We start from the raw sequence: 69,580 nt of genomic DNA, 5'->3' as shown, positions 1-69,580 counted from the left end.
TTTTTTTGTCATTTGCATTGGCGTCACAGTGTCTTTGTTATTAGTTTCTGTTTCACTCATTTGACTGCACATTTATCATCATCTCTTTCTCGGTGCGTGACATTGTTAGCAAACCTGCAGCATGGCACAACTCCACTCTACTGCGATTACCTTGAACATTTCCTCCACTCCTGGATATTTACCTCATTCTTTCTGGTCCAGTGGTGCACTTGGTGCGGTGGTGCTGTCCATCTGCTTCCTGCTGGGATTCCCTGGAAACATCGCTGTCATCATTCTCAAGCCAAACTGGAAGAACATGTCCAGTCTGAGTCAAAGTTTGATGCTGAACCTGGCTGTGTCAGACCTGCTCTGCACTTACACGGCATCTGCAATTATGCCCTGCCGACCTAAGTATTGTACTGGCTATTATTTTGTTGCAGCTTGGACCCAGCTGATGCTTTTACTTTGAAAGTTATAGAGCCACAAGGTGCGATAAATCAAGCGGTGTAAATTATACAGTAGAAGCGTGAGATTTTTAATGCACAGAGAGACAGTTAAGGAACGGGAACGAGAAAAAACGGCTGTTAAGGTGCAATTCTGAGTTGCAAGTGGTTCCTTAGCACCTGGTTGATGAGGGAACAAGGTTGTTAATGATTGCAATGATTTACAAGTTTCACTGTTATATGTTATGTAAGGTAAAGATAATTAATTGTTATTAATGAAAAAGGAAAAGGGCAAAAGTAACACACGGTTCGATTTACAAATGGTCCTGTATGCTGTAGCTCTTACAGTGTGTTCACATACACGGCTGTTTAATAAAAGGATTGTGAACCATCAGTTTGAGACACCATCTTTTCAACCGGGGACAGGGGGACTGTCCTCACCTGGCTTGTAACTGCCTCTTACTGTTTATCTTACTGAGGCAACTTTTATTCCTCATTTTATGACAGGCAAACCCCCACTGTCAATAAAGTCCCTACTTTACACAGTTGCACACCAGGAATTATAGCTAATCCAACTCATTTGGGATTCAGAGGTTGAGAGCTTTAAGGTCACATTAAATGCTTTGAGAATAAAAGTCCACAACTGTCCTTTAAACAAGGGTTGACCAAGTCATCCTTAAAAAACAAACTTATGGAACATTTCCTGTTCTTCTGATCTGCACCTGCCCCTATTATCTAAGGAAACCTGAGCACATTGTATTCTAATCTTTGGTTTATTCTACTCACGATATGTGACACATAGTAGTACCCCAAACAGTCTCTTAGAAGTTCTGAATAACTTTGAAAGGAATATTAATACTGATAATATGTCATTTTCAAGCTGCCAAAAACTGATTGCCACCTATAACTTGTCACTGAAACAATATTTTTGCTTCAAACTTGCTGGATGTCATTCAGAAGGGTTATATGTGACACATTATACCCCAAAGTGTCCCTTTGAAGCATTGAATACCTTTTAAAGGAACATTAACACTGATAATATGCCATTTTCCAGCTGCCAAAAACTGATTGCCGCCTATAACTTGTGACTAAAATACTTTTTTTTCCTCCAAACTTACTGGAAATCATTCAGAAGAGTTATATATGACACCCTATACCCCAACCAATCCCTTGGAACCTTTGAATACCCTTTAAGGGAACATTAAAGCTGCTAATATGCCATTTTCCAACTGCTAAAAAGTGATTGCCGCCTATAACTTGTCACTGAAACAATATTTCTGCTTCAAACTTGCTGGATATCTTTCGGAAGGGTCATATGTGACACATTATACTGCTAACTTAAAGCTAGCCTTTATTGGACAGAACAAAGAAACTCAAATGTCCAAAACCTTGTAATTCACAAAATAACACAAAAAATGGAGTAATGGCCTAATGTAAACAGGTGGGAGGAGATCCTCTTAAACAAATCAGGGACAGTAAGTAATAGTAAAGACAAAACACAAGGGAAAACCAAATGTCATGCCAATAAAGCACATTTGAATTAAAAAAAAAAACAAATAAACCCCAACAATTACATCAAAGTAAATAAGAGAACAGCAATGGAACTATACTAACATAGCAGAAACAGGGGGTATAGTGGAGGCAAAATACAAGGAAACCAAGGAACTACGTGTATATATATATAAATTCCTTGCCACCAGTAACTACAACTCTAACATGTAAAAAAACACAAAATACTGGAATAATTAAACCAATCGAAAGCAAAGCTGAACTCAAAAGTTGGGAACAATAATGAAATTCATTAAGAATCAAACACATAAATGAATGAATTAACCTCCTAAGACCTGAACTCTTCCACAGCATGCATTTTTAATTTCTCTTTGATATTTGGGCATATTGGGGCCCAATGAATGTAAAAACAAAGAATTACCAGATTTTTTTTTTTACCTTATTTTTGTTTTTATGAAAAATCAGAGCCACATATGAGGATATTCGTTTAAAATTTTGATAGAACAGTAGCAGTATAATGTCCTCGTAAGTGGATATCAGGCCCTTGTAGAGCAAAATTGAGTATTTTGGTCTAAATAACCCAAAATGTGATGTCCACATATGTGGACGCCAGGTCCTAGGAGGTTAAAAAATAAACGAATAAATGAATAATTTGGGATACAAGGATACTCAAAGCAACTGTGTTTTGTTTTGTTCTTACATAAGCTATGCTCATGGCCACTTTAAGAGGTATCTCTTCCTAGTAACATGCTGAACTTCCTTTTGCCTACTCTGAGATGAGTCCTACTACCACGGTGCCATCAGCAAACTTGATGATGATGATGTAGATATAAAGCACCAACAACTGATTTCCAACAACTTTGAAGTAGTAACAGTATTTCAGTGACAAATTGTAGGCGGTAATCACTTTTTGGCAGCTTGAAAATGGCATATTATCGGTATTAACGTTCCTTTCAAAGTTATTCAGAAGCTCTAAGGGACTGTATGTGTGTGTGACACTTCTGGTCGCTATGGCACAACCTCTTTCAGTCTTTCAGTCGCTACATTTATGGCGTGACCCTTTAACATACCAAGTTGTACAAAGCATGTAAAAAGCAGAAGTGAGCAGTGTTGCTAAACTTATTAAAACAGGAAGTTGCAGCTGGCTATGTTTGCAGTGTAAAATTAAGAAAGCTGAAAATAAATCTTCTAATCATCTAGCTCCTTCTGCACAATGACACCATATTAGGACACAATTCTCTGACAATATCTTTATTAGTTCCTCTTTCACTTCATCAAAAATAACATCTTGTTCGTGTGGGTGCACATTTATTATCATCATCACCTGTTCAGTGCACAACAGTCAGCAAGTTTGCAGCATGGCACAATTCAGCTCCACCACGGTTACTTCTAACATCTCCTCTTCTGGGGATTCATCTCATCCTTCCTTGGACTCCAGGGGTGTGGTTCCTGCAGTAATGATGTCCATCTGCTTCCTGATGGGATTTCCTGGAAACATCACTGTCATCATTCTCAAGCCAAACTGGGAGAACATGTCCAGTTTGAGTCAAAGTTTGATGCTGAGTCTGGCTGTGTCAGACCTGCTCTGCTTGGTTACCCTTCCACTGTGGATTTACTCATTCCTCTATGGGTGGACCTTTAGGCTGGTGGGCTGCAAAATCATAACATATTTTGTGTATTGCAGTCTTTATGCCAGTCTGCTGACTTTAACTGTGCTGAGCATCCAGCGTTACCTTCAGGTCGTTCACCTGCAGAGGAGTTTAAATAGGGTAAGAGCAAAGATGCTGCTGCTTCCGCTCTGGCTGGCTGCGATGATCCTGTCCACTCCTGAGTTAGTATTTCGACAGCTGGTAGAACAGCAACACTGGACAAAATGCAAAAATAAACACTCTTCTGATGGTCAGAGGATGGCTAGTGTGTTGACAGAGACTCTTGTAGGATCTGTGTCCCTTTCTGTCATTGTTTTTTCATACATTAGTCTCTACAGAAAGGTGAATCGGGCAGCCTTTTTCAACAATCCACAGACCACCAGACTGATTACCAGCATCATTGTGACCTTTGTTGCCCTGTGGATGCCATATCTTGTCATTAATGTGCTTAGTTTGGTAGCTATTTCCCTAAAAATTGAGGGCCTGCTGAAGTTTTGTGAAGACAGCTGGAACACTGTTGCAGCACTAACATTTCTAAACAGTACCATGAATCCACTCCTGTATGCCTTTACTTCAATTCGTTTGTCCACTTTGTGCCAGGAAATTGCTGAATATTTCCAACAGAAAATCAGAGCTCGTCAAACTCTGTCAATGACAACAGATATAACTGTGGGAGCAACATCTCAATGTGAGCTTTGAGAACTTATTGTTTTTCTGCTGACACAGAAAATAGTATTTTAAGTCCAAAGATTTCCTTACAGCTGGCTGGTTGTGATTTAATGATTAATTCTGAGGTTAATCTAAAAAAGGTACGTTAAACTGTTTTTTTAAGCACATTAATTGGGTCTCATCAGTTGTGATCACTTTCATGATCATACTTTATTGGGCAACTTTCACATTAACTGTAAGCCAGAGATCATGTTTCATCAGTTTTAACAAACAGAAAGCAACTGAGAGTAAATACAGTAGGTAAATGTAACCCAAATAAAATCCTTCCATAACCAAATAGGTTAGCTTTGCCTGATCTTACCAACCAATGGTGAAACGCAGCCCTCTGAGGCAACTAGGTAACTGACTTCTTCCCTCAAATATTTATACCTATGAGAGTGACAGCTGATACCACCATACATTTTTTGTTTAGATGGTTGTGGGGGCGCTCGTATACATACATGCATGTGTGTGTGTGTGTGTGTGTTATATATATATATATATATATATATATATATATATAAGGCTGGACTGAAAGACAGCACGGAGGCACTAATCATGGCAGCACAGGAACAAGCTCTGAGCACAAGATCCATAGAGGCTGGGGTAGAGGCCATAGAGGCAAGACCCCAGGTGCATGCTGTGTATGCCCCTGAGAGAATCCAGCACATAACAGCATGGTGCAATATGCTAGCAGACAAGGCATACATGGAACACCATAACCAAGCGGCCGGCATAGTGTACGGGAACATCTGTGCCGAGTTTAACGTGGAAGTCCCGAGTCTGTGTGTTATCTCCCCCTGCTGGTAATGAACTTCTGCATGCATGTTTCATTTTACGTTTTGGAGATGCAAAGCATGAAATGGACACAGTGGACCGGCACGTCTATTACACATTTTACTTTGACATCGGTCAGTTGTAACACAATTAATCAGGTTTAAATTTCAGAATAGTGTGATTTGTCATTTGTACTTCTCTTCTAGATATATTCAATGTATTAAAAGGATATACTACCCATAAAAAGTCGAAATGTCGTTGTCATTAGCTTTGTTTTGTTTTTTAACAGGGACAATGTAAATTAATAAATTTGCAAATTTTCATTCATATTCATATTAGATCTTAAAAGCAACATAAAAACAAAATAAATTAAATAAAAGGTAGGAAGAAGGAGAAATGAGAAAAAAAATACATAACAGAAAACCTATACTAAAAACAATAACACAACATGCCACTGGGAGAATAAAACCACCTCAATGCTGACAAAACTGATTATCAATCAACTATCTTTTTAACTGATGTTTGAAACTATTATATGTATCCTGTTCTCTGACAGAGATGGGTACTTCTCAGACACATTGTGCTCTGTATCTGTACACCTGGCTATATCTCTGACTAAAGCGTGCAGGGTCACGCAGCGATGTGGTAAGCACACATTCTAAAAATGTTTTAGGAAAACAGCAGTAAACCACAAAGGCTGGAAAACACTTTACTTTACTTAAAGCACAATTTGGACACAATTTGGACACAATTTGGACACACTGTGTTCTTTCTCCTCTGCTCTTCTCCCTGTACACCAACTGCTGCACCTCCACCCACCAGTCTGTCAAGCTAATCAAGTTCGCAGATGACACCACCGTCATTGGGCTCATCTCTGACGGGGATGAGTCTGCCTACAGGAGGGAGGTTGAACGTCTGGTGTCTTGGTGCAGCCACAACAACCTGGTGCTGAATGCCCAGAAGACAGTGGAGATTATTGTGGACTTCAGGAAGCACACAGCCCCACTCCCCCCCATCATCCTGACTGACACCCCCATCACCTCTGTGGACTCATTCCGCTTCCTGGGTACCACCATCACCCAGGACCTGAAGTGGGAGCCCACCATCACCTCCGTCATCAAGAAAGCCCAGCAGAGGATGTACTTCCTGAGGCAGCTGAAGAAATTCAACCTGCCAACACGGACGATGATGCAATTCTACACTGCAATCATCGAGTCCATCCTCACCTCCTCCATCACCGTGTGGTACGCTGGAGCCACTATCAGGGACAAACAGAGACTGCAGCGTGTTGTGCGCTCTGCTGAGAAGGTGATTGGCTGCAGACTCCCATCTCTGCAGGACCTGTACACCTCCAGGACACTGCGGCGTGCAGCCCGGATCTCAGCTGACCCTTCTCACCCTGGACACAGTCTGTTTGACCTGCTCCCCTCAGGCAGGAGGCTCCGGTCCATTCGCACCAGAACCTCTCGCCACAAGAACAGTTTCTTCCCCTCTGCTGTTGGACACATGAACAATAACCACATGACTGTCCCCGCCACTAACACATGACCCTACGCTGTGTCACTGCATCATTTCATGTCTGGCACTGATCACCACCTGCACTCATGTATATATCTTTCTACGTAGCACTCATAATTCTTATTCTCATGTATATATGTTTGGCACTGATCACCACCTGCACTCATGTATATATCTTTCTACGTAGCACTCATAATTCTTATTCTCATGTATATATCTCATGTATATCTCATGCACATATCTTTCTTTCTACATAGCACTTTAATTCTTATTGTCTGCACTGAAGCACCGCAGCAATTTCCTAATGTTGCAAACCTCAACATCTGGCAATAAACCCATTCTGATTCTGATTCTGATTCTGATATGAATGGAAATTTTGATCAGAGTGTGAGCTGCAGCGCCCTTTGCTGGTGTGGAGTGGTACTGTATCATAGCATGCAACAGGCAAATCTGAGAGGTACTTTGACTAAGCTACATTTCTTGTTTCTGTCTATCAGGCCCCAAACAGCCAATGACTTACAGGCATAGAGTACCATATATGTATAATTTCCAAAATAAGGGTTTTATATACCACACTAAAAAAAAAAAAAAGCAAAAGAAGATATCTAAATACACAGTGATAAAAAAAATACCCTATTTTAAGAAATATGAGCTCATAAAAGACATGAACTAAAGTGAACTCTACTCAGAAATAATTCTCAACAATAAAAACGAGACGCTGAGACTCTGAAGACTGTTTCACTCTACTGAAGCACACTGGTTCAAAACACTGGTTCAAAACGCTTTTATCAAAGCAGCTCTGGCATATTTTGCATTTTTTGGCTTATGTTATAGGAGCCTTCATCGCAAAAATAATAAGGGATGGGATTAGGTTAATGAGTTTAAACAATGGTTGCTAGAGAACTCAGCATGCGACAAGAGTCTTTTACATTCATTTCTGAAGACGTCGTTGTGCTGATCTACTGCATTGTCTATGTTGTCAGCTTTCATTTCTATGTAAAGATATATATCCATCCATGTTAAGCTGGCAGGTAGCACCTGGCTAACAAGACACCTACCCGGATTCATTACCGTCATTATAAGTCAAAAATAAAGTTGCATATTTCCCAAAGTAATGATATATCTAAATGTATAAAACATTTGTCTCCTGTAACTCTGAGTTGCACAACATGAATTGAACCACAAGAAAGTCTATGACTCATGACTATAGATTGGAGCAAACCGTTAGCCACAATGATGACATCAGGCTGTATGTCAGGAGTGAAGGAGTGTCAGATACAGACACCGTTTGTTATGAAGTATACACTGTAGAAACCAAACAGCTGTGAGCTAAGTCGATGCTGCAACACATGTGTACATATGTGCATCTAGAGACTACTGGTCAGCTTTAGTGATGAGATGCAGACATCCTGGACAGAGATGAATGCTGGTTTGACCAAGGAATCATGGAGGCCATTTATGTGAAAAGAGAACAGTTACTTCTGAACTGAGGAAGGTCCTAAGAGCACATCCGTCAACACCTTACAGTGCGGTGACTGCAGCCTTACCCCAAACTCGCTGTTAATAGCACTGTCACTGTTGCAACAACAGACATGTGGAGTGGTAAGAGAAGAACCCAATTTCAGGCACTGACTTTACTGCGGGTGAGCTTTATTTACAATTCGTGAGAATACAAACAGAGGCAGAGATGGGAAGGGACAAAAACTAAGAAAAACCTAAACTGGGAAGAACGAACAAAACAAACCTGAAGCCATGAAACGCAGAAGAAGAAGTCACTTGGATGAGGAGTCAAACATTTCTCCCACTGAAAATATGGCATTGAAATGAAAGGAATCAACTTTCAGGTATTTCCTAATCTGGTTTATTAAGAGATATCTTCATCAAGATATTGAATTGTCATTCATTTCTGGTTGTAGGTTAATATAGCCAGACTGTATTATAAATTATAAAACTTATGTCTCCAGAGTTATGAGCTGAATTGTGAATTAGTGTGAAATCCATGAGAAGTAAATTTGTATTACCAGTTTTAAAAAAAGAAACAAAAAAAACCCCTACACTGATTTGCGGGTGGAAAAATTTTAATGCAGTTTCATGTTCAACTCTATTTCTACAAAAAGCTAAAGTGAAAGTTAGTGAAAGACATGCAAATATGCTTACATACAAAAATGCAAAAACTGCAAATAAAATAAACACATCCACAGCTCCCAATAAATGCTCTCCTTGTTGTAAAAACAAAACAAAAAAACATAGCTGTCCAACCACATTTCTAAGCTTCTATGATGTTAAATGGCTCAAAATCCTTAAAAAGTAGAAAATCTACAATTCGATGACATCAAAGTGTGAAAGTTTGACTTATGTTTCTAGATGTTCTTATACTGGTGCTCTCTGAATAAATGGAAATAAATGCAAAGATTTTTAAAAAGAGTCATGCAAAAATCCCGAAACCATGAATGCAAATGTTTGAATCAGCATCACAGTATCCTTGTTATTAGTTCCTCTTTGCCTTCACCAAAAGTAACGACTTGTTCATGTGGCTGCACATTTATCATCATCATCACTTGTTCAGTGCACAACAATCAGCAAGTTTGCAGCATGGCACAAGTCAACTCCACCGTGGCTACCTATAACATCTCCTCCTCTCCTGGATATTCAACTGGGACTGTCTGGTACTCCACCAATCTGGTTCCTGCAGTGGTGCTATCCATCTGCTTCCTGCTGGGATTCCCTGGAAACATCGCTGTCATCATTCTCAAGCCAAACTGGGAGAACATGTCCAGTCTGAGCCAGAGTTTGATGCTGAGTCTGGCTGTGTCAGACCTGCTCTGCCTGGGTACCCTTCCATTGTGGATTTACTCTTTCCTCTATAGCTGGACCTTCAGCCTGGTGCCCTGCAAACTCATAACATATTTTGTGTATGGCAGTGTTTATGCCAGTCTGCTGACTGTGACGGTGCTCAGTGTCCAGCGATACCTTCAGGTTATTCACCTGCAGAGGAGTTTAAATCAGGTAAGAGCAAGGAAGCTGCTGCTTCCACTCTGGCTGTCTGCAATGACCCTGTCCACTCCTGCTTTACTAACTCAACAGCTAGTTGAAGTATATCAGCAAAGGATATATTGAAGACCTCAGTACTCATCTGAGGGACAAAGGATGGCTATACTGTTGACAGAGGCCCTTGTAGGATTTGTGTCCCTTTCGGTCATTGTTTTTTCATACATCAGTCTCTACAGAAAGGTGAATCGGGCAGCCTTTTTCAACAATCCACAGACCACAAAACTGATTACCAGCATCATTGTGACCTTTGTCATCCTGTGGGTCCCATATTTTGTTATCGATGTGCTGGGTGTGGCAGCCATTTCCCTAAAAAATGAGGCCCTGCTAACATTTTGTGAAGACAGCTGGAATACTGTTGGAGCACTAACATTTGTAAATGGTGCAGTCAATCCACTCCTGTATGCCTTTACTTCTGATCGTTTGTCCACAATGTGGCAAAAAATTGCTGAAAATTTAATACAGAAGTTCAGAATAGCTCAAACCCTGCCTGAGTCAAGAGATATCACTACAGAACCAGCATCTTAGTGATTTCCCTGCATGGCAGAGTTCAACCACACTGTTATATTACTAATATTATTATTATAATTAATAATAAGATAACATAAGATTATGTATAATGAATATTGTATCTTAAGTGAAGAGATCTCCTCTCTCCTGCTGATGCACACAGGGTGCAGTCCACTCTATCTATCACAGAAAGCTGTTGATGATTGGTGGTTTAATAATAAACTATGAGGTTAAGCAACATCTCCTGTCAAATCGACTGTGTGCTAAACCTGATTTTTCCAAAACCAAATCAATGAGTTTTGCTGCCTAACCTAACCAACCACACTACCAATGCTGAAAGCAGCCAAAAAGCCCCAGTATACCCACCACAATGGTCGCTTTCCCCACTGCTGCAAACTCCCTTGTGTTACCAGGACAATTTTCACATCACATCCTGTGTCATGAGACAATCCTTGCTGTGGTCTGGATCTTTGCACCTTGGCACAATGCGCTGCGGTTGGTTGAAGACACGAGTGCACAATCAAACCGTTCTTTACAGCCATTTTAATGACAATCCTGTTAACTATACCTTTAGATAATTTTAGGTGATGTATGAATAAAGTAAATGAAGTAATTTCCATGTTGCAAGTCATTTAAATTTTTTCATTGGCTTCATTGGCTTATATACTGTTACAGTGGTTAGCACTGTTGCCTCACAGCAAGAAAGTCCTGAGTTCAATTCTAACATGTTTTCCCTGTGTTTGGATGGGTTCTCTCCGGGGACTCCGGTTTCCTTCCCCAGTCCAAAGACATGCAGTTAGTGGGGATAGGTTAATTGGAAACTCTAAATTGCCTATAGGTGTGAATGTGAGTGCAAATGGTTGCCTGTGTCTATGTGTTAACCCTGCGACAAACCTGTCTGTACCCTGCCTCTTGCCCTAATCCGTTATTTTAAAAGACAGATCAAACATGTTTTTTATTTTGAGTGAAAACTGTAAAAAGTACTTTTTGTTATATCAAATCATATGTTTGAAAAATAGGCAAGTAGACTATAAAGTTTCGCACTGTTAGTACCTATCCTCTTTAGTCACTTTACTTTCTACCTCTAAGATATACTCCCAAAGTCAAAAACCAACAGGCTTAAAAACTCCTTTGTCCCACACGCCATCAGACTGTTTAACTCCTCACTGGAGGGGAGAGGAAGGAGAAACAGGGGGACAAGGGAGGGCGGGAAAAACTGAGTTGTAGGACTTTTCTACACGGTGCAATTTTTGCAATATTATTATTATTTTATTTTTTGTCTCTTTCTTATATTTGACTGTGCAATAATCACTGTGCAATATACTAACTCAAATGAGCAATCCTATTTATCCATATTGCATATTCTGTATCTATATATGTGTATATGTGTATATATGGTGTATTTATGCTTATATCCTTACTCTCATTCCCCTTAATGTATCTGTAACATGCAACTTCTTTCGGTGCTTTGCTACTGGAAACTGAATTTCCCGAAGGCACCCACCCGAGGGATTAATAAAGTTTCATCTAATCTAATCTAATCTAAGATGTAACAAAGGCAGTGATTAATAGAGTGTGTACTGTGTCGCCCTTTGCTGGTGTTGAGTGGTACTGCATCATACAGTGCAACCGGTGAATCTGGTACTCTGAAGAGCTCCTTTCCTTGTTTCTGTTTGCATGTACAGTGAGTTCAAGTTAAGCTGGAAATCAAAGAAACAAGGAAGTTTTTTTGTTGTGTCTGTAATTAGAAAGGGGCCTCAGTTTATTTTGGGTGATTTGTGGTGAAGCAGAAATCAGTACACTGGTTCATGCTGCTGCTGAAGTCTAAAGAGCTCGAGTATATGCTGGATGTCCTGCATATTATTTCCAAGAAGTCACTGTATCTTTATCCAGTGTAGCATAACAAAATTTTGAAAGAAAAATAAAAGTAGTATAAAATGTGGATGAATATGAAATATGAAGGATACATCAATATATTGATCTCAGTGACCCTCGTGGCTCAGACTTGTCTGCTTTGGTTTGTATCAGAAATTTTATTTCCATTTCTTTACAGAAAGAATTACACAAGAAAACGTGTTTGTTGCATCAACACTGTCAAAAATCATCAAAAGTACAGTAATAAAAAATCCATACATATGTTATGTAGACCAGTATTTCCTTAACAAGTACAACTAAAACCAACTTATCTAAATAACCCAATAAATGGCTGAACAGGATACAGATCCAGAATCAGAGACAAATGCAGCAGTCTTCAACTCAAGGTTGGTCTGTCAAACTCTCATTGAAGAGAGAAGCTGATTTCAGATCATATTTTTTTCACATTTTTACAATTTATTAAAAGCTGCAGCTCTTTTAAACCCACAATCCTATTATATACAATTTAGAAATAGAAAAAACAACAACTGCTGCTAAAATTGAAATTAAAGTGACTTAAATAATAAAAAGAAAAGAAAACTCATCCGCTCCTTGTCTGTGCTTAAGGTTCATGACTTCAGCCTTTGCAGTTAAAAGTTGCAGTTAAGTTTAAAGACATCACTATTATTCTAACCTCCAACCAGACTGTGGCAGTGGGATTGCATTATGGATCATGTAGGTATTATGTTTTCACATTATTTGATGAAGAATTCTTTTATGGAAATGTTTTACTGGAAACTCTGCTTCTTTTATATGTAAATCAGTATTGTGAATGTATCTGTAAAGAAAACATCCTCAAGTTTTCTTCTTTCTTCCTAGAATGATCTTAAGAACATCTAAAATTGGATACACTGAGAAATATTCAGCTCCATTCTGACATATTGCACTTTGAAGATGCGATTACTTTTAAAAATACTTCTACTAAAATGACTTTTGGGGGGGTGGGTTGTGGGGCTTGTCTATACAAAGCTTCTAAAGCTCTATTTTATATATATATATATATATTTTTTTTTTTTTTTTGATGAGATGAGACAGTTTTCTACAGGTTTTATACACAGTGTCCCTGATCTTTGAGTCCCTTTAAAGGTGTCTTCAGCTCTTTGCCTCTCACATACCCTCTGCTCTGTCTCTCTGTATCTTCAGACCTCTTTACAAAGACTTGGATCTCCATGGATCCAGTGGCAGATCTGGGCGTATTTAGGAGGTGTGATCCTCACTGCAACATTAAAGTCCCTCTGCTCACCCCCCTCCACCTTCACCCAATGATGGCCTGAAAACACTCCAATCACCCTCCTCTTCCACTTCCCCTTGCTGCCTGTGTGTCCCGCTTCCTGCCTGAGTCGGATGTAAACACCCGCCCCTGTAGCACCGGTCTGCGCGTCGCAGTGCTGATACATCAGATCATCAGACTCCTTTGCCACTGAGCAGAAGCGATAAACCACCCTCTCATCTCCGATACCGTCAGGCAGGTTTTTGTCAGCATCATAGCCTGAGAAGTGGATCCTTGTGAGGGGTGCAGTCGAGGGTGCTACTCCGAGCTCCATGTGCTTTTGCTTTACTGGTCGTTTCAGCTCCAGAAGGGCGTCGTCATAGTCGGGGGAAAGAGAATTAGTAGAGTTCTGGGTGTGGATCCATCCTTTAGGGATTTTTGTTTGCTTAACTCGAGTCCAGCGAAACACTGGTTCCTGTGTGGCCCCAGTACTGCGGCGGACACGAATGAGGCCTTTTCGTCTCCCTCTTCTCTCAGACTTTTTGTCTCCACCATCAGCTGTTCCCTCCTCAGCCCTTTTTCTCCCTCTACGTCTTCTACCTTCAACTCCCTTTCTCCCTCTCTCCCCAACTAAACTATTCATCTCCCCACCTCCATCCATTAGCTTCTCCTCTCCTTCCTTCTCACCTTTCTCAGCCCCTCCTTTCCTTCCTTGTCTTCTCCTCCCTCCTCTTCTCCTCCCCCCACTTCCTCTTGTAGTTTTCAGCTGTAACAAACCTACTCTAACCTTCCTGGAACCCTCCAGGTAGTCCCTGCCATCATGGATGCAGTGTGCTGCTGTTAGCACATGTTTTGAAGATATCAGGACTCCAGAACAGCCCGTAGAGATGCGGACTGCAGCAGAGAACGGGTAGTTGGTGATGAAATGGGAGTCTGAGATCACAAAACGACCATCTGCTCCATAAACCTGCTGTTTCCTGCGGGGAAGACCTGTTGAATGTGCCGGTGGTCTTGTAGACATCTTGTTGATTCCCTGCAAACTCATGTCTGTATGTGTGCGAGTGCCATTTTCATACAGCGTCTCATATCCCAGATTTCTCTCTTGCTCAGTTTGGTCTACAGGTGGTAGGGTGCTTTGACATTCTATTCCACAGAGCATAGGCGGATGCTGTCCAAGATAAAGACAATGTTGGATAACACCTCCCACCCACTCCATGACATGTTGGTCAGTCACAAGAGCTCGTTCAGTGAGAGACTGAGATTACCGAAAAGCACCACTGAACGACACAGGAAATCATTCCTGCCTGTGGCCATCTCCCTGTACAACGCATCCACTTAACACACTGTTTGCTGCTACAGCTACACATGTTTCTTTTCCAACTATTTATTTATAAGTGACTTATGTATGTATGTATATATTGTACTATTCTTAGTTAGCGTATTGTCTGTCTTGTCTTAATGTTGGTTTAAAATGGAGCACTGTAACAAAAAATAATTTCCCCCAGGGATCAATAAAGTATTCCGATTCTGATCTTTGCCGCTCTTCTTTCTAATTCTTTTTCCTCTTCCTGCCCTGTGAACAAAGGTGTTCTTAAAAGTGCTGTGCGTGTGGCCACCAGCTCAGGAAGGCTCTGTCTGGTCCACCTGTGCACCTCGTTGCTCTCACTGTTGCCAAAAACACCAGAAGCTGAAAGTGCAGCTACACAGAGCAGCACACACTTCAAATGAGTCAGGGCCATCCCGCTGAAAATACAGTAAAAAAAAAAAAAAAAAATATTTGAGAGTTGGAGAGAAATACCAAAAGATTTTTACACTGAGGCTAGGAGTTAAATGACCAGCAGATGGCGCACAAGCTTTACGTATGAATTGAAAATAGCTCGGCAGCTAAATGTTTAAGATTTCACTTTAAATTAAAATGACATGTTAGTTATTTCCGTTAACTTTGAAAAATATTTCTAATCTAATCACGAAATATAATCATTACCTTTCCTATAAAACCGAAAACATATTTTTTGGATCCAAACTAATGTATTTATTGCAAAGTTAAGCAGGTCAATAACAAACAACGTGAAAGCTATGAAAATAAATCGGCATAACCCGTAAATTTAAAAATATATACATTTTACAGATATTCTTAGGAAGGACATATTAATGTAAATAAGCTAATGTGACCTTTTCGTTGTTAGCGGCATGTAAAAAATGAAAAATATAAAACATTCCTACCTGCAGATAAAATAAATATATTGTCCTTACTGTGGATTAAAAAAAACTCTCTCTATCCGAAATACTTCCCGCAGACTGCTTCCATCATTTGCTGAGCTCAAAGGAAAAAAAGAGGGGGATCGCAATGAGAGGCAGCGTGCAGGGTCCTCATAGGCATCCACATCCCACTCCGAAGTATAAAAAAAAAAAAGTCCGCACCAGGCATGCAGAGGGATGAACCAGCCCAGCAGCACGAAGGCTTTTGTATTTTTAGCAAGTGATGACATCACGTTTGAGGTCAAAGTTGCAGTCGTGTGGACACAGATTCCGGTTTATGTTGCTATTTCGTTCTTTTAGAACTGTATTTAAACATAAACATTTATTGCTCTTACATATAAATCAGCCTCGAGAAACTTTGAGTGTAGGTTTATGTGTGTGTGTGTGTGTGTGTGTGTGTGTGTATTAAATGTATTTCAAACGACCTATCAAAGTGTTTCTAGACATGAGTCCAGTGCAGCTCTTACCTGTAGTTTAACCCCTGCTGTTTATGTCAACAAAGACTCTGCTACAGGCAATTACAAGTTATTCCTATCCTATTAGTTGCTGCTACAGAGATTTTATTCTTGTGTTATTCTCATGTTTTGTCAACCTTTGTTTCTATGAAGTGTAACACCCATCCCACGTTCTATTGAGAGGGGCCCTGGGTTCCTGTTGTTACTTTCCTATCGATACTCCTTTTTTAATGCTTATGGTATTAAATATGCAATAAAACTACACTATATAGAAATAAATCACACACAAGCAGGTCAATTATAAAGTTAACTCCACTTTAGTGAATGCTTAATTAACAACACAAAAGAAAATAAGTAAAATCAATAAAGTTTGTTAAACAATGGTAAGGTATCTACCTCAACAGAAACAAAATAATCAAATAATATTGTGGGCCCACACGCACTCTCACCAAACACACACACACCTCAAGTGCTACAGTCTTTCTGCTAGCGAACCCCTCGTTGCAGGCCTGAGTCGTGGCTCGGGTGCGTTGGGACCTAAAACAATATGGTCGCTTCACTTGTTGCCAAGCAGTAAAAATAAAAAGCACGTGCAAACAACAGTACTCACACCTCCAGGCAGTTCAAGGGGATAGCGGGGAAACTGGGTCACGGCTACCAGCAGGCCGCGGCAGCAGCACTCACAGTCGTCCTTTCCACGTGCTCCCACGTGAACACATAACTTCAGCACACCAGCAGAAGGGACCTCTCTGACACGCCAGCAAGACGTCCGTCTCCTCCTACTGAATCACACAACCCCGATAAATGCCAGTTCACATGCGATAACATTCAATCTTAGCATTAGCTTATTAAATAAAAACAGAGCAGAACAAGAGCTTAGCGAATATGCTAGGCTACGCTAGCGGCTAATCGCGGTTAGCAGTTAGCCCGTTTTACACAATAACATTGGGTACAAGTGTCAGACAAAATTCACACTTACCTCACAGTAGGGTACAACAGTTCTCGACTCCAGTTAACTATCCGTCAACCCGAAAATGCGTCTGTCGCCCTTCTATGAACTCTGCGTTCACTCGACACTGTTCAGCTCTCGTCTCTCTCGCTTCCTGCAGAGTGCACACGGCTCCCCACTTACTCCCACCCCTCTACCTGAGACTACTTCAGGGTTCACTGGAGCTGTAGTACATATCAATACCATACCAAAAATAATGACATAAACCTCAAAACACAAATAAAAAGGTTGTGCATTTAACTGACACACATCACATACTTTGCAGGCATTTGTATACATTCTTGAACACATTAAACATTTGCAATTAACTATCAATATTAATGAACAAATTTAAATAATGAGCTACTTATATAGCCAGGGCTACAGAAGTCAAAATAGCCTGACCAGTTCCGATGAAAGTGGAAAACATCCAGTTCTATGACGTAAACGCTGAAAATCAGTTCTCAGTCTTTATACATGTGAAATCTATACTTCCTTGGTGTTGTTCCATCTGTTGTGACAATGTGATACTAAGGGATTAATCCTCATTTGCATTAGCATCACAGTTTCTTTGTTATTAGTTCCCCTTTGATTCATCAAAAGGTGAACACCTTCAACATTTATCATTATTAGTGCGTGCCACTCACACCAAGTTTCCAGCATGGCACAAGTCAACTCCACCACGGTTACTTCTAACATCTCTTCCTCTCCTGGATATTCAACTGGGACTGTCTGGTACTCCACCAATCTGGTTCCTGCAGTGGTGCTGTCCATCTGCTTCCATCGCTGTCATCATTCTCAAGCCAAACTGGGAGAACATGTCCAGTCTGAGCCAGAGTTTGATGCTGAGTCTGGCTGTGTCAGACCTGCTCTGCCTGGGTACCCTTCCATTGTGGATTTACTCTTTCCTCTATAGCTGGACCTTCAGCTTGGTGCCCTGCAAACTCATAACATATTTTGTGTATGGCAGTGTTTATGCCAGTCTGCTGACTGTGACGGTGCTCAGTGTCCAGCGATATCTTCAGGTTATTCACCTGCAGAGGAGTTTAAATCAGGTAAGAGCAAGGAAGCTGCTGCTTCCACTCTGGCTGTCTGCAATGACCCTGTCCACTCCTGCTTTACTAGCTCAACAGCTAGTTGAAGTATATCAGCAAAGGATATATTGCAGACCTCAGTACTCATCTGAGGGACAGAGGACGGCTGTACTGTTGACAGAGGCCCTTGTAGGATTTGTGTCCCTTTCTGTCATTGTTTTTTCATACATCAGTCTCTACAGAAAGGTGAATCGGGCAGCCTTTTTCAACAATCCACAGACCACAAAACTGATTACCAGCATCATTGTGACCTTTGTTGTCCTGTGGGTCCCATATTTTGTTATCGATGTGCTGGGTGTGGCAGCCATTTTCCTAAAAAATGAGGCCCTGCTAACATTTTGTGAAGACAGCTGGAATACTGTTGGAGCACTAACATTTGTAAATGGTGCAGTCAATCCACTCCTGTATGCCTTTGCTTCTGATCGTTTGTCCACAATGTGGCAAAAAATTGCTGAAAATTTAATACAGAAGTTCAGAATAGCTCAAACCCTGCCTGAGTCAAGAGATATCACTACAGAACCAGCATCTTAGAGATTTCCCTGCATGGCAGAGTTCAACCACACTGTTATATTACTAATATTATTATTATTATTATTATTAATAAGATAATAATAAGATAACATAATAAGATTATGTATAATGAATATTGTATCTTAAGTGAAGAGATCTCCTCTCTCCTGCTGATGCACACAGGGTGCAGTCCACTCTATCACAGAAAGCTGTTGATGATTGGTGGTTTAATAATAAACTATGAGGTTAAGCAACATCTCCTGTCAAATCGACTGTGTGCTAAACCTGCTAAACAGTGTGTGAATGTGTGTGTGAATGGGTGGATGACAGGTTGTGTAAAGCGCTTTGGGGTCCTTAGGGACTAGAAAAGCGCTATACAAATACAGGCCATTTACCATTTAAACCTGATTTTTCCAAAACCAAATCAATGAGTTTTGCTGCCTAACCTAACCAACCACAGTCTACCAATGCTGAAAGCAGCCAAAAAGCCCCAGTATACCCACCACAATGGTCGCTTTCCCCACTGCTGCAAACTCCCTTGTGTTACCAGGACAATTTTCACATCACATCCTGTGTCATGAGACACAATCCTTGCTGTGGTCTGGATCTTTGCACCTTGGCACAATGCGCTGCGGTTGGTTGAAGACACGAGTGCACAATCGTACCGTTCTTTACAGCCATTTTAATGACAATCCTGTTAACTATACCTTTAGATAATTTTAGGTGATGTATGAATAAAGTAAATGAAGTAATTTCCATGTTGCAAGTCATTAAAATTTTTTCATTGGCTTCATTGGCTTATATACTGTTACAGTGGTTAGCACTGTTGCCTCACAGCAAGAAAGTCCTGAGTTCAATTCTAACATGTTTTCCCTGTGTTTGGATGGGTTCTCTCCGGGGACTCCGGTTTCCTTCCCCAGTCCAAAGACATGCAGTTAGTGGGGATAGGTTAATTGGAAACTCTAAATTGCCTATAGGTGTGAATGTGAGTGCAAATGGTTGCCTGTGTCTATGTGTTAACCCTGCGACAAACCTGTCTGTACCCTGCCTCTTGCCCTAATCCGTTATTTTAAAAGACAGATCAAACATGTTTTTTATTTTGAGTGAAAACTGTAAAAAGTACTTTTTGTTATATCAAATCATATGTTTGAAAAATAGGCAAGTAGACTATAAAGTTTCGCACTGTTAGTACCTATCCTCTTTAGTCACTTTACTTTCTACCTCTAAGATATACTCCCAAAGTCAAAAACCAACAGGCTTAAAAACTCCTTTGTCCCACACGCCATCAGACTGTTTAACTCCTCACTGGAGGGGAGAGGAAGGAGAAACAGGGGGACAAGGGAGGGCGGGAAAAACTGAGTTGTAGGACTTTTCTACACGGTGCAATTTTTGCAATATTATTATTATTTTATTTTATTTTTTGTCTCTTTCTTATATTTGACTGTGCAATAATCACTGTGCAATATACTAACTCAAATGAGCAATCCTATTTATCCATATTGCATATTCTGTATCTATATATGTGTATATGTGTATATATGGTGTATTTATGCTTATATCCTTACTCTCATTCCCCTTAATGTATCTGTAACATGCAACTTCTTTCGGTGCTTTGCTACTGGAAACTGAATTTCCCGAAGGCACCCACCCGAGGGATTAATAAAGTTTCATCTAATCTAATCTAATCTAAGATGTAACAAAGGCAGTGATTAATAGAGTGTGTACTGTGTCGCCCTTTGCTGGTGTTGAGTGGTACTGCATCATACAGTGCAACCGGTGAATCTGGTACTCTGAAGAGCTCCTTTCCTTGTTTCTGTTTGCATGTACAGTGAGTTCAAGTTAAGCTGGAAATCAAAGAAACAAGGAAGTTTTTTTGTTGTGTCTGTAATTAGAAAGGGGCCTCAGTTTATTTTGGGTGATTTGTGGTGAAGCAGAAATCAGTACACTGGTTCATGCTGCTGCTGAAGTCTAAAGAGCTCGAGTATATGCTGGATGTCCTGCATATTATTTCCAAGAAGTCACTGTATCTTTATCCAGTGTAGCATAACAAAATTTTGAAAGAAAAATAAAAGAAGTATAAAATGTGGATGAATATGAAATATGAAGGATACATCAATATATTGATCTCAGTGACCCTCGTGGCTCAGACTTGTCTGCTTTGGTTTGTATCAGAAATTTTATTTCCATTTCTTTACAGAAAGAATTACACAAGAAAACGTGTTTGTTGCATCAACACTGTCAAAAATCATCAAAAGTACAGTAATAAAAAATCCATACATATGTTATGTAGACCAGTATTTCCTTAACAAGTACAACTAAAACCAACTTATCTAAATAACCCAATAAATGGCTGAACAGGATACAGATCCAGAATCAGAGACAAATGCAGCAGTCTTCAACTCAAGGTTGGTCTGTCAAACTCTCATTGAAGAGAGAAGCTGATTTCAGATCATATTTTTTTCACATTTTTACAATTTATTAAAAGCTGCAGCTCTTTTAAACCCACAATCCTATTATATACAATTTAGAAATAGAAAAAACAACAACTGCTGCTAAAATTGAAATTAAAGTGACTTAAATAATAAAAAGAAAAGAAAACTCATCCGCTCCTTGTCTGTGCTTAAGGTTCATGACTTCAGCCTTTGCAGTTAAAAGTTGCAGTTAAGTTTAAAGACATCACTATTATTCTAACCTCCAACCAGACTGTGGCAGTGGGATTGCATTATGGATCATGTAGGTATTATGTTTTCACATTATTTGATGAAGAATTCTTTTATGGAAATGTTTTACTGGAAACTCTGCTTCTTTTATATGTAAATCAGTATTGTGAATGTATCTGTAAAGAAAACATCCTCAAGTTTTCTTCTTTCTTCCTAGAATGATCTTAAGAACATCTAAAATTGGATACACTGAGAAATATTCAGCTCCATTCTGACATATTGCACTTTGAAGATGCGATTACTTTTAAAAATACTTCTACTAAAATGACTTTTGGGGGGGTGGGTTGTGGGGCTTGTCTATACAAAGCTTCTAAAGCTCTATTTTATATATATATATATTTTTTTTTTTTTTTGATGAGATGAGACAGTTTTCTACAGGTTTTATACACAGTGTCCCTGATCTTTGAGTCCCTTTAAAGGTGTCTTCAGCTCTTTGCCTCTCACATACCCTCTGCTCTGTCTCTCTGTATCTTCAGACCTCTTTACAAAGACTTGGATCTCCATGGATCCAGTGGCAGATCTGGGCGTATTTAGGAGGTGTGATCCTCACTGCAACATTAAAGTCCCTCTGCTCACCCCCCTCCACCTTCACCCAATGATGGCCTGAAAACACTCCAATCACCCTCCTCTTCCACTTCCCCTTGCTGCCTGTGTGTCCCGCTTCCTGCCTGAGTCGGATGTAAACACCCGCCCCTGTAGCACCGGTCTGCGCGTCGCAGTGCTGATACATCAGATCATCAGACTCCTTTGCCACTGAGCAGAAGCGATAAACCACCCTCTCATCTCCGATACCGTCAGGCAGGTTTTTGTCAGCATCATAGCCTGAGAAGTGGATCCTTGTGAGGGGTGCAGTCGAGGGTGCTACTCCGAGCTCCATGTGCTTTTGCTTTACTGGTCGTTTCAGCTCCAGAAGGGCGTAGTCATAGTCGGGAGAAAGAGAATTAGTAGAGTTCTGGGTGTGGATCCATCCTTTAGGGATTTTTGTTTGCTTAACTCGAGTCCAGCGAAACACTGGTTCCTGTGTGGCCCCAGTACTGCGGCGGACACGATTGAGGCCTTTTCGTCTCCCTCTTCTCTCAGACTTTTTGTCTCCACCATCAGCTGTTCCCTCCTCAGCCCTTTTTCTCCCTCTACGTCTTCTACCTTCAACTCCCTTTCTCCCTCTCTCCCCAACTAAACTATTCATCTCCCCACCTCCATCCATTAGCTTCTCCTCTCCTTCCTTCTCACCTTTCTCAGCCCCTCCTTTCCTTCCTTGTCTTCTCCTCCCTCCTCTTCTCCTCCCCCCACTTCCTCTTGTAGTTTTCAGCTGTAACAAACCTACTCTAACCTTCCTGGCACCCTCCAGGTAGTCCCTGCCATCATGGATGCAGTGTGCTGCTGTTAGCACATGTTTTGAAGATATCAGGACTCCAGAACAGCCCGTAGAGATGCGGACTGCAGCAGAGAACGGGTAGTTGGTGATGAAATGGGAGTCTGAGATCACAAAACGACCATCTGCTCCATAAACCTGCCGTTTCCTGCGGGGAAGACCTGTTGAATGTGCCGGTGGTCTTGTAGACATCTTGTTGATTCCCTGCAAACTCATGTCTGTATGTGTGCGAGTGCCATTTTCATACAGCGTCTCATATCCCAGATTTCTCTCTTGCTCAGTTTGGTCTACAGGTGGTAGGGTGCTTTGACATTCTATTCCACAGAGCATCTTTGCCGCTCTTCTTTCTAATTCTTCTTTTTCCTCTTCCTTCCCTGTGAACAAAGGTGTTCTTAAAAGTGCTGTGCGTGTGGCCACCAGCTCAGGAAGGCTCTGTCTGGTCCACCTGTGCACCTCGTTGCTCTCACTGTTGCCAAAAACACCAGAAGCTGAAAGTGCAGCTACACAGAGCAGCACACACTTCAAATGAGTCAGGGCCATCCCGCTGAAAATACAGTAAAAAAAAAAAAAATATTTGAGAGTTGGAGAGAAATACCAAAAGATTTTTACACTGAGGCTAGGAGTTAAACGACCAGCAGATGGCGCACAAGCTTTACGTATGAATTGAAAATAGCTCGGCAGCTAAATGTTTAAGATTTCACTTTAAATTAAAATGACATTTTAGTTAGTTATTTCCGTTAACTTTGAAAAGTATTTCTAATCTAATCACGAAATATAATCATTACCTTTCCTATAAAACCGAAAACATATTTTTTGGATCCAAACTAATGTATTTATTGCAAAGTTAAGCAGGTCAATAACAAACAACGTGAAAGCTATGAAAATAAATCGGCATAACCCGTAAATTTAAAAATATATACATTTTACAGATATTCTTAGGAAGGACATATTAATGTAAATAAGCTAATGTGACCTTTTCGTTGTTAGCGGCATGAAAAATATAAAACATTCCTACCTGCAGATAAAATAAATAAGCACTCCCATTTAGCGTTGTCCTTACTGTGGATTTAAAAAAACTCTCTCTATCCGAAATACTTCCCGCAGACTGCTTCCATCATTTGCTGAGCTCAAAGGAAAAAAAAGAGGGGGATCGCAATGAGAGGCAGCGTGCAGGGTCCTCATAGGCATCCACATCCCACTCCGAAGTATAAAAAAAAAAAAGTCAGCACCAGGCATGCAGAGGGATGAACCAGCCCAGCAGCACGAAGGCTTTTGTGTTTTTAGCAAGTGATGACATCACGTTTGAGGTCAAAGTTGCAGTCGTGTGGACACAGATTCCGGTTTATGTTGCTATTTCGTTCTTTTAGAACTGTATTTAAACATAAACATTTATTGCTCTTACATATAAATCAGCCTCGAGAAACTTTGAGTGTAGGTTTGTGTGTGTGTGTGTGTGTGTGTGTGTGTGTGTGTGTGTGTGTGTGTGTGTGTGTGTGTGTGTGTGTGTGTGTGTGTGTGTGTGTGTATTAAATGTATTTCAAACGACCTATCAAAGTGTTTCTAGACATGAGTCCAGTGCAGCTCTTACCTGTAGTTTAACCCCTGCTGTTTATGTCAACAAAGACTCTGCTACAGGCAATTACTCGTTATTCCTATCCTATTAGTTGCTGCTGCAGAGATTTTATTCTTGTGTTATTGTGTTATTCTCATGTTTTGTCAACCTTTGTTGACCTCTATGAAGTCAAAATAGCCTGACCAGTTCCGAGGAAAGTGGAAAACATCCAGTTCTATGACGTAAACGCTGAAAATTAGTTCTCAGTCTTTATACATGTGAAATCTATACTTCCTTGGTGTTGTTCCATCTGTTGTGACAATGTGATACTAAGGGATTAATCCTCATTTGCATTAGCATCACAGTTTCCTTGTTATTAGTTCCCCTTTGATTCCTCAAAAGGTGAACACCTTCAACATTTATCATTATTAGTGCATGCCACTCACACCAAGTTTCCAGCATGGCACAAGTCAACTCCACCACAGTTACTTCTAACATCTCTTCCTCTCCTGGAGATTCACCTCATCCTTCTTTGGACTCCAGGAGTCTTGTTCCTGCAGTGGTGCTGTCCATCTGCTTTCTGCTGGGATTCCCTGGAAACATTGCTGTCATCGTTCTTAAGCCAAACTGGGAGAACATGTCCAGTCTGAGCCAGAGTTTGATGCTGAATCTGGCTGTGTCAGACCTGCTCTGCTTTGTTACCATTCCACTGTGGATTTACTATTTTCTCTATGGCTGGACCTTCAGCCTGGTAGCCTGCAAGCTCGTAACGTACATTGGGTACTGCAGCATTTATGCCGGTCTGCTGACTGTGACTGTGCTCAGTGTTCAGCGTTACCTTCAGGTGGTTCACCTACAGAGGAGTTTAAATCTAGTGAAAGCAAGGTTGCTGCTGGCTCCTCTCTGGCTGGCTTCGATGACCCTGTCCATCCCTGCTTTAGTGGTTCGATGGCTGGACAAAGATCAGCACTGGACACGTTGCAAACCTCACTACTCCTCCAAGGGTCAGAGGGTAGCTGTGGTGTTGGCAGGACTCGTGGTAGGAGTTGTGTCATTTTCTGTCATGGCTTTTTCATACATCAGTCTCTACAGAAAGCTGAATCGAGCAGCCTTTTTCAACAATCCACAGACCACCAGACTGATTACCAGCATCATAGTGACTGTATTTGTCCTGTGGGTGCCATATCGTGCCATGAATGTGGTGGAGATTGCAGCTGTTTCCCTCGATAACAAATCCTTGTTAAAGTTTAGCGAGGACACCTGGAACGCTTTTGCCTCTGTAACATTTGTAAACAGTGCCGTAAATCCACTCCTTTATGCCTTTACTTCTAATCGTTTGTTCAGTCTTTGCCAAAAAATGCTGAACATTTAGTGGAGAAGTTCAGATTTCCCCAAAATCTGTCTAAGTCAACAGATGTCACTGAAGAAGCAGCACCTCAATGTTGAACATCTTTGGAGAATAATTTTTGCCCTGCTGATACTGGAAATTATATTTTGAGTCAAAATATCTCCTCTCTCCTTCTGATACGCACAGGGTCCTCTTTATTTGTCACAGGCAACTGTTGGTGATTGGTGGTTTAATGATGAATTTCAAGGTTAAGCAACATCTCCCCTCAAATCAATCGTGCGCTGATTACATCTGGTCCTCAGCCAGAGCTTAAAAACACATGATTGTTGAAAAGGAATGAGGCAAACATTCAATAGAATCAAAGTACCTATCAAATTACATATAATTACAAAGAATTTCATCTGAAATTATAATGTAATCTCCATTAATCTGAGACAGCTGGGAAATTGAAGTAATCATATCAATGACAGTGACACCAGCTGATATCAACCATTCACTGGCTTGATGACAATCAAAGCAGTTTCTACATGTTTTTAATTTTCTCATGTTGAGTTTGGGTGTTTTTGTGGACTTTATATCCATCAGCCAGTCAGAAGAAACAACAATTAATGAAAAGATTGAATAAATGTTTTCACTGGAGCTCCTTCATCAACAGGAACAGCCTTCTGTCTGTGATGTTACCAACAGAAAGGACAGAGAGAGTGCTGCTCTAATACAGCAAGCAGATGTGTGTAAACTCAATTATCCTTCCATTAACTCATCATTTCACTTTTATTTTGTTAATACATTTGTTTTTATTCATCGGCATTTTAAAATAGTATAAAAATAGGCACATTGTACCATGCCATTAAAAGCATATAAAGGGAATTTTAAAATTCAAAATGGTGAATGGTTTTACCAAAAGTGTAGTTATCACAGGAAGAGGAAGTACCTGTATGTTCTTCCTATTAAGAGTGGGAACACAATGAAAAATGATTTCTCCATAGCTTTAAATGTTCTGTAATAGTTTAAATGTTTATTAGAGAAAGTTTTGTGAATTCTGAATGTTTATATTTATCTAAGTTCATGAGGATTTGATGAGAACACTGAAAGCACCTTCATTTCTGTACTGTAAATGCAAAGCTAGCAGCTGGCTAGCTAGAGACCAACCCAGGTTCAGGTTACCTAACTCAACAATAAGGTAACATATTTCTCAAATACTATATAGTATCATTATGGGTACAGAAAAGTACTTAAATGATCTCCTATAATTCTCAATTGTATTTAATACTGATGTGATATATTTATAAATTAGCTCTAGTTTGTTCCAAAACCATTGCATAGTTTTAGTTCCACAGTTTATCATATTATACAAGAGTGTTACGCACACATATACTGTTACAAGGTAACTGTGTGTGTGTGTGTGTGTGTGTGTCCGCTTCATAGTAGTATATATAACCCACAGTTCAGCAAAGATGACTTCCAGAGAAATTGATTTGTATTTTTAAAGGGTTCACTTTGTTACTTCCACAGCATCTGTGATTATATTTGTGGAAATTCTCAATAAAACTCTGCATTGTTCTTCCACTGAAATGTTTCAGGATATTTGCACTGATATGTTTGATTAGCCAAGTCACCCTTTTTATGCTCTCAGGCTTTATGGACAGCTGTCTTGTTCAACCTGTAACCTCAGTACAAAACTCTGTCTAGACACTACTGGTAAATCCATCCCACCCAAAGAGTCAGGACTACTGCAGGAGAGAATGTGGTTGGTGATTCAGTATTTCCCCCAGCTGTTCCTTTGGGCCCAGGCGAGGTTTTCTCCTGCCTCTTGTAAGGAACAGAAGAAACTCTTTCCCATCCAAGTTTGACTTGTCTGGTCTCTGTGCACCCCTGCCAAGATGCTCATTAAAGATTTTCACAATGTGTAACACACACTTTTGGTAATCAAAAGGGGGTTTTCTGGACTGGCAAAGCAGGAAAACATACAAAGCTGAATCATTTTTAAACTTGGATGCAAAGTCTTGAATACAAAACAAAATGACAAAAGTTGATAACTAAACATATCTTGGCAAGAAGTCTGAGAACAGAAAAAACCAAACGATGTATAAAAAATAATAATATAACATTTATTTTAGTCAAAATAAATGTTTCAAGTCCTTTAACTCCTCACTGATCAATAATGCAAAGTTATAAAAAGTCAGCATCATCCGTCAGCTCTCCTAAAGAAAATACTGAAAAAAAATTAGGGAGGACCAAACAAACTTACTATTAAAAACCATTACAAGCTATTAAAAAAAATAAAGAAAACATCAAATTTAAATGTTATTACATGTTTGCTATTTTATTTCATCTAACTGGGACAGTTGCCGGGGGCCAGGTTCAGCTTATTGGTGTGGGCATCCACAGCAGTCCCAGTTTCTTATGTGAGTCAATTTTCTCATTGGGAAAATTTAATTCTCGCCCTTGACACATCTAAAGAGTCGCAGAAAAAGGCTTAAAGTGATGTAGTGACTACAGACTGCACAATATCAATGAAACTCAGTGATTTGTAACAACGAGAGGCAGAACAATTGTCAGCGATGCAAAGTGGGATCAGCTTTGATTGCTGAAGTGACTGCCCATAGGAGTGAATGATACCACTGATTGACAAGTTGTTTAACACATCACAGGTTTACCTTCATGATCAGAGCTTGAACATCCAATAGCAATTTAACCTTTAACTACAAAGCGATGAGAGCGACTCACTTCATATATGGACAAAGCTTTGAAGGGGACATTACAATGATTCAAATGTGGCTAAAGTGATCCTCGACTTAAAGAGAATCATAAAGGACTATAAAGTGTGAAGACTGGTTCCTTCTTAGATCTCTCCATGCTACCATTTAACCCTTAAGTGCAAAACTAAGCCAGCTAGCTCCTGACTGTAGCAAGATCTTTCTAAAATAATATTTCTATTTTTAAACCGGATGATTAAATTAGTAGAAATAAGGAAACAAGCCATTGACACAAGGTCACAGTTCTCCATATGAAATTATCAAAATGTATTCAGTAAGTGGAGTCCAGTCTATGGGGAGCTAGAGATAACAGCATTTTATTGCCCTGGGACAATTGATGACTCACTGTTGCCTGCTCAGTGCTATCTTCTCATGCATCTCAGATTTGCTTTTCTTTCCCCCACATCCCTCAATTACTAATCTCTCCTCTGCTGTCCAGCCCTTTATTTAACTCTTCTTTCTTTTTGTCTTCAATTCCTCCGTCCCTGAACACCGTCTCTAGAGTCAACAAAACAACAACAGCAGCCCCCTCTCCCAGTAAGAAACTTGCTACAGCTGCCAGGAGAAGAGGTGAGGATAGAAACATGACTGAGGAAAAAGCAAAGAAGAGAAGAGGAGATGGTTTACCTTGGCTCACTCTGTGTCTCATAATAGAGCTTTTTTGTTTTCTGTCCAGCTGTAATTCTTAGTTTTAGTGGGAGACTGCAGTTAAATGGAAATTCCCCCCCCCACACACACAGCACCAATCTAAGAGATTTCAGGTTCAGTGTGACCTCTTGAGAAACATGAATCTGATAAAGTTTGTCTGAGATCTCCAGCTGTAAGCACAAATCAACAAAGTAAGGTAAATAGAGCGGCAGTAAACTGTTTGGATCTTGACAAAAAGGGTTTGGTTAGGAGAATAGGTTCGTGGGATGAAGCAGACAGAAGAAATGTCTTGCAATGAGTGTCAGGGTGTGTTTGTCTGTTTGGTTAATCCTTCATGTGCATACATGTCACCGGGTGAGTTAGACAGACATTCCAATTGGTTTGTTTAATAGGTATGAAACTGCTTGCACTGACAGCTATAATTATGCCATAACATGCCTACCAAATATGACCTTAAAATTTTTTGAGATAAATTCATATCATGTTTTCATATTTACCTTTTTTATTGTGGCTCAAACAATCTGACGGCGTCTTAGCTTTTTCTCAGCAGTGCAGAGCTTGAACTTCAATATTTTGTATGACCACCTTTAGCCTTCAACACAGTCTGAACTCTGGCAAATTCTAATGGTGCTTTTGTGCACTCATAATTCCATCACCTTTGACAAGATCCCCAACACCACCGGCTCAAATGAAGCCCCAAACCATGAAAGAGCCTCCACTGTCTGCAGCCATCTTTTACAGATGGCTGCAGACATTCACTGTTGTTCCAGTCTGTTGACCACTGCCTTATATTCTGATGACAATTTGAAATAAAAATGTCAGATTTAATTTATTAGTCGATGAGACCTGTGGCCATGTGGTCAAAGGTCATGACTTTCAGACCGAGTTCATCGACTGTATCTAGTTTTTAGGCCTGCCACTTTTCTTCAGTCCTCCACTTGTTCAGTTTCCTCAAACATTTTAAGGATGCACTACACACCAGAGATATACCAAGTGTTTTCCTAATAGCTCTGTGAGAATCACATTTTTGGTGAAGAAAAAAATAAAATTTTATGCCTGTAAAAATGTGTTATGTTTGGCATTTTTTGTCAGTTCAAATAAACAAGTCAGAACAAATTATTTGTTGTTGCTGTTAGCAAAAAGTACAGAAGGGTATCATTTCAAATCTTTAGAGTTGTCTGTTATGCGTAGGCACAAAACTGGTTCATCCTTTGCGTTAGGGGCAGGGATAGCTCAGTAAGTAGGGTGTTCACCCCATGAACTACCTACTAAGTTGGGGGTTCAAATCCACAGAACGGCTACCCTGAGGTACCCCTAAGCAAGGTACCGTCTCTACACACTGCTCCCCGGTGCTGGATTGGTGGCTGCCCACTGCTTCACTGAGTGAATGGGTTAAATGCAGAAGACTAATTTCCTACAGGATTCAGAATCAGAATCAGAAAGGGTTTTATTGCCAAATGTTGAGCAGGTTTACATTAGGAAATTGCTGCGGTGCTTAGTGCAAACATACTGTCATATAACGCTTAAATAGACATGAAAATAAAAATAAGAGTAAGAATTAAAAGTGCTTTAAAAGATTAATAAAGTATACATTATTTAGGCGCTTTTTAATAGTGAATAATTCATAGCTCAGTGTTAAAAGGCTCAAAAAAAGCCCATGAAAAAAATATCATTCCTCTGCAAATGTTAAGGTTCAAGAACTGAACTTAAAATGATTAAAACAGCAGCCAATGTCCAACTCCTGCTTTTAACTTTTAAAAGCAGGAGTTGGCAGTTTAATGGCCTTGTGTTTCACACTGTATTCTGTCTGTAAATATCAGCACATGTCACTGCTGGTGAAGAAGAATCTCCATGCAGATATACAGATGCATGCATTTGCGTATTCTGTATATTAAATGTATTATTTAAGCCAACCAAAGCTGTTGTTGTTGCATCATCTCCTATCACCATTACTTCGTTCACTTACTGATAGTATCAGCTCATACTGTACTGTGTGAAAGTCTTGCGCCTGCCCTCATTTCTTCATGACTTTCTTGTAATCTTGAAAGTGCTCTTGAGCAATAGTTCTCCAGGCTTTCTTGATGTCTTTAAACTGCAAAGATCAAGTATGATAAATACTTGCCAAAGAGGCTAAGCTGGAAGTCCCCTTCACAGCTCCAAGTCTTTGCAGACAAACCTGATACTGAGAAGTGCAAGTTTAGCACGTAAGAAAAAACTACATGATTAACTATATTTTTCCCCTTCATCAAGTATGCACCGCATGGAAATAACAGAGCAGAGCACTGTAACAATTCTTTCCAGAAATGTTTTGTTTTCATTAAAATGAGGCCTGGCATACTTTAAAAATCAATTCCCAATCTTCAGTGTGACTGTTTGAATCACGCTTATTTCACAGAAGTAAACAAACCTCCTGTAACTCAGAACGTTGGTGCAATGGACAGCTTAGCTCACATGTTTTTGTCTGCAATCTGCAGTCTCAGAGGAGAACGTGCCGAGGGAAGGGCTGTTCTGGACAAATAGGTGTATATTTTCTTGGCTCCACAAAGTTTAATGAGGGCTTAAAGGGAGGAGGGACAGTCTTTTCAAGCAGACACTAAATCCTTTTTTAACAAAAGGTTATGGAAGTTAACTGTTACGTGTCATGTTATGTATTAAGAAAAGGATCTGCATCTAAATTAATAATGTTCATTTTTATTTGATCCTATCTGACTCTATCCATCTCACCTTATCCCCACCATCCTCCTTTGTCACACCAACTCATTGCATGCCCTCCTGCAACAACTGCACCCCATTACACAGCTACAACCTCTTCATCAAATTTGCAGATGACACAACTGTAGTAGGTCACATCAGCAACAATGACGAGACCTACTACAGGAGTGAAGTGAGCCATCTGGCCAAGCCGTGCAGAGACAGCAACCTTTCCCTGAACGTGGAGCCGAATAAAGAGATCATTGTAGACTGTGAAAATCACCCGAACACAAAACACCAGGCGTTGGGGTCGGGAAACACCCATGCCTTCAAAGACTTCAAAGACAATGCTGAAGCTATCCAGGGACCAATGACACTTAGCCAAACGCAACATACTGAAAATCATGTAAATAAATTTGCTCGGTTGAAAATCACCCAGTGTTAGTGTTGTGATATTTTGATACCATGGTAGCATTTACAGGATATTGTTTTATAGTGATATTATACAGGAAAATTGTTACTCAATAAGGCCCATTTACTAGTTGTTTTTCTCTTTCTCTGTGACCCAAGAATTAATGTGTAAGAATCACAGGCTGGTACCTCAAGGTTGAAAACACCACAGAGATTACTTCCTTACTCCCATCCTCCCTTCTTTATCTCTTAGAAAAGGGTTTGTTAAAGGCCAGGTGGTTTGTTTCAGAATTCACTAATGAAAGAACTCTGTATTCTATGTCTAGGAGTGTATTTCGCTGGGATAATCATAAATTGTAGCTGAACTGATAAACTATACAAAGGATACTTCTTTGCTCAGAGGGCAGGAAGACGCTTCCTTATTTGATCTGTACCGGTTTGAACTGAGAATCTGCTGACACACGAACCTTTTTCCTCTATATAAACTGTTGTCTGATGAATAAACCTTTGAGTTGATTTTGGGAAAGCAACCTGAAGCAGTCTGTGTTTCCTTGTTCTCCCAAGCTACTCCTGGCGCTGTAACTAACCTGCTGAACGGCATACCTGAGTGTTACTTTGAATAATTTTGAATCTTATAGGGTAAAGACAGAACTCTGCTTATAGGTGCCCACGCCTCGGAGGAAAACCCGATCCACGGATGACCCGGGACGGAGATTTCTTTCAGTTAGCGTTCTACGGTTAATGTATAAATTAATGCAATTTATCAAGTTTAAAATGACAGAAAAGTACTGTTATTATTTGGATTTTATTTGGGGATTTTATGTTAAAAATCCTTTATCTTTAATCCACATTTACTATAATAAAATAATATATCACACACAAAAAACAAGCAGAATACTTTTGTAAAATCAATAACTTGGTTGACAATTACAACAAACTATTGTTAAATTATGATTACGTCAGTATACACAGAGTCTTTAGATGTAATTTTATATAGAAATCTTGTATTTTAATCGATATTTACTTACTTATTTACTGTTAAAAAGATATTCTGGCATAAAGAAAAGTAACACTAAAAATATTATCTTTATTTATTTAATAATATCAGCACTTCTGCAATGCATTACTACAACTTCAGTTTGTTATAACTATCCTTCAAAAAAGTTTTTTTTTAATTAAAAAGGAAAAAAAAATACAATCTACTGCTGTTACAAGACCACTTCATAACTTCATATACATTTTCACATACTCAAAACTACACTGTGGTTGAATGGCAAGAGAGACATTATAATTTACTTTTGTCAATGGGATATTTTTCAGTTTAGTTTGTTTTTAATTCTACATCACAGTTCATTCTAAGTAAACATGCAAGAATTGTCTCTCTGAATTAACGTAAGGAACTTAACCGACATAATCACCTGCAGAAATGTTAAGATCAGTTACTTTGTTTTGTCCGTGTACAAAAATGTCAAAAATTTACAAAGGTTGAATTGTCTTTATTGCACAAACTCTGCCTCTCCTTTATCGTTATTTGAATTGAAAGCGACCTGAAATCCAAATAATTGTGACAACATGTGGTGATGTTTGAATCAGGAAACATCTGCGAAGCCTTTATGTCATGTCTCACTGCTATAATAAGCAAAGATCTCATAAACAGGCTGACATGTGCAGTTTCTGTCATCGTGTTAGCGCTCCAACAGGAGGAGGAGGATTTTGTTGTTCTGTTATTCTAAGTGTGTGTGTGTGTGTGTGTGTGTGTGTGTGTGTGTAAGCAACCATGTGTTGTGGGCCTTGAACTGGTTGTTTGTTTTGTACATGCTTTACATGTTTTCTCCATTCCAGCACAAATGTGTGGTGCATACTTAGCATTTATTCTGTCTTCCACAGTAAGGGTCACTTGTTTTTTTCTTTGCTCTTTTTCTTTATTCTGTCACTCAGCAATGTGCATTAGAAATCTGAGCACCATGTGTTTACCAATGGGACACAAAAGAAATTAAAACTAAAAAGCTGCGAAGTGATGCATGGCAAGATAGTGAGTACTTGCTGCAAACCAGGTTTGAGGATGACTTCTTTATGCTTGCATGAAATGCTCTCTTAGGCTTTTTGGCCTCTTGCTCTGTTAAGCTAAACAGTACCCATGTACTCCCCTTTGTCTCAGAGTTTCAAATTGCTCATGTTTCACTAAAAAATCTTCATGCTCTCCTTAGGCCTCTGTGGGTTCTCTTTGAGTACTCAGCCTTCTTCCCACAGTCCAAAGACATGCATTTCTAAAATGACTGCATGTATAAATGCAAAGGTGTGAATGATTGTCTGTCCCTTGGTGTTAGTCCTGCGACAGACCCCACCTCGCTCCCTCTGAATGCTGGGATAGAATCCACTTAGATCCTGAAATAGACACATGGGGGAAAAATGGCTGGATGGATGGTCACCAAGACATAAAACCTGTATCCATAGCATTGCTAGTGAAAGTTTGATTAAAAAAAACAAAATGCCTTACAAATTTAACCCCTTAAAGCCTGAAATAATTGCTAGAAAGCTTTTGAAAAATAAGAATCTTTGAAAATGGAGAGTTTATTAAACCACCAATAAACATCACCATATTGACAAATTTGTTCCCATATATGACTTTTATTTCAGTTAATTTGCTACATCGGGCATTTTTTTAATCACTTAAAATACATTTTGCAATTTATTTCTGCTGCTGATGAAATTGAAGTCTCAAAAACTCACAAAAGAAAAATTGGTGAAAATCATTTAATCATAAGATCACTTTCCCAAAAACGCTGTTTACGTAGCAGAAAACCTCCAGTGCCAACACATTGAGCCATTTACATGGACACAATACAGCCAAACAGAAACACCTGTCCAGATGTATTTATGGATTTTCTTTTTCCTGGAGGCACTTCCTTATGGTTTGTACTTTGTAACTTTGTAATTTGTTAATCTTAATGCGCACTTGCTAAAGGCCAATCTACACAAACCGATGCCCATGAAGAAGTTAGTTTCTGAGCCTGGTGTGCAGACTGACCTTCGGTCCTGCAGAGCACCACTGGGATAGATTGGAACGCTCTGTTTGAGCCAGGCCCTCTCACCTAAATTCAGCAGGCAACCTCACTGATTTTCTTGCTCATTTTTGATCAAACGACTACTTTAAAACTCACATGTGGGTGTAATATTCAGTGTTTGCATGCTTTTGGACACATATCTCTCTCTCTATTCTGTGGAAATAATGACTCTGCAAGTGTTTCCTAACAGCTGAAAAAGCTGATTAATTAAGCCTTTGTCACTAATTGCAACTCCTGACATCTTGGAAAAAAGAATCAGTGTATTATATTGATAGCAGATGCAATAATTGTATTCCATAAGAAACAAAATGTTGATTTGGAAAAATGGTGGTTAAAGTTTACTTAGTTCTATAGGTATTGCTCTTTGATTTTTACTGTGCAGAAGGCACGCTTTGTTAAACTGCATTTGCCTTCAGGGCGTGGTGCTAAATAACAGGTTGTAAGTAAGATAATGAAGATTTAGCACCTTGAAAAGTAATGCTACCTCATATCATTTATGCTATCAGTGTAAAGTGAGGACAATTATTCTCCACTGTAATCTCACTGCAGACAACACCCTCTGACTGATGGAGCTTTAGGACCAGGAAGTGGAGCGAATGACCTTTCCATCTTGCTTCTGTTTCAGCTGCAACAAAAAAGAGAGACTAACTAATCTGAACGTCTGTGGAAACAGTGCAGTTCATTTAAAGGTTTAAACCATGCCACATGTCTCTTTTATAACTTTATTAACAAGGCACTCCACTCGGGGAGGAATTGGCAAACCTATTGGTGACTATGAGTTGTGTTTACCAGCATGCAGCCAGTGCGTGTGGAATCCATGGTGGTGATTGAACTGAGACAGGAGGTTGACTGCTGGTAGGTTTGCTTTTAATGGGGCTAGATTCTATCAATCTGACTTTAACTCAGTGTGTCTGGCATTTCCCCCAGTCCTGGGGCTTAGCATTGCTGTCAGACAATGCTATAAGCTTTCAGATCTTTCCACTTCTTAAAAAAAAAAAAAATAAAAAAATAAAGCCAGATTCACTGTTTCGGGTTGAGGCAGAAAACTTCACTCAGCCATGTGAGACAGTGGGAGGCGGCTTGGCGAAGCCGAGACTTCACACCAAATAGATAATGACACACAGTTAAATCATCCACCTCCCAGCTGTATGTTTATCTCTTCGGTCTTTATCATTTTTGTGTCTGTCTGGATCCATCTGTATGGAAAATATAGTTATTGTATCCAAGTAGCCAACACACAAACAACTGGCTCTAAACCCAGAGATTTTCACTCATCACTTGATTTTTATTCGCAATTTCTCTGTCCTTACACGACCTCTGTATGTCCTGTGCTCAGTTGCTTCAGTGTATGATTCTCTCAGTAATACTCTCACCTACAAACCCCTGCAGCTCGAGGAGGATGATATCGTACTTGTGTAACTATATATAAGTAATATGTAACCTTTGTGTGTGTTCTTACCTTTTAGATTTTAATTGAATTTGCATTTTTGTGCTTTTTTGTTTTGTTTGGGGGGGTTGGTTGTTGGTTTTTTTGCTTTTTGGAAGCAAAACATCACACGTTTTATATTTCATATTATGTCTTCTGGTTCCAATCCTAAACTTTCAACAGCCAAAACACACACACACACAAAACATAATAATAATAATTCCTGCTTTTAAAATGTAGAGTTTAACTGCTTTCTTTCGTGTGGACTGAAAACTGTATTATTTTTAATAAACTGGACAGAGAAACGAGAGTGAATTCATTGCTGTAGGTGGGAAAAAATCAAGCCAATGAATAATAATGCGTATTTCTGCATTCATTGACATCCATACTTAAACTGTAGATATCGCAAGCTTTTTAGTAAGAACAATATTAAAGTGAAATAATGTGCAGCTGCTGATTCTAATCTAACTTTTTATCTACTAGCCTTTGACACATTCCCATGATTGAGTTTCACAAAAACAGCAGCAGCCAGCTGGCAGGAAAGTTTGAGTGATTTAATTGTGCAATGCTGGTGTATTTCAGAGTGACCTGTCTTTCCTTAAGTGAATGCACTTTATGTCACTTTAATAATTTTGTATCTGTACAAAGCTGGGATGAGCTAATTATCTAATTCTCAGCACAGGATCCTTAAAATAGAAGTGGATTGGTGTTATATCAGCTGCTGGTGAAGGTATGGGTCCAACTCGGCTCAGTGTGCACACGCCAGCATCATTAGCTGATTACTTTTGATTAAAGACACATTTCTTATCACTCTGCTCTAAACAGGGAAGGTTCTGATTATAAACACACTGCAACAATTACAGGGAGTGCAGAATTATTAGGCAAATGAGTATTTTGTCCACATCATCCTCTTCATGCATGTTGTCTTACTCCAAGCTGTATAGGCTCGAAAGCCTACTACCAATTAAGCATATTAGGTGATGTGCATCTCTGTAATGAGAAGGGGTGTGGTCTAATGACATCAACACCCTATATCAGGTGTGCATAATTATTAGGCAACGTCCTTTCCTTTGGCAAAATGGGACAAAAGAAGGACTTGACAGGCTCAGAAAAGTCAAAAATAGTGAGATATCTTGCAGAGGGATGCAGCAGTCTCAAAATTGCAAAGCTTCTGAGCGTGATCATCGAACAATCAAGCGTTTCATTCAAAATAGTCAACAGGGTCACAAGAAGCGTGTGGAAAAACCAAGGCGCAAAATAACTGCCCATGAACTGAGAAAAGTCAAGCGTGCAGCTGCCAAGATGCCACTTGCCACCAGTTTGGCCATATTTCAGAGCTGCAACATCACTGGAGTGCCCAAAAGCACAAGGTGTGCAATACTCAGAGACATGGCCAAGGTAAGAAAGGCTGAAAGACGACCACCACTGAACAAGACACACAAGCTGAAACGTCAAGACTGGGCCAAGAAATATCTCAAGACTGGTTTTTCTAAGGTTTTATGGACTGACGAAATGAGAGTGAGTCTTGATGGGCCAGATGGATGGGCCCGTGGCTGGATTGGTAAAGGGCAGAGAGCTCCAGTCCGACTCAGACGCCAGCAAGGTGGAGGTGGAGTACTGGTTTGGGCTGGTATCATAAAGATGAGCTTGTGGGGCCTTTTCGGGTTGAGGATGGAGTCAAGCTCAACTCCCAGTCCTACTGCCAGTTTCTGGAAGACACCTTCTTCAAGCAGTGGTACAGGAAGAAGTCTGCATCCTTCAAGAAAAACATGATTTTCATGCAGGACAATGCTCCATCACACACGTCCAAGTACTCCACAGCATGGCTGGCAAGAAAGGGTATAAAAGAAGAAAAACTAATGACATGGCCTCCTTGTTCACCTGATCTGAACCCCATTGAGAACCTGTGGTCCATCATCAAATGTGAGATTTACAAGGAGGGAAAACAGTACACCTCTCTGAACAGTGTCTGGGAGGCTGTGGTTGCTGCTGCACGCAATGTTGATGGTGAACAGATCAAAACACTGACAGAATCCATGGATGGCAGGCTTTTGAGTGTCCTTGCAGAGAAAGGTAGCTATATTGGTCGCTGATTTGTTTTTGTTTTGTTTTTGAATGTCAGAAATGTATATTTGTGAATGTGGAGATGTTATATTGGTTTCACTGGTAAAAATAAATAATTGAAATGGGTATATATTTGTTTTTTGTTAAGTTGCCTAATAATTATGCACAGTAATAGTCACCTGCACACACAGATATCCCCCTAAAATAGCTAAAACTAAAAACTACTTCCAAAAACATTCAGCTTTGATATTAATGAGTTTTTTGGGTTCATTGAGAACATGGTTGTTGTTCAATAATAAAATTATTCCTCAAAAATACAACTTGCCTAATAATTCTGCACTCCCTGTATTGACGGAACAGCAAAGAGTACTTGTTATCTGAGTGCAGGAATGCACGTTCTCAACAGCAAAGAAAGAAATAGCTGAAAGACTTGATTATGAAGTGCAAATGATTGGTGAAATGTTAAAGTTTGGAAATGTTTTGACTGCGTTAGAAATAACAATGATACTATCAGATGAACATGCAGCTGCTTTAAGATTAAGACATGAACCACTGACATCTTTTATCACTATTTAGTGTCTGATTTTCAGAAAACAACAACTTTATTAATGGCACTGGCGGTTTGTCAATACTGGATAGTAGTGTGAAGGTTGTTGCTGAATTTATTAATTGATAGATTAAGACAAATTGCACAAAACTTCTATTTGTGATCAACACTGGTTTTCTTTTTGACCTCCGTTCTCTTTAGGCTATCCTGTTGGTAAAAGAATATCCTTGTTTTACTTCTAGCATGGCTGCAAATTCTTAGATTGCTGTCCAAAAATGCACATGGATCCGTGTGGCCTCAGCCAGCTGAGCCTGTGTGCCATGTGCAGCCCCAGCCCAATGAGTCTGAGTATTCAGAGCCTTCAGTAAGCCACACCCCGAGGATTCCAAGTGTAAAGACCCTCCAATGAGAGTGGGTCCTGTACAGCAACAATGTGAGTGTCCAGAGCCTTTGGTGAGTTCTGTGCAAACTCAGATGGAACCTGAGCCAGAAGGTCCCATATTTCCTGTGTCAGAGGGTCCTGCGTGTACCTTGCAATATCCGAGGCTCAAGAGTCCAAGTACCTAAACCCTTCAGTGGGAGTGGCTCCTGCACAGTCCTACCTTGAATGTCCAAAGCCTTCAGTGCGCTCTGCACAGTCCCAGCCCAAGAATTCCAAGTGTATGGACCCTAAAAGGGGAGTGGGTTCTCCACAGTCCCTGCCTGGGTGTCTAGAGCCTTCAGTGACTTCCCTGCTGCTGCAGCCTGACACTGATTTGGAAGGTTTCAAGCAGTCCAAAGCAGCCAGAGTCAGTCAAGGTCTGTCCCTAGCAGCCATAATATAAGACAGAAAGTCACATGTTGCCTTGATCAGGGGGTCCCGTGTTGCTTGAACCTGTTCCCCAAGTAGAATAGAATAGAATAGAATAGAATAGCCTTTATTGTCATTGTACAGAGTACAACGAAATTGGAGTGCCACTCCCTTGGTGCAAGTTTCAATAATAAATATAAATGTAAAATATAAAAAGTACAAAAAAAACAATCGTAAGTACTCAAACAATAGTATGTACAATATATACAGGATAGCAGCATTAATATAATGACAGTATGAATAGCAGCATAATATAATGACAGTGACGGTATGGAATAGGTTCAATTGTTTTTGTGCTTATTTACTACGGTGATAGCTCTGGGAAAGAAGCTATCCCTGAATCTGTTTGTCCTGGTTTTATGTGACCTGTACCGTCGGCCTGACAGTAATAGTTCAAACAGTTGGTTGCTGGGGTGAGAGTGGTCCTTGATGATATTGCCAGCTCTGCTGAGGTACCGAGAGTTTGCAGTGACCTCCAGGCTGGGCAGAGAGCAGCCAGTGATCTTCTGGGCTGTGTTGATGACCCTCTGCAGTACTTTCCTGTCTGCAGCTGAGCACCCTGCATACCATGTTGTTATGCCGTACGTTAGGATGCTCTCTATGGTGGCTCTGTAAAATGTCACCAGCAGCCTCTCCTCCAGGTTGTTCCTCCTGAGCACTCTCAGAAAGTGGAGACGCTGCTGGGCCTTTTTAACCACCGCTGTAGTATTTGCAGTCCAGGAGAGGTCATCAGATATCTGCACGCCCAGAAACCTCATGGAGTGTACCCTCTCCACACAGCTCCCGTGAATGTAAAGTGGGGCCGGGTCTGCTCTGCCCTTCCTGAAGTCCAAGATAAGTTCTTTAGTTTTCGTGGTGTTCAGTTGGAGGTTGTTAACTGAACACCACTCAGTCCTGCATCAGTACTCAGTACCTGCATCCAAAGTAGGCTGCTTCTGGCTATCTTCTTGCCTTTCAGGTTGGCCAACTTTTACCAAGCCTCCACATGGATCCCGTCTCCTACTTTGTCACTGTTTGCCCCTTCAGCCTCCTGATAAGTTCGTCGATGGCCAGACATCAAGCTCTCAGAAGATGGTTGTTTCTGTTGCTGACCACCAGTCCAGCCCCCAAACAATCTCAGCCTTCTCAGCCAGTCTCCAGTGCAACATTTTCACTCCCAGTCTCTTGTCAAGTCAAGTCAAGTCAAGTTTATTTATAGAGCACATTTAAAAACAACCAAGGCTGACCAAAGTGCTGTACAGTAAATACAGATAAAAATACAATAGAACACAATTTCGTAATAACACCTCGCTGATAAAAATAAAATAAAAATATATAAAACAAATAAATTAAACCTTTCTAAAAGCCAATGAAAAGAGGTGAGTTTTAAGAGCGGTTTTAAAAGTTTCTAGGCTTTTGGAGAGTCTGACGTGAGGAGGTAAACTGTTCCACAGTCTGGGTGCAGCCACAGCAAACGCCCTCTCTCCCTTTGTCTTTAATTTATACCTGGGAACATCTAAAAGCATCAGGTCGGCTGACCTCAAAGATCTCCTGGGGCGATAAGTACTAAGGAGTTCTGACAGGTAAGAAGGTGCAGTGCCATTTAAAACCTTAAAAGCCAGCAATAAGATTTTAAAATCAATCCTAAAGGCAACTGGGAGCCAGTGGAGAGAGCAGAGAACCGGAGTGATGTGGTCTCTTTTTTTTGAACCGGTCAAGAGGCGAGCGGCAGCGTTCTGCACCAGTTGAAGGCGATGTAGACAGGAACGATCTAGGCCAGCATAGAGGGAATTGCAGTAGTCTAGCCGTGAAGTAATAAAAGCATGGACCACTCTTTCTAGATCGTTCCTGCAAAGGTAAGACTTGACTTTGGCTAAAATCCGCAGATGATAAAAAGATCCCTTAACTACAGAGCTGATTTGTTTATCAAGTTTAAAAGCATTGTCAAAAATAACACCAAGACTCTTAATGGAAGAAGTGCAATCGGAGGTTAGGGGTCCCAAAAAGTCAAGAGAGAAGTTGGGATCTTTAGGAAGCCCAAACACAATGACTTCAGTTTTGCTTTCATTAAGGTGTAAGAAGTTAAGAGTCATCCAAGTCTTAATGTCAGACAAGCAGGAGAGTAGCGGCTGCAAAGAAACATTGCAGTTCAACCTCAGAGGGAGGTAGATCTGAATATCATCGGCAAAGATGTGGAAGGACACATTATGTTTACGGAGCACATCGCCCAGAGGGAGCAAGTACAGAATAAACAACAGGGGGCCTAGTATGGACCCCTGAGGTACGCCACAGGTTAAAGGAGCTCTGGGAGATGACAGTTCACCAAGGTGAACAGAAAAACTCCTATTATTCAAATAGGACTGGAAAAACTTTAAGACAGTGCCCTTTAAACCGACACAATGTTGAAGGCGGGATAGCAGTATGTTGTGATCAACAGTGTCGAAGGCTGCTGTCAGGTCCAGGGTTACTAAGACAGCAGCACAACCAGAGTCAACAGTTAAAAGCAAATCATTAAAAACTCTCAGAAGGGCGGTTTCTGTGCTATGCCGAGCTCTAAAACCAGACTGAAACTTCTCATAGAGATTGTTATTGTCAAGAAATAGCTGGAGCTGCGTGAGGGCGGCTCGTTCCAGTACTTTAGACAGAAAAGGGAGGTTGGAAATGGGCCTATAGTTAGAGAGTAGGGATGGATCTAGATTAGGCTTTTTAAGGAGAGGTTGAACAACAGCGTGCTTGAAGGGTGTTGGAAAACAACCAGAACTGAGGCAGGCATTGATCAGGACCAGAAGGAAAGGTCCGACTGAGTCCAGAACCTGCTTCAGAAGCCGAGAGGGGATAGCATCGGTGGAACAGTTGGTAGTCTTAACCTTGCAGACTATTTCATGCAGCTGAGAGAGAGAGATTGGTTCGAACTGATTAAAGGCAGAATGGCACAAAGACAAAACACAGGGATTGGAAGGTGAAGATGGAATGTCTGATATCCAGAGAGTTCCACCTGCTCTCTTCCATCTCCAAGATGGCTTCCTGAATTATTCCTCTCTGCCCTAAACAGGAAAGGCTCTGATTACAAACAGACTGTAACAATTATTGAGGCAAAAGCAAAGAATACTTTTTGTTATCTGAGTCCAGGAATGCACATTTTTCAAGAGCAAAGAAAGAAATAGTTGAAAGAGTTGATTGTGAAATGTGATTGATCACTGAAATGTTGAATTCTGGCCATTTTTTCAGTGTATTAAAGATTACAAACATGCTGTCACATAAACACACAGCTGCTTTGAAATTGGGACATGAACCACAGACATCCTTTATCACTGTTACATTTAGTGTCAGATTTTCTGAAAACAACACTGGATGGTGGTGGGAAGGTTTTCAGCAATGTTTCTGAATCCAAAGACAAGAGCCAAAGAGTTGTTGCTCACTTTATCAAATAGACTGATTAAGAGAAACTGCAAAAACCTCCATCTGGCCCTGTGATCAATACTTTGGTAATCACTTTTGACCTCATTACCATCAAGATATTGTTTTCCTTAAAAGAACTTATACACCTCCACTCACCAGTCGCTTATTATTACTATTATTATTGCCTTAATTCTTAATGTCATAGATTCAACAAGGAGACATTTCTCAGATATTTTTATCCATATTGGCATGATAGCACACAGCTGATGCAGATTTGTCAGCTGCACATCCACGATATGAATCTCCTGTTCTCAAAGGCAGTTAATTTAGCTGAGATCTTGTGATTGGGGAGGCCATTTGGGTAGAGTTAACTGACTGTTGTGTTCAAGAAACCAGTTTGGCATGATGTGAACTTGTGACATGGAGTGATACCCTGCTGGAAGCAGCCATCAGACGCTGGGTGCCCTGTAGTCATAAAGCCATGGTCAGCCTTATGCACCCTCCTCTTCTCTCAGGTCATCTGATCAGCTACTCCTGCACATACCTAAAACTAAGCATAACCTCAGAGGGGACCGCCTGTGTGTTGAAGTTTCTAAAGTGTGGAACAATTCACCTCTGCACATTAGACAGGCCTCTTCTCTGTCTGTTTTTAAATGTCACTGGATATTTTCTCTCTTTTTCTAATACTCGATTTGGACTTCAGCCACAATGCGTACACATCTAAATGCACTGGGTTGCTGCCATGTTATTTGCTTATAAGATATTTACATTAAAAAGATGGAGTTATTTACAGTTTCAAATGAATAAAAGAGGGCATTAAAGGATTCTGAAGCATATGTATCAGTTTTACTTGCTGTGAAAAACACTTAGTTTCTTAATAAAATCTTGTGCTAACACCTGTGAGGAACAAACTGAGGCATCATGCCACATGTGTGTTATGTGGCTTGTTAAACCTGGATGAGGTCCCTCGGGTGTTTTGGATGTTCTTTTAATCAGAATTTTTCTGATACAATAAATACCTCTCTGAAGGACACAAAGAAAGGAAGGGAGAGTAGGCAGAAGATAAAAGTTGGCTCACAAGGAAGAGGAAAAGGTAGAGAAAAGCTCAAAGCAGAGACATGAGAAACCGCCCAGTATTAGTAAGAATGGAAAGCACTCCCATGTAAGGTAAATGAAAAGAGCTGTGTTGTGTGACATCAGGCTGGATGCTGAATGTGAGGCATTCATGTGGTCTGCAGGGGCTTTGGTTCTCTTTATCATTTATCCACCTCTGCTCAGAATGCTCTTCTCCCTGTACACCAACTGCTGCACCTCCACCCACCAGTCTGTCAAGCTAATCAAGTTCGCAGATGACACCACCGTCATTGGGCTCATCTCTGACGGGGATGAGTCTGCCTACAGGAGGGAGGTTGAACGTCTGGTGTCTTGGTGCAGCCACAACAACCTGGTGCTGAATGCCCAGAAGACAGTGGAGATTATTGTGGACTTCAGGAAGCACACAGCCCCACTCCCCCCCATCATCCTGACTGACACCCCCATCACCTCTGTGGACTCATTCCGCTTCCTGGGTACCACCATCACCCAGGACCTGAAGTGGGAGCCCACCATCACCTCCGTCATCAAGAAAGCCCAGCAGAGGATGTACTTCCTGAGGCAGCTGAAGAAATTCAACCTGCCAACACGGACGATGATGCAATTCTACACTGCAATCATCGAGTCCATCCTCACCTCCTCCATCACCGTGTGGTACGCTGGAGCCACTATCAGGGACAAACAGAGACTGCAGCGTGTTGTGCGCTCTGCTGAGAAGGTGATTGGCTGCAGACTCCCATCTCTGCAGGACCTGTACACCTCCAGGACACTGCGGCGTGCAGCCCGGATCTCAGCTGACCCTTCTCACCCTGGACACAGTCTGTTTGACCTGCTCCCCTCAGGCAGGAGGCTCCGGTCCATTCGCACCAGAACCTCTCGCCACAAGAACAGTTTCTTCCCCTCTGCTGTTGGACACATGAACAATAACCACATGACTGTCCCCGCCACTAACACATGACCCTACGCTGTGTCACTGCATCATTTCATGTCTGGCACTGATCACCACCTGCACTCATGTATATATCTTTCTACGTAGCACTCATAATTCTTATTCTCATGTATATATGTTTGGCACTGATCACCACCTGCACTCATGTATATATCTTTCTACGTAGCACTCATAATTCTTATTCTCATGTATATATCTCATGTATATCTCATGCACATATCTTTCTTTCTACATAGCACTTTAATTCTTATTGTCTGCACTGAAGCACCGCAGCAATTTCCTAATGTTGTAAACCTCAACATCTGGCAATAAACCCATTCTGATTCTGATTCTGATTATGCTTTCCAACCTCCTCTTCCCCACCCTTCTAAGACATCCAACTGCACGCTTTCTTCCCATCTCCTGCTCTGTATTTCACTCATGTATGTCTTCATCCAAGACCTCAATTACACACCAGAATGCATTTTTCTCTTTTTATCTTCCATTTACTGACCTGCTACCTCACATCTCCCACCACTGCTCTGCTCCGTGGGTGTGAGAAAAGTACACCTCACCCTGAATAAATCACTGCTCAGTCAAGACGTACTCAGAAGAGCAGAGGAGTGGATCTCCACCCTAAACCTTTCATGACAGAGCAAAGTGCCAAATGACTGACCGAGACACAAAATTACTGCCACATCACCTGCAGCTGCACTGAGATCTTCCCACTAAGAACCTCTTTGTTCCTCCGGAGCCCCCAACCAATAAGCCTCAACCTAACTTTGACTTTACATCGTCAATGTTGAGCCTATAAAGCAGACTGACTGCTATCAGCAGCAGGGTGTGACTGCACATGTGCGTTTGTTGTCCTCTTCTTTTTTTTCGATTTCCCCTCTGTATGAGATTTCAACATTCCCTGTCACTGATACTGGAGAAAAAGGGGTTTTCACGCGTAGTGGCAGCTAACCGGTTACAGATGCTTCAAAGTGAAGCTCAATGGAAATATCATTTTTCACTCAATTTTCACATGCACACGCAAGAAATCCTGACTTAAAGATGCTGCTGATCAAAAGCCTTAATTATCATCTGGGAAATATGCCCTCACAGATATCTCAAGGGAATTTCTTTCCTCCCACTTTTGCACAGTTTGTCCCCGTGAATCACGCTGCGGAGCCAAAACGGGGTTGATCCCAAGCATTCGCCTCTGCTGCACGTGCAACTAGTCGTCTGAGTCATCCGACCCACAGAAAAGCAGCAGACAAAGCTACCAAATAACGCTGACACAGGTCTCGTGTATCAAAGTTTAATTGGTTAGGAACAATATTAGAATCAAATGCAACACCAGCAGTGCTCACGCAGATTTCCCACAGCAGATACCCACAGTATCTAGAGCATCAGCACTATCTTAAACAGAACAAGTCACTCTGCACATATGATGCAAATGATGAACAGAGAGAAGAAGAGACGTGCTTCAAAAGATGGATGACTAATGCGCTTGATTGTGTCATAGCTGCGTGCATTTAATTAGTGCATTTCACTCAATCAGCTTTTAATAACGGAATCATCATACACCGCATGAAGGGATCAAATGACCTAACTTGACTCTTGAATGACACTGTTTACCGAGCACAGCTGTGCAATGTGTCTCTGTGCGTGCGGCTATGTGGGAAACTGAGAAACTGACACAGATACGCTTAACTTTAACTTGTAGAAAAGAGCGCCACCTACGGGGGGGTGAATAGAATTGCTGATTGAGTCTCAGATCAGCTCAGCCCGGGCTGTTTGTGGTGGTCCAGCAGATGGCGCTGTGGTACCTTGATGCTGCGTAAGCATGACCTTTGCTGGGATTTGTCAGGGGTTTTCCAGTTTCCTCATGAAAGTAGAAGAACAATGTGAGAAGGAGATCAAAACAAATTTATCAGACAAAGAGTGAGTTTCCTATATGTGTACTGCTTCTGATTAGTCCACTTTATGTCCAGTTTGGTTGCTGCTGACACTTCAGCGTGAGAATGATCAGTCACAAAAAAAGTAGATTTAAAGAAAAAAACATCAGGTACTTTTCTGTTTCCAAACTTTTTGGCTTGTGGCATTTTAATACAACGTAATGTTCTCTTATAATTTTCCGTTTGCATGTGAGGCCATGTAATCAATCTACAGAGGAGTTTAAAAACCTTTATGTCTCACATTTCTTTCTATATAGCTTCTATAATTCCTGACAGTAGAATTTACTCTGTGGCCCTATGATTAAACACGTTAACCTGGGAATATTCAACACATTCAGAGGCTGAATAAAGTGTATACTATAAAAATCATTAGTTCACTTTAGTGTACTACTGCACTGTGCACTGTGGAAACCACCGGTTTAGGGCGGTTTCTAACTAAAGTTGAACTGATGATCATTAACTGGAACTAATAAACCAAGTTTTGTTTTGTGTTTTTTAGACTACCCGTGAAAGTTGTTTTAGGAAGGCTGGCCTCATGAGGTGTAAACTGCAACATGTTTGCATGTTGTCACTACTTCCAATTAATTTTAGTCTTTGGCTTCTAATGCACACAATTTTATGTTTATGAATGTGTGTGCAAGCGGTACAACTGTTTACACAGAAACCATCAGAGAAATTTGCTGTGGTATTAACATCTCCAACGACGGTATCATACAGGAAGCTGAGTCACAGATTGGGCGACTCACTTCCTGTTTATTTTATCAGAGCAGTCTTTTGGCCCTTGTTATGACAAGTCAAGAAAGCAGTCTGAAAAACTGCGGGGTGGTGGGCTATTCTGTGATTTTTGGGGGGCTGCACTAAAACATTCACCTGAGTTCAGCTCACAGACATTATTCATTTCATTTTTCCAAAAGCAAAGCAGGAGCCTTGTACAAAAAAAGTCTAATGTGGTCAATTAATCATATATGTAAAAATATATTTATGGTTATTGAACAACTTTGAACTATTTTAAACACCATTTTACATCTTTTTCTTTCTTGAGCAATGCACGTCTGTGACACTGTGACACAGTCGATTGTGGTCGGCTTTTTAGTGTGTGTCGTTTTTTACTGATAAGAGAACACATCGTCTATAAGTTAAATTCAAAAATGGAAACTTTTAATCATGAAATCTCTTAATCTATAATCGTATGAAATGCATAAAAGGAGGGAAAAGGTTCATTGTGGTTTTACTGGTAGGGCTTCTTTTCAACAAATTCTTAAACTTGTTGTTAGCACAGTACCATGTGGAGGACCTTCTCCGAGTGCTGCGCTGCATGACTTACACTCCAGCAGTGCAATGAATCTCATTAGTGGCTGTGGAAGAGTTTAGCAGGGGGCTTACGCTACTGAGCATATTCTTTTAGGGTTGATTGAGGCCAACAGAGGTCACTTCAGAAGGTCAAGGTTAAAACTGATTGGAAATACTGCTGAGGTTTGTCTTTGTCGACATTAGCAGATACCCACTATACATCTACAGTGCTATATGTATGTGATCGGGCAACGGGCTAAAGACTGAGCGTTGCATGCCAAGTAGCAGAAACAGGGTGGCCTGCAATTGCATGATTGCATCACCGCCAGTGCTAAAGTGAAGTGTTTGTTAAAAGTTGTAACAGTTATTGTGGGCAAAACAACAGGAACTCATGCAAAATATTTCAGTAGGCCCTGATGTGACATAACAGACAAAAAATGTCATAGAAAATTGAATAAAACACTGAGATACAAGATTCTTTTTTGGTTTAGGAAGGCAAAGGAAGCTTTTTTATATATTTTACTTTTCAGTGACAGATTTAATTTAAGTGGTTCTTTTCGGATGAAGCACTTAAATTAAATTGCTGTTATTAAATACTTTGGTTTTTAAATAAAATGCTTTTCTACTGTTAACGTGCCTGGCAATTTAAATGTATTTCTATCTCTTGACAGGTCGTTTGAATTATAAAGACAACAAATATGACTTGTCTGTGAGGTTTCATGCCTTTGATATCTGGTAAATTGTTTAAAGTGTGGGATACAGGTGTCTTACTTTTGACTTCAGCTTTTTAAAGAAGCCTCAGCTCTAGTAAATAATTTTAGATTCTACTGCTTAACACATATATTATGCAATTGTTTTACTGGTCTGAAACATTTGGGATCCAACTGGGCTGCATATGGCCCATGAGCTAAAACGAGTTTGATGTAATTACAAATGACCCTAAAGCACCTCCCAATAAGCAGCGCCAACACTGAGGTTTTAATGTAGTGTTGATCCTGGCAAAAGAATAAATAAATACTCCAGGAAATAATCCTCATCATAAAAACTTGTATTATTTAATCTCTTTGGGGAACTATTTAGTTCTTTGTGCAAATGTACACACTGAAGTCACCAGAACTGATGGTGACACAAATAACAATTCAAGAACAAATGCAAACACTCTTGTCGCACATCACAAACTCTTCCCCCTAACTCCCATTCAATGAAGCATAAACAATGTTCAGTAGTGTTAAACGGTCAGTTAAGTACTGTGTGACAAAGTTTAGCTTGTAATTGCGTAATTAGTTTATTTGATAAATACTGTTGCCCTGCAGGCTTCCCGTAGCTCCATTTGCTCACCACAGAGACCATTTAGATAGCCGTACATATCCCTACACTTGACTTAGCTGCCCGTGTAGACAGTAGACTTTATGCCTGTTATCCTGTTACTTTATTATCTTGTTAGCCTAAAGTTTTTAATGCCTGGCTGCCTGGGGAAGGTGTTGAATCTTGCAAATGTATTTTGGTTACTTTTGCCATTTTCACACGGTGCACTATAAATGCATATAGGTTTGAATACTTTCATTCAGCCTAGCAGTTTCATGCAGCCTGTGGTATTTTAGGAGATTCTCCAACACCCAGAAAACCAAAACAGCAAATATCCCAGATGGTTGGAGGTCTTTCATCAACATTAATACGCTTATTTTACTTATTTTTCTACACCCTGCTGCTATGTCTGCAGCTACTCACAGAACTGCCATCATAATTGTGCCAGGCTAATTTTCCTGTCAATGTGACCTTCAGCACAGGACAATGTCTCAATGTCTTACATCTGGAGGTGGTCAGCAGGCCTGCACGTTGCTAATACATGTGGGTTAAATGTGGAAATTTTTTTCGTTCTTTTTTTAATGGAAAATCTTTGAGATACTAAAATGATCCAGCATGCTATATATGAAAATAATAGAAGGTGTTAAGAGTGGGAGGAAGCGAGCGGATGGACATTCACCTAACTACTTCACTGTAATCTCTTAATGAACTTCCACGTGTAGTAATGGTAAAAACAGGAAAGGGGAAGAGGATGAGCAAAGAGCAGGAAAGGATAGAGGGACTGAAGACATAGTGGGTTAATAGGAAAACATGGAAACATTTCAAAAGAATATGCAGAAGATATGGAAAGATATTTTAAGTGTGATCAGAATCCTGGGTGCCGAGATTTTTTCATGTGTCTGCATCTGAATTTTTTAATAAAAAAAACTCTCTGATTCATTTACTGTCATGTTCCTGAATAGAAAGAGGGCACTGTGCAATAATAATTCACACATAAACAGATAGGTTACAATTTAGTGCACACCTCAAGATACTCTTGTGTGCATAAATTTGTTTCCATATATGGAGATAAGTTTAGCAGCCAGGCATGCGGTCTGTCTGAAATCCTGGATAGTCGTTAGACATCGGAAACCAATCCGGTGTCATCCACTTGGCAGGTCAAAGGTCAGGTAAGTAGTTGCTTCACAGTAAGCAGTAAGGCTTAAACTGAGCTAAATGGTGAATGGGGAAGTGAAGAGTGTGACTGACCTGCTGTTGTTATGTCTTAACCTACAGAGCTACGTACTGTATTTGCAGTGTGGAAATAATGGCACAGTATTTCCTGTAATGCAGCAGCAGCACTAATGCTGAAAGTTTTGCATTTGCACATAAATGTGATTCTTCCCGTATTATTTAAATGTTAAGTAGCTGCTGTTAATGCATCAACAATACAAAGAAGTGAAAGCAGCTGCCATATGCTTCACTGCATCAACGACTGACAATGATACTGAGGCGAATAGTTAAAGTAAACTTGATCTCAATGCTGCCTATCAGATTGTAAACTGACATGGATTATTCACTCGAGTCATATGTCGGACTTTAAAATAACAAATAGATATTAAACAGATACAAATATCTTATTTTTTTCTGTAAAATGTAGCGTTTTCATATTTACATCCCTCCCTTTTTCTGACAGATGGTATTGGATCTTTGCTTCAGTCTTACTCAAAACTTGGCTCACGGTTATCATCACGTTTCTCCTTCTTTTCGGTGTTTTAGCTTTTTGCGCATGCACAAAAACAATTCTTGGATAACAATACGTTCACCCTCATGTGTGAAAGTGCACTTGCTAACAGCGCATCTTCCTGTGTGTCGGTGTTAACGTGTGTGACACTGCACATAGAGGGTAATCTGCGATAAGCTGGTTTATGGGCTCGTCTGCAGTGACGCAGATATGCGCGCCCAGCTCCGCACTGACAGATTCTTTATGACAACTAACCCGAGAGACTGTGGCCCATACCCAAGCTGGACCGCAGTCAAGAACATGACCGACAACTTTCATCGCACATATATGCTCAAATTAAACATTCATGTTGGTGTTAAGAGGACAAATAAAACAGAAACTGTTGTTAAATTTGCGCATTAAATGTGGTTTCACGATGTGTGACTTTGGAGATAAGATGATAACTAGTGAAGAAAAAACAAACATCTCTAGAGAGGGTGCATGTGAAACCTCGCGTAGTAGTAAAATTGTAGTGTTTTATATTTGTGTAATTTACACAAATTTATCTGTTTGGAAGGTTGGAAAGAATTCTAAGTACCCGATTTTGATAACGTGCATAGATTTATGTCAAACTGAACAGGGGGAGCTGATACTGGACCAGTGAGACCAGGGTTCCCCTCTGCAGGAAGACAAGTGTAGGCTGGCTGCATCTCCGGAATGATGGGATTTTGAGTAAAAGTGACTGTTTGTGGATACGAATCCCCGATTTTGAAGGCTAGAACTTTAATTTAAAAGTTTTTATTCTTCTTTAGACACGCCTCAGCATTCGAGCTTGAAGCCACTGAAATTAACCATGGGGGGTGGAGGGGGTGGTGTTAGTTGGTGTGGGCTGTCAATCAAACCGAGCCGCCCCATCGCTTCTCGGACTGGAAATGATCTGTTCACAACCTCTCCAGCAGCCGTGGAGTGGGACCTCCGTGCATCGCGCAGTATCAGCGAGCTCCAAAACGGCCAAAATGTAAAAGACAAACAGCAGTCGCTCACCGCTTTTGAAAAGTAGGTGGGGATCGGAAACGCGCATTGTAAAAAAAAAAAACAAACAAAAAAAAAAAAAACGGAGCGTAAAGTTGCTCAGCATGGATACGCAATAAGCTGTGCGTATCAAAAAGACAAAAAGCGAGTCAAAGAAGACAGAAGTAAAACTTCTCCAGTGGATTTTTCGGTTGAGATAGCTGCGTCAGAGCACTACTGGGACGTCGCGAAAAGCTGAAACGGAAAGAAAGAACCGACACAGCTGACACCCGCTGTCCAGAGGGTAGACACGGAGACGGATCGGAGCGCGCAGTCTGCCAGCGAAAGCTTGACAAGATCATGAACTGAATTTGTCTGGAGAAGCAGACTTTATGTAAGAAGTGGGGCAACGCCGCCCGACCTGTTCTCTTCGTCATGCGTAAAGACGTTTTGTCGTTCACGGTCTTGTTGGTGTGACAGAGTTCCGCTCCTAAGGGTCATTTCCACAGAACGCTGCCTCCGGCTAATGCCGCAGCTCCGGACGGAGTTAGTAGAAAGTTTTGCCGTTTACATCCTCCTCTACCTCCTGTCAACATGATCGAGAGCGCTGAGTGCGCTGCAGCTGACAGCTACTCGCACGGAGAGAGCATCAACCTCAGCGTGCTCAACTGGGAGCAAGTGCATCGGCTGGACACCATCCTCACGGGCTCCATCCCAATTCACGGGCGATGGAGCTTCCCGACCCTGGAGGTGAAGCCACGAGATATCGTCAAGGTGGTCCGAAGCCGCATGGAGGAGAAGCGGATACATGTTCGGGAGGTGCGGTTAAACGGATCGGCAGCCAGCTACGTCCTGCATGAGGACAGCGGTCTGGGATGGAAAGATCTGGACTTAATATTTTGCGCCGAGCTGAAAGGGGAGATGGAGTTTCAGATAGTGAAAGATATAGTGCTGGACTCACTTCTAGACTTCTTGCCCGAGGGGGTGAATAAAGAAAAGATCACACCAGTGACCTTAAAGGTAGTGTATGAAGAAATGTGACTCACAAACGGAGCAAATTATGATTCTTATGAGAACTGTGAAGCACTGGCGCATATAATGCAGAGCTTCAAAATTACTCAATTCCTGAATTATACATGAAGAAGAATTAGTTAAAATTTCTCAGTCATTGCATACATTTTAGATTTAATAATGCACCCAATTCTAATAAGTCTGAATATGTCAGTGCAGCATAGAGATATAAGCCTACAAATAGTAAAAAGGTTGGTTTCCAGTTCAAAGAGGATTCTGTCTAATCCAATTGGAGTCAGATCCACATTAATCAGTCGGCCCTCAGTTACCTGGATACCAAGGACTACCCAGGCTACTAATGGCCCACCAACAGATGTGATCAGCAAAACATGATGAGTAAAAGGCCAGACAGAGATTTTTATCAGGTGCACATTAATGTGGAGTTGTTGCTCAAACTATGGTCAAAACACATTATATCTCCATTGCTGACCCAGAATGCAGTCGTTCATCTGGTGAGCAGGTCACGGTCAGAAAAAGAAGTTTTTGGTAAACTTTTTGCAAGAACTTCACTTTACCACAGCTGTGAAAAGGACATGGGGGAGGGGGAGGAGTTGAGAGATTGTGAGAGAGGGTTTGAAGGAGGTCCTCGAGTTTTTGAATGATTTGAGCTGATATATACAATTAGTTACTCATCTTATAATGCAGTGCTTTTTGTAAGCCCTTAATGACACACAAATAAAAAAGGTAGAGGGCATATAGAATTCTAGTGTGGATATAAAGTGGGTATAAAACCCTTGTTGTCCACTCTCTTTGTTCCAACAGTGTCTTTGTCTTTAAGTTTTCACTGATGATTTCAGTGTGCTGGTTAAAGCCTGCAAAATATGACATTTACTTGAAGATCATGATTCCTATTGTGTAGAAACTTTTCATGTTTTACTTTGTGTCTGTTTGTAGGAGGCTTATGTGCAGAAGATGGTGAAGGTGTGTAACGACTCAGATCGCTGGAGTCTCATCTCACTGTCCAACAACCATGGCAAGAACGTGGAGCTCAAGTTTGTGGACTCTCTTCGCCGGCAGTTTGAGTTCAGCGTGGACTCTTTCCAGATCCGCCTGGACTCGCTCCTCCTCTTTTACGAGTGCTCGGAGCACCCAATGGCTGCAACTTTCCACCCCACCATCCTTGGGGAAAGTGTCTATGGTGACTTCCCCACCGCCCTCGATCACCTGCGCAAGCGCCTCATCTGCACGAGGAGCCCCGAGGAGATACGCGGCGGGGGCTTGCTGAAGTACTGCCACCTGCTGGTTCGGGGTTTCCGTGCAGCTTCTGACACCGAGATGAAACTGCTGCAGCGCTACATGTGCTCGCGATTCTTCATAGACTTTCCTGATGTGAGTGAGCAGAGGAGAAAGCTGGAGTCCTATCTGCAGAACCACTTTGTAGACCTGGAGGACAGGAAGTATGACTACCTTGCCACGCTGTACAATGTGGTGCAAGAGAGCACTGTGTGCCTGATGGGCCACGAGAGGCGTCAGACACTCAGCCTCATCTCGTCGCTGGCCCTTCGGGTTCTGGTCCAGCAGAATGCCATACCCAATGCTGCCAATGTCACCTGCTTCTACCAGCCGGCTCCATATGTCTCTGATGGCAACTTCAGCAACTATTACGTAGCACAGGTTCAGCCTGTCTACTCATGCCCACCCTCTCCTCCTCAGCAGTACCTTGCTTCTTTGCAGCACCCCATGTACGCCACTTGGTTGCCCTGTAACTAAACCTTTTTTATGTCCATGCACCACTGTGTAAGTGCTGGGACTCCCACCCACTCATAAAAGGGAGGAGTGATGATTTTTTTTAAATCTCCTCCTTGAGAACGGAAGTTTGTGGAAAGGACAAAAGGAAAGCAAGAGATAAGATTGGGCAAGGAAGAAGAGAATCAAGGAAAGGCAAGAAAATGAAGACAAGGAATCAGGACCAAAGCAGCAAGAGAAAGAAATGTTTTTCCCCCCGGGTTAGGATGCCACAGCAGGAGGTGAGCACACAGGGAGAGATGCCAGTGAGTGGGGCTGGCCTGCCAGTTCGAGGGTTTGCTAGATCAAACCGTCGCTGAGGCTCTGAGTCATAAATAGCCTGGACAGGATAGTGTTCTGGTGTGTTGTGGGTTTTGACATGTGTAATAAGCACATCTTCTTCACATTGCAAACCAAAACATGAGATCACAAATGGCCACAAAGAGCAAAGAGCAGCAAAGGACGCAGAAGATGTTTTCATTCACATATTTACCGTCTGCACTGAGTTTGTGGGAGACTGGAACTTTGTTTTCAAAGAAAATTGCAAAAAAAGGAAGTGAGTACTGTTTACAACCCAAAGATCTGCTTTGTTACTCAAGTTTTTCTTTCTGAACTCTGACAACAACAAAAAAAAACAACAAAAAAACAAACAACAAAAAAAACCCAACAACAAAACAATGCATGCTTTATTTCTGTACAGGAATACATTTTTAAGTGCCTAGATAAAGCCTAAAGGGAAGAGTTGTTTTTTGTCATTCTTTATCTTAGAGTAGTATTGAATTGTCTCATGACATTTTCAAAATGATTATGAATGTACTGATGGTCAGAAAATTTACCAATGCTGACTAAGGTCTCTAACACTGAGGGAGGTATCGGACCACCTGATGTTTTTAACAGTGTTTGGTTCAAGATTATGCTCTTATCAGCAGTGCTGCTGGATAAGTACACATCCTGATTACCAAAGAGGAAGTACCAACATAATCTCATCATCTGTAGGAGGTGGGTGGCGAGAGTGTCTAAAAAATACTTATAAAAATATAATGCATGGTTATTTTAAAATGAGAGATGGGTTGCAAATTAGGGGGGCAGCACGGTGGCACGGTGGTTAGCACTGCTGCCGCACAGCAAGAAGGTCCTGAGTTCAATTCCAACATCAGGCCGGGGTCTTTCTGTGGGGAGTTTGCATGTTCTCCCCGTGTCTGCGTGGGTTCCCTCCGGGTACTCCGGCTTCCTCCCACCGTCCAAAGACATGCAGCTTGAGGGGATAGGTTAATTGGAAAATCCAAATTGCCATTAGGTGTGAATGTGCGAGTGAATGTGAGCGCGAATGGTTGTCTGTCCCTGTGTGTTGGCCCTGCGACAGACTGTTGACCTGTCCAGGGTGTACCCCGCCTCTCGCCCTATGACAGCTGGGATTGGCACCAGCACCCCCCGCGACCCTGAAAAGGATAAGCGGTAGCGGATGGATGGATGGATGGGTTGCAAATTAAGGTGAAGGAGTGTATAGCAACCTATTTCATGTGCAGGGTCAAATGTGACAGAAAGAAATGTATGCCCATTGTGCATTTCAAAATACAGTCTTATTAAAACACATTTTCATGTGTTTTTGTACACTTTGCCAGATGCAAACTGAAATGCAAATTAAAAGAACAGATTTTTCAGATGTACCACTCAAGCTTACTTAAAGGCACCCTGTGGAGTTTCTTTCTTTGTTTACACTATTTCCCTAAGGTCTAAAAAGCTGAAGTGAGTTCATGGCATGAAATCAGCTGCAGCAATCTCATCAGGGCGTAACTGTGAGAAATAGGTCAGGTCCAGCACTTTCACTTAAACTGGCCCACCACAATCATGTCACTCTCTACCCATCTTTGCGTTCCTCTGAATCTGTATATCAACTGTGATGCTCCCGTAAAACACTAAAAGTTTGTAGTGAGGAAAAGGGAATGAAGAACAAGCGAGAGGAACTGCACACTTCATAAAGGGGGCTCTGCAAAAATGCACGACTTTCTGCAGTGAATCCTAAAAAAATCCCAAATGACATCCTGTGTGTGGGAGGGAGAGAGGGAGAAAGTAGACAATAAACTGTAAAGCCAAGGAAAAGTCAGCTCCAAGAAGAGCAACAGCAAGCTCACTGCCTAAAAACGCTGTTAATGATAAACGCTGGCTAACAAAAAATAACCAAAACTTTCCACTGAGACAACTTATCAACATTTAAAGATGGTTTTAGCTCAACAGGGAGAAAATTAAATCTGGAGTTCTCTTCCTGTTAAAAGGGAGTTCTTCTTTTCCACTGTCACCAAGTGATTGCTCGCAGAGGATTGTCTGATCGGCGGGATTCTTGTGCATTCTTGCAATATGAAAATGCCTTGAAGTAAAGCCAAGTCAACTAGTGCTATATAAAACGCTGAATTAAATTAGCTTCTCCTTATTGCAAGTTTTTATTTCGTTTACTGTCCGGCTGTTGGGCCTCTTCTCACAGCACCTGCCACCACAATCATCTACTATGGCCCACAGGTCCTTAATTTGACAAACTTAGCATCTGTGTTTTGGCTTTCAGCTTTCTCCACAAGTGCCTTCCCTTTTACTCCTACCCATTTTGGCCAGCTGACTATTTTTCCTGACGTGTTGTTGAAAAACCGGTGCGTCCACCCAAATGCAAATGCTTATATTGGCTTACAGGAAAAGTGCCCATTCTGCCAGATGGCCAGCCCTGGACCTCATGCATGACATCACATGTATGCATGTTCTCATACACATGCACGATACAACCAAAGATTTTGCTCTATTAGAGCTCCTAAAATCAAACAAACTCTACAAGGTACCTTTGAGTAACAAACACATGTTTAACAGAAAGTTTTGAAACATGGGCGATCAGTTTTCAAAAAATTACACTGGAAAATTGTAAAAGATTTAAAACACTTAATTTTTTTTTTTTTTATCAAATGCATTAAGAAATTTTGTATGCAGTTCGAATGCATTTTGCCATAATGTATCCGCTTTAAAATAAAACAACATGTAACAGAAAAAGGGAACAATTGTGTTACAAGCTACAAGCTCTAAATTTGTCAAAGGAGTGGAAGTTGGTTTGTGTGTGCAAGGGTGTCGTAACAGAGCTCGGGCCCAGCAGAGGAGAACACAGTTAACAGCTGCTGAAATTTGTCTCAGTGAGGAAATAATGAGATAAGTAGAACTGAAAATGCACGGATATTTGAAAGGCATTAAAGCGTTTCGTCTGAGATTTAAAGTAGAGTTTTCATAACAATTGTGGAGTGACAGAGTACATTTCCAGTTTTTAACTGCATTCTGCACTTCACTCAGAATGTTCCCTCTCAAACAAGTCAGATCTTCTATTTTTCTATCGATCTCTATTTTTGTACACTTTGTGTTCAGACGAATTAGCAGACAAGGCTGTGTCACTGAATTTAAAGGTGCTTTTCTGTGTATTAGTTTTGGCTGATGGAGACCTGCTTTGGTGAATACAGTGGTTGAGATTTACATTTACACATGTTCATTGTACGTTCTGCTCTGAGCTGTTCCATGTGGATTTCTGTTGCTGTAAAGAGATTGTTTCATTGTTTTTCAGTGTTTTCAACAGCAATCCTGTTTGAACCTGAAAATAAACATCTGATGATTGTGTTCAAGTGCAGCAATTTCTTAATTAAAAGCAAAAGGAGCCCACTGGACATAAGATGTTTTAAGATTTTTCTTTCTTATCACAAACACTACCAGCCGCAGTAGCACTTTGCATGATGATTATTAGACGTTTCACCACCTTGAACTTTAGTTTAGCCGAGGTAAACGGCTCTGGCATTTGGATTTGGTGTCCAGGTTTTGACATTAAGAGAAAAGTCCTCATTAGGTCAATGCTCTGAAGTGCCCGCACATCCACACAAGTGCATGACTCTTGTTGCCAGCAAGTAACAGCTGAACGTGAAGGATTTCCCCTCAGTGAGACGTCACAGATGAGCGTCAACGAACGTCATCACACTGTTTGCCAAGCTAATTAGCTTTAAGTGAATCTGAAACGGCAAGCAGGTATCACGAATTTACAAACCTTACTACCAGCAGAGCCCAGGTCTCCAGGGACACATGGTAACTTGCTGAGTGGATTGGCTCCAGGTCTGCATCACTCTAATGCCCGCAAGCTTCAGCCTCCAGATGTCACTTTCCCTGCTGACAGTGGGGAAAAAACGTTACTCAACTCTGTCTTTCATCTTTTTCCTTTCTTCTGTCTCTCTACTTGACACTCTGCTTATGTTTTCTCCTCTTTATCTTTTCCTTTTGCTTTCATGCCTGCTTTTGAAAAGATTTCGATGTGCATAACTACTGACTCTTCTATTTTGAGTCACTTGAGATTACAGCTCTCACTCTAGGTGTTTATTATTATTATGATAATTCTGTGTTCACTCATTTCCCTTCATCTCTGCCTCAGTTGGTCTCTTGGTGAATTTAAGCAGCAATGGATGAGCTATGGAAAGAAGAACAGGGCCACTGTTATCCCCTGTTAAGCGGGAGAGAGTGGACACTAAATATAGGCCCCCCTCTCAGCCACTGTAAGGACATTAGCCCATCTGCCAAAAGCTGATTAGCCTCCCTCCATAACCATGCACTCAGGGCTCTAGTGTGGCTGCTGTGGAGAGATTTACTGGCTATTGTGCTGCAACACGTACCTGCCTCATCCCGTCTTTTAGGTCACTCTCGCTTGAAAGAGGAAAAGAGAAGGAGTCCACTTCCTTATCAACGGGCTTAAAGAAAACAACAGATTGAGGCCTTTACTGTGTTGCACAACAAGGAAAATAGCGAACCCAATAACACCGTAAGCTTAGGAAGGGTGTTACTAGCGTGCTATAACAGAGCAGCTTGACAGGTGGGCTGAGCATAGGAAGTATGCCATGCAATTCTTTTGAAGGGAGTCACTGTTAGACTGCAGTAAGGAAAACAAATGCTCTAAAAATGAACTATTTTTGAAACTATCAAACATTGAGTCATTCAGATCTTTATAGTCTTTTCTTCTACAACGATATTTTAAATGAAGTGACAGCTGCCGGTCTCACTGCAGAGCATGAAATAGGAACCAAATGCCACCTCTTTGTTTCTATGCATGGATATTAATTTCCCTTTTTTAATAGCAGCATTTCTTGTATTCCAGTTGAAAGCATTTTTTGTGAATGCATGAAATGTTAATTAAAAATGAAAGCAAAAACAGTTCAACTCAGGTCCCTTCAAAAGCACTACAAACGGTGCCCATGAAAACAAATCAGTGAATTGCATTTAGTGACTATTGAACAACCCGGTGGGATAAAATGTCATAACTAGTTCATAAATTGCTGTTAGACTCTGTGTGGAGAATACTTGCCCTTGTGTTATTTCCTAACAGAAAGCAAGTCCCTCCTACAGCTTCTAATAAAGGCTAGAAACCATTAAAAGCACCGACCTGGCTGTCTCTGAACATATTAGAAGCCACTTTACAGCCCTCACAGAGACAAAGCAGAAGCTGTCATACATTATGGAAGCAAGGACTGAAACAATAGCAATGCCTTTAGCTGACTAAAAATTACAATTTTGCTGTGTCAAATGACTATGTTAGCAACCCTTCTGTACCATGTGTTTCTTCAGTGTACAAAAGAGTTTGTACACTAAAATAAGAAGAAAAGAAAAAAACTCTGACAGCTGGCTCACTCTTAAATAAAATAGCCTTAAAAACTGGCATATGGCATATTTGACTTGCTTGTGACAACAGGGGCATGTCTAGATGGGGGCCATGGGGTGCCACAGAACATGACTACTAATACTTTTAAACCCCCCTCACCACCACCACTGAATGGATAGGAGAATGTAACTTGGTAATTCAAAATGCAGCTGCGCGTCTTTTAACAGGTACGAGAATTCATGAACACATAACTCCAATTTTAGCCAAATTACATTGGCTCCCTGTTAAATATCGTATAGATTTTAAAATTCTTTTGTTCACTTTTAATATTTTGAATAATTTAGCGCCCAGTTATCTTTCTGATTTACTCCATTCATACAATCCCAACAGAGCACTTAGATCGTCCAACCACAGGCTCCTAGGACAACCTAGGACTCAAATGAAGTCGAGAGGCGACCGGGCCTTTGCATCCATGGCACCCAGACTCTGGAATAACCTCCCCGTTCATATTCGCACTGCCGAGTCTATCCAGTCTTTTAAATTACATCTTAAAACTTATTTTTTTACTTTGGCTTTTGATTCTGTCTAGTTGGCTGTTTTAGCTTGTTGCGTTGTTACCTATTGTTTGTTGTCCTCTTTTATTGTTTGTTTTAAATGTCTCATGTTTTTAGTGACTGTGAAGCACTATGGTCAACACTGTTGTTTTAATATGTGCTATATAAATAAATTTTGATTTGATTTGATTTGATTTAAATGGTTATATGATGTTACGACTTTATATGAGCTTATGATTCTATACAGCTATGTTTTGGATGCAAATACCTCAGTTTGTACTCTGTACCAGTTATTTGAAATATTTAGTTGCTTATTATTTTGGAGATAGGTTGCATTGTTATACATCAAGCTACTTAGCAATATAAAAAGCAGTATAAAGACATGCATACACATCAATGAATCAACAATTGAGAAATTACCATTTGACATAATGAGTATGTTTATTGCAGGCACTCTAAATATGCATCAAGTATAACAATATGAGCAGTGACAGTTGAAATAAATAGCACTGATTATATTCATCATTGCAACTGTTAGTGGGTGAGATTTATTAAGGAGCAAATGAAGTTTTGTCCTCAAAGTTGATGTGTTTAACACATCAACTAACACATCAGCAGGAAAAATTTGCAAGCATAAGGTTTTGGGTGAGTTTGACAAGGGGCAAATTGTGATGGCTAGACGACTGGATCAGAGCATCTCCAAAACTGCAGCAGCTTTGGGTTGTTCCTGGTCTGCAGTGGTCAGTATCTATTAAAAGTGGTGCAAGGAAGGAACAGTGGTGAATCAGTGACATGGGTGCCCAGAGCTCACTGGTGCATGTGGAGAGCAAAGGCTGGTCTGTGTGGTTTGATTCAATAGACAAGCTACTGTAGCTCAAATTGCTTAAAGAGGTGATGCTGGTTCTGATAGAAAGGTGTAAGAATGCACAATGCATCACAGTTTGTTCCAGTCAGGAAGTGCGTGCCTACCCTTCTGCACTGCCAAAAGTGAAAACAATGAGCACGTGAGGATCACAACTGGACCACAGAGCAATGGAAGAAGGTGGCCTGGTCTGATTAATCATGTTTTCTTTTAGATTACATGAATGTCCTTGTGCGTGTGGTTCGCTTAGCTGGGTAACACCTGGCACCAGTATCCACCATGGGAAGAAGGAAACTGTGTTCACTGGGATAATGCACCCTGCCACAAAGCAAAGATATTTCAGATTTGAGGTGTTGACTTGGCCTCCAAATTCCTCAGATCTAAATTTGATCAAGCATCTGTGAGATGTGCTGGACAAACAAGACCAACCCACAAAAAGGCTGAAAGGCCTCACCTCTCAGCTTTTAGGACTTCAAGGAGCTGTTGCTAACACCTTGGTGCCAGATACCACAGCACACCTTCAGGGGTATGGTGGAGTCCATGCCTCGATGGATCAGCAACAGCAATAGAGGGACCAACACAATATTAAACAGGTAGTTATAATATTATGGCTAATTGGTGTATTTTTATGATGCAACTAGCTCACTATTAACCTATTTGAGTAGGATTATAATGCTTACTTAAGTAAAAAGTCATTTTGAATTTTCTCACTAGCAGTCAGAATCATTTCCTGCCTGGATGGACTTTGTCTCTAAACAACAAAATTCAGAGTTTTTGGGTTTTTTTCCTGTTTTTTTTTTTTTTTTTTTTTTCTTGAACAGAGCCTAGCTGTTTCTCAACTTCCACTCTTGGTCCTGCGTTGAGCTATTATATGAGAGTTCACATACAGATATTAAAATGGAGATATTTTCCACCTCTAACATCAAGCAAGAAAGTGAATAAATGTATTTTCACAATGTCAAACTGTTCCTTTAAGAAGCTGTAATCCAAGGTGACCTTATTAGTTCAAGATGCATGAGTAGGAGAGAGCAGCGGGAATCCCACATCTGTTCAAAAACGCCAAGCTATGAGCTGCCTTCAAAGATTAGACTTATGTTCAAAAAATACCACATCTATGAGTTAAAGAAGCGCCATCAAAGAAGCATAAAGAAAAAAATACATGTGGATTTATGTGTTCAGACAAGCGCTGACAGATTTGTTTACTACAGAGTTAGATATTACTCAGAGTCTAGGTAGATATAAAATGTCTCACCACACTCTTCTTTTCAGGCTCTCCAGGCTCTAATTCATATAGTGCGTATAGCTTAGCGCTAGCCACATTATAGTGAAGGTCATGTTGAGGGCAAGTAAACAGTGAGCCTCTTCAAGACATATGTTTCTAAATGAATACGATCTTTTTTTAACGGACACGTTAAATGTTTCAAAACAGTATGAAAAGGAATCGGGCTAAAGTGCGAACGTGGATGAAAGCCGAAACAAAGTCTTTTTCTTTAGTTTTCTGGTTTTAAAATGAATTATCTGTTGTTTAACTGAATTAATTGGTTTAGAAGACTTTTATTTGGCCCTGGAGTGGTTTAATGAACCGGTCTCTCCCCACTGTTATGCTCTCAGCCTCTTGTGTGAGTATTTTCACAGGAAAAGGTCAGACTGAGTCGAATTACTGTTGCCATCTTTAATTAATTTAGGTTTCACAAAAACAGGAAATGAATAGCACCAAAAGGTCTCTTAGCAGTTTCTAAAACACTGGTATTGTGGCTGCGCTGCTGACAGGAGGTTTTCATTGAATGAGAAGTCACACATGAAGACGACTTTATTTAGTTTAGCTGTTATGTGGAGGCAGCACAGGTGCAGATTTGAGACATATAAACAAGCAGTAATTTAAACAAATATGTAGTACATCAACTTTTTAAAAATATACAGAACTCAAGAAAGGAACTGCGTGTAACTGTTGCAGGTTTTGGGACCACGGAGTGACGTGAAAACAAATGAAGATGTGTGTGTAGGCATTCAAACACAGGCGCACACATGCACGCAGGTCTGGCAGGGTCATGTTGGAGACGAACCAGTTGGAGCTGCAGCAGGGCCGAGAGTCCATCCAGCTCAGCCCAGCTGGGGTCAGAGGTCACCCAGTAAATCAAACAACAGCCAGACTAGACTGTGAGAAACAACGATTTTTGAGTCCGTGCGCGTGTGAAAGAGAACAAGAGAGATAAAGCAGGATGAAGACGAGAAGAGTGTGTATGGGCACACGTGTCTGTGTTCGTGCATTCGCCCTGTCTGTCTGTGTATTTGTGTTACACGAAAACATGAACGAATGTCTAGCGTTCAGTGTCAGACATCTGGGGACGATGTTGCCTTTAGAGATTATGAATACCAGCCATAAGCAAAACTTGATCCCCTTGATTATTAGGCAACACAATAATAATAATTTAGATTTGTCGAACAAACGAACCACTGAGAGAATTTCCCGTGACATCAGATGCCAAACAGCTGGCTGGCTCAAGCACTAAATCAGATTCATCCCTGATCTTAAGTGTTTATGCCTGGTTGTGTAAATAACTTGGACTCCAGTGAAACACAAACTGATTCCCTGCAACGCAGAGATACTAAAGAGACAGAGAGAGTGAGACAAATTGGTGATTTTTCTGCATCAGTGAAAATAATTGGCTAGTTTTCCCAATAGAGGCCAGACATGCTTTTTTTTAGAGAAAAATTATAAAACTTTCCATTGATACACGGACTACTGGAGACTAAACAGCATAACCCTATAAAACAAATACCCTTAACAACTAATCAGTTCAGCTTTTCAACCTGTGGGGGAGTGCTAAGATTTTTCCTTAACTTGATCTTAGGAGTGGAAATCACCTGATGCACATTTAAGAAGTGGATGAATGTAAAACTTATCTTGGGCACTATGATTATCTGCTGATCTCTTTTGCTCCAACAAATGCTGCAGCAGTTATTTAGGCCCAGTAAATAATGCTGTCAGGGATTATTTACATTTTTTGTATTTGTATATTTGGATGACATTTCGATTTTTTCCATGTACCCGGAGGGACACGGGCAGCACATCAGAAGAGCACATCAGAAGAGCACTTCAGAGTCTGGTTGAAAACAAGTTGTGTAACGGCTGTAAAATAAGAATTACATATGTCATTTGCTTATGGTCTGAAAGGTGGGCAGCTGAAGACCGATCCAGAGAAAATCTAAGCCCAGTCCTGACGTGTGCAAAAAAAAACAAAGGTTCTCAGCGGTTGCACATTTCTCCAAGAGGTTCATTGAAGTAAAATTCTATTTAAACTCGCCTAAATTGTCACTTGGTCTTCAGAAGCAGCTTTTAAGTGTCTCAAGGAGAAATTCACCTCTGCTCCTGTACTTGTTCAGCCTGATCCAAGCCTTCAGTTTATTGTGAAATTGATGATTCTGATGTCATTGTAGGGCAATGCTGTATCAGTGCTCTTTTCTTTCTTTCCTTATTCCAAGCTTAACTATGATGTAGGTAACAGACCTGCGGAAGAATGGGGGCACTGACTGAAGGAGGCCAAGCAACCTTTGGATGTTTGGACCGACCATAAGAACTTGGCGTAAATGAACCTATCGTCTGGCTAGGTTGGTTTTGTTTTTTGGTCAGTTTAGTTTTCTTCAAGGGATATGTCTCAGACTCCAAAGAAATCATCATTTCCCAGTACTATGTCTTGGGAAGCCTCACTTGGGATGTGCTCTGAATCCAGATTTGCAGCTAAATCAACTTTGTTGTTCAACCCACAGGTTGCAAATAAAATCTACGAACTGTTCCACGACAGTTTGGTCCACCTTTGAGTGTTTCTGTCTGTCCACAATCAGGACAGGACCAAAATCTCCTGATACTTTTCTCTCTTCATAATTGCATAAGATTCCCAACACCACTGGCTGAAATGTAACTCCAAACCATGACAGAGCCTCCACTGTGTTTTACAGATGACTGGTGACACTCGCTGTTATAAAGCCTGTTGTTTTCCTTTTTTAAGAATGTCTTTTTGACAGCCACCCTTCCACTGACACCAATTATGATGAAGCTTTGGTGAACACTAGACGGCTGCATGCATCTCTTTTTTTATGCTGGGATGGGTCATAGGTGAGTGTTTAGTGGCTTAAGAACAAAAAAAATAAAAAATGAAAATGTCAGGTTCAAGGACTGGAAAATCTTTGAAAGGTTTTCAGAAAGTTTGGAGAACTATTGCTCAAGAGTAAGTATGGTTTACTGGAGGCAAAACTTTAAGAAAAAAGGAGTGTCTCTAGACACTCTAGACTTTTGCATAGTACTGTAATATTCTCAATTATACAGTTAATTATAACATATTCACATCCCACGGTGTCAAATACTGACATTCTGTAAGTGATAAGTACAAGGTGTGCTTCAGTGGCAGTTCCTTGGTGGGTCAGCCATGGGTCTATGGGATTCAGAATTATAGCCGTTCAGTTTTAAAGGCCAACAAATAAAATCTACTTGTTAGATTAGTGTTTAGATAGTAGAATGTTATATTTTGTACTGACACACACCTCCACACTTGAAGATTGGAAAAGGACACATATGTGTTTAAATGGAACAGGTATTTCACAGGTATATGTATGTGTTGACTAAAGTGATGTCCGGCATTGACACCTCTGCATATCTATCAGATACCAGAGTCCTTGAAAAAAACGAGTGTGGCTAAATGTTCGGTATAATTATACTGAACCAAAATTAGTAGTTCATTTATAACTACCCATGGGTTTCTGTTTTTGTTATAAACTAAATTATGCATGAATAATTCATTTATTTGCCACAGAGGAATCCATTGAGTGCCTTATTGGAATCTGTGAGAGTTAAAAACGAATTGCAAAGGATTCGGCACATATTTTACACCGGATGAAACCCTCCCATTTATCCAGGGTTGGGACCGGCACTAAGAGTACACTCTACCTTATTATTCCCTCAGGTTGAGTTTGCGATTACTCCTGGAATCAAACCGATGATGTTCTGCATTTAATGAATTAACCACTAAACCACAGCAACATATTTGTTAGAGATTAATAAAGCCATTAATCAAAACACATTAAGGCTGTTGTACTTGAAATGGTTTCCCCCAGTCTGTACAAGAGACTGTGTTTGGCTGGTGTGGCCACAGACACAGTTACATTGTAATCACCAAGGCTGCAACAACTAGTCATGAGAGAGCCGCCTCCTCTGTCCTATAAAATAACATCTGGTGCATTGCTGTCTAAGACACACACCCACACTAACCTGCACAATGCACTACAATACCAATTAACTTGCAAGCAGTCGGAATGAGAAGTGAAGAAAAGACAGAGTACAATGAAAGTACATAGATGAAAAAACCATTAACTTGTCACATAAAGTATTACAGATGCATTACCATTTCACCACATGCCAACTCTGAAAGCACTACAGCTACAAAACAAGCTGCTAAGAGTCTAAAAAGTCGCCCGCTTCAAACGTTCAAGCCCGTCCTGATGAAATCAGTATAATTATAATCAACATTACTACATGCTGTGGGTGATTAGAAAAACATTCAAGCTCTTATCACTGGTGCAGTTGGTGCTGAAATATGCTTTGTTTTGGACCTAGATCCATGGCATTTTGAAAAATCACTTAGAGAATAATGCTTTCTTTGGAGCTTTCCCCAGACTGACTCCAGAACAACAGGTCTCAAACACATGTATGTGTGCAGTAGTGTTTCTGAAGTAATTAAAGTTTTCTTTAACCATAGAAAACCAAGGAAACGTTTTAGACTTATAATAAAGCCTACATGCAGACTTAGAATTCAGGGTCAAAGTGAGCATTTACTCAATTTAGGACGTTAAGATAGCCAGTTAAGCCTTCACAAGTACCATCATTCAAAATGTGTGTTTTGCCAATGTATGTGCACATTTGCACACATCTGCTTCTTTCTGTTTACGGCACCCAAGGAGGCAGTGAAAAGCTGTGATGGATATACCCCATATGGTGAAGTGCAGAAACAGAGAGCAGGCCTGAGAGATTACCCATTTGCTTTCTAAACACAGTTACCTGGATCAGCATGAGTGTGACTTTCTGCAGTGATGTGTGGGGGAAAAGGAGCTCAGATAACTCTGAGGTGAGCCCATATAAACATATGAAATATTACTACGTGTCAAAGTTTAATGTAAAAACATGACTTTTGCAGCATTCATTAAAAATGTTACTTTTTGTAAAAGAGTTTTCTAAAAGTCTACGTGATTAAGAAGCATAAGGTCTGCATTTCATCATTATGTTATATTATAAAACACTAGTTTGCGCTCTCCTCCTGCAGGAAAATAACAGGCATCATTTTATTTTCAGCAGTGATACTTCTGAAGGGTTCATTTGAAGCTAAATTTAAATCAGCAAGGTCCTAATTTATGTGTGTTTCTGTTTGTGTATCTCTTCCTTACTGCTTTGCTGTGTCTGTACCTCTGCATAAGTATGTATTATGACTCTGTGTGTGATTAAGGTGCTGAAATGCCAGTTGTGCACTCACATCCTGATAAAGGCATTATTGCTTTCCTCTTGTCTCCATCTTGGCCTGCTGCTAACAAGCCTGCGCTTACCTGGGGTGTAATGATAGTCATTATCACATTGTAACAGCAAACACACCTGCCAGCTCGCTGCTGGTGCCAAAAACACACCTGTATGTGGTTAAGTATAGCACTGTCACTATATAGGGAAATGGAAAGTTAAAACTGGCCTCAAGAATGTGTAAGGTATGTGTGGCATGTTTAATTTTCCGGTTTACAGCATCATATATCATCAGCTCTGGCTGTGTGTGATAGGGCTGCTCAATTAATCGAATTTTAATCACGATTACGATCTGGGCTTTCAACGATCATTAAAAATAACTGAGCCGATTATTAGCCCCTCCCTCATTTATCCGCGACACCTTAAAGGCCGGTCCGTGAAAATATTGTCGGGCATAAACCGGTCCGTGGCGCAAAAAAGGTTGGAGACCGCTGATTAAGAGGACCCGAGGGAAGCTCGGAAAGCTAAGCAGAAGTTATTTGGAGAGTGACT

The 69,580-nt window shown here is 40.7% G+C and overlaps 4 protein-coding genes and 3 pseudogenes across 5 annotated transcripts; 5 read left to right on the top strand and 2 right to left on the bottom strand.

The window, feature by feature from the left end:
• The first annotated feature begins 3,289 nt into the window (after window positions 1-3,289).
• Window positions 3,290-4,279, top strand: LOC146616953 (leukotriene B4 receptor 1-like). Its single transcript, XM_085372898.1, has one exon. The coding sequence runs from the start codon at window positions 3,290-3,292 to the stop codon at window positions 4,277-4,279; it is 990 nt and encodes a 329-aa protein (XP_085229024.1).
• Window positions 4,280-9,175: 4,896 nt separating this feature from the next.
• LOC146616952 (leukotriene B4 receptor 1-like) lies at window positions 9,176-10,159 on the top strand (annotated as a pseudogene).
• A 2,965-nt stretch (window positions 10,160-13,124) lies between these two features.
• LOC146616951 (inactive serine protease 35-like) lies at window positions 13,125-15,499 on the bottom strand. Of its 2 annotated transcripts, XM_085372528.1 has the most exons (3): window positions 15,489-15,499; window positions 14,798-15,008; window positions 13,125-14,424 (listed from the first exon to the last, which is right to left on the bottom strand). In XM_085372528.1, exons 2-3 carry the CDS (start codon window positions 15,002-15,004, stop codon window positions 13,195-13,197), a joined length of 1,437 nt encoding a protein of 478 aa, XP_085228654.1. In that variant the 5' UTR covers window positions 15,005-15,008; window positions 15,489-15,499; the 3' UTR covers window positions 13,125-13,194. The 2 variants fall into 2 exon arrangements, with proteins under 2 accessions (XP_085228654.1, XP_085228653.1); XM_085372527.1 differs by lacking the exon at window positions 15,489-15,499 and having other exon boundaries at window positions 13,125-14,433; window positions 14,804-15,004.
• A 2,129-nt stretch (window positions 15,500-17,628) lies between these two features.
• Window positions 17,629-18,592, top strand: LOC146616950 (leukotriene B4 receptor 1-like; annotated as a pseudogene).
• A 3,101-nt stretch (window positions 18,593-21,693) lies between these two features.
• Window positions 21,694-23,707, bottom strand: LOC146616949 (inactive serine protease 35-like). Its single transcript, XM_085372477.1, has 2 exons — window positions 23,679-23,707; window positions 21,694-23,207 (listed from the first exon to the last, which is right to left on the bottom strand). The coding sequence occupies exons 1-2, from the start codon at window positions 23,705-23,707 to the stop codon at window positions 21,764-21,766; spliced, it is 1,473 nt and encodes a 490-aa protein (XP_085228603.1). The 3' UTR covers window positions 21,694-21,763.
• A 968-nt stretch (window positions 23,708-24,675) lies between these two features.
• On the top strand, window positions 24,676-25,661 carry LOC146616948 (leukotriene B4 receptor 1-like; annotated as a pseudogene).
• Window positions 25,662-52,621: 26,960 nt separating this feature from the next.
• On the top strand, window positions 52,622-55,592 carry LOC146616947 (terminal nucleotidyltransferase 5A-like). Its single transcript, XM_085372269.1, has 2 exons — window positions 52,622-53,690; window positions 54,636-55,592. The coding sequence occupies exons 1-2, from the start codon at window positions 53,265-53,267 to the stop codon at window positions 55,449-55,451; spliced, it is 1,242 nt and encodes a 413-aa protein (XP_085228395.1). The 5' UTR covers window positions 52,622-53,264; the 3' UTR covers window positions 55,452-55,592.
• Window positions 55,593-69,580: the final 13,988 nt, after the last annotated feature.

Source organism: Diplotaxodon limnothrissa, linkage group LG15, assembly GCF_057381915.1.
Source record: "Diplotaxodon limnothrissa isolate DT_005_m linkage group LG15, D_limnothrissa_male_GT1.1, whole genome shotgun sequence".
Lineage (NCBI taxonomy): Eukaryota > Metazoa > Chordata > Actinopteri > Cichliformes > Cichlidae > Diplotaxodon > Diplotaxodon limnothrissa.
This window is presented reverse-complemented; position numbering and strand designations above follow the sequence as displayed.

What these genes read in the sequence shown, in the direction of transcription:
- LOC146616953 (XM_085372898.1), top strand. Translation starts at nt 3,290, where the DNA reads ATGGCACAATTCAGCTCCACCACGGTTACTTCTAACATCTCCTCTTCT.
- LOC146616951 (XM_085372527.1), bottom strand. Translation starts at nt 15,004, where the DNA reads ATGGCCCTGACTCATTTGAAGTGTGTGCTGCTCTGTGTAGCTGCACTT. An exon ending in AAGAATTAGAAAGAAGAGCG is followed by an intron (nt 14,434 to 14,803) that starts GCAAAGATCAGA and finishes TATCTTGGACAG; the next exon opens with CATCCGCCTATGCTCTGTGG.
- LOC146616949 (XM_085372477.1), bottom strand. Translation starts at nt 23,707, where the DNA reads ATGGGAGTGCTTATTTATTTTATCTGCAG. An exon ending in CTTATTTATTTTATCTGCAG is followed by an intron (nt 23,208 to 23,678) that starts GTAGGAATGTTT and finishes CTGTATTTTCAG; the next exon opens with CGGGATGGCCCTGACTCATT.
- LOC146616947 (XM_085372269.1), top strand. Translation starts at nt 53,265, where the DNA reads ATGATCGAGAGCGCTGAGTGCGCTGCAGCTGACAGCTACTCGCACGGA. An exon ending in TCACACCAGTGACCTTAAAG is followed by an intron (nt 53,691 to 54,635) that starts GTAGTGTATGAA and finishes GTCTGTTTGTAG; the next exon opens with GAGGCTTATGTGCAGAAGAT.